The sequence below is a fragment of the Amblyomma mixtum genome, chromosome 7 (assembly GCF_055824585.1).
Source record: "Amblyomma mixtum isolate Tamu chromosome 7, ASM5582458v1, whole genome shotgun sequence".
Taxonomy (NCBI): Eukaryota; Metazoa; Arthropoda; class Arachnida; order Ixodida; family Ixodidae; genus Amblyomma; species Amblyomma mixtum.
The window spans coordinates 74676365-74748453 of record NC_143018.1 but is presented as its reverse complement, the minus strand read 5'-3'; the positions used below and the strand labels follow the sequence as shown (position 1 = coordinate 74748453).

Sequence of the window (72089 nt, the reverse complement as noted above, 5' to 3'; positions counted from 1 at the left end):
AAAATCGTCAGAATCCTCGAACTTGGTTTCATATGATGCAGACTTCTCGGACTCGCTTCATTACACCATGCATGCGCTCCACTACACCAGCTGATGCGAGGGGCCAGTAGAAAGCCTACAAGTGATTCCCCGTTGAAGCTAAATGAATAAAACTACAAAAATTGACGGCCGACTACGATAGTCGGTAATGCGAAATTTCAACACAGCTCTCCACACGCCACCGCTGGAGGGTGGCGTCTTGCGCTGCTAGCCACCCTCCGGGATCTTCCCGTGACAGCCACCTTCCGGTTGTCCGTTCCTCCACTCTCGTCGTGGCAGGTGGCGTTTCGCTCTTTTACTACCTGCCATGGTTGTCATGTGGTGTTGTATGGCAACGCCGACACGGACGACTACGATGACGAATCCTTGAACAGGGGATAATTAGTTGGTTTCGAGGAAAGGAAATGACGCAGGAACTGTCTCGCATATACCGGTGCACACCTGAACCGCGCCGTGAGGGGAAAGTTAGAGGGAGTTAAAGAAGAAAGGAAGAAAAAAGTGCCGATGTGGAGGGCTCCGGATTAATTTCAACCACACGGGGATCCTTAACGTGCACTGACATCGCACAGCACACAGGCCTCGTCTGCATCGAAATCGGCCGGCGCGGTGCGGTTGCAACCCGTGTACTGCGGCTGAGTAGACGAGCGCGTTCAGTGGGAGTGGGCAGGGAGGGGGGATGTCTGTGGTTTAAAAAAGCAAGTCGAACCTTATTCGTTATGCGTTCCTGATATAGCTAGGGTTAATAGCTTTTGTAAAGCGCTTCGAAACAAACATACACCACTCCGCCAGCACCAAGATGACATCTATTTTCGCAGCATTTTGATGGAAAATAACTTGGGACAGCCGTTGGTCATTGCGCTGACCGGTTTATCATAGCGTCAAAATATCTTTCTTGCCGAACTTGCAGCTGTGCCAGGATCTCATCCGCCATCCAAAATGGCTCAGTGAATAGTGCGCTCGGGTGGTGGGCCCGAGGATGCTGGTCTAATCCCGGCTTTGGAGGCAGTGTTTACTTGGGGTCGAAGATGAAAAGAATCCGTGCGCTGTGCGATGTCAGTGTACGTTAAAGATATCTACGTGATCGAAAATAATCGGAAGCCCTCCACTATGGCAGTGGTTTATCTCCCTGCTTTTCCCACCGACTGCATTGCTTGTTAGAGTGAAATACAGAAAAATAGTTTTTAGTTCATTTTTTATTGCGCACGATACCTTATAAGCTTGAATGACACATTGCGGGCTAGTTGGTTCATAACAAGGCTGAACAGCGAGCTACTAAGGCACAAGAAAGGTGTCGAGATACACACAGCGCTGACCTACAAAAAGGTTTATTTTTTCACACACTTCGGTAAAAATGTACAGCAGCATCTAGAAAATAAGAACAACAGAGTCTGAAAAAGTCATCGCCACCAGAAATAACAAAGAACTCAGATCATCCAGCTACCGATAAGAATCGCAGTTCTTTATCTTTAAGGGCTATGGAGGGGGTGCTGACACAAGTCTCTTTACGATGCGCGATTTTTACGACTTCAGTGATTTCTCGCGTGGTTTTTTCATCGCACCTGCGCAGCGCAGTTGTGCCCAGCTCAGGAGCGCATTTACAATCTTGGAAGTGAATGCCGAGATCACCTGAGATTTGTTGTGTTACACTGTATTTGTGCTCGGACCATCCCTTATTAAGGCATCTGCCGGTTTGGCCTACGTATGCATGGCCTCGGGACAAGGGCATTGAACACACGACGCCCTGAGCACAGGAAACGATCCGGTCGCGATGATTTATGATGCACCCTGAGTGCTAACGACCCACTTGACTAACGCGCTTGCAGAGGCTTGGCAAGCGATGCGGAGTTGAAAAGGAAAGATTTATTCCGATTTTTTTTCCTATCTTTCTTAAGTTCTGTGAAATCCCGTGTGTGTAGGGAATGACTGCGACCTTATCCTTATGTCTTATTCTTTTTTCTTCTTTGGCTCGCAACAAGGCCTCAGCCACTGAGAGCAAGAGGGTCAGCGGGTAAGCAGCCTGCAGTTATTGGCGTGTATAGGCTAAAAAGCTATCTTACAGTTTTTGGTTTCAGGATTTCTGTTGCAGAAGTCTGTTGCTTCATTTTTACAAAAGCAACTTAAGCTACTAGCAGTTGACAACCCATTTTTGGTAAAAAAATGTAGGACCTGCGGTTGATTTCCTATAAGATGACTGTGAAATGACATTTACAGGATCTTCTATCACCGTAAAGGACTTATATCATGCCATCCCTCATGACGACTTGGTCAATTGCATCAAGAACTGTATAGACCAGCATGGAGCTGTAAAATTCCATAATTCGAGTTGCATCACAACTGCCGGCTTCCTTGAGCTACTGTGTAGTACTTGGTAGAGAGAGGGTGTGGTAGATGGTCCTTGGCGATCACAAAATGAACAAGGGAGGGGAAAACCTCAGGTTGCTTGAGCCAACGTTTGGACAAGGGGACTTGTCTTCGTCTGGGCAAAGCGTTGATCATTGGTAGGGATTAAATAGGGCCTTCGCTCCGAGAAGGAAGGCCCCGGGGGTGGGGAAGGTAAGTGGTGTGAGAGGGGATGCGTGTCAGGAAGGGGAGGGAGGTGAATCTTGATTCGTTAAGCTGCAATAGTGGAAAAAACTTATATCCGGAGGGTGTGTAATGAACAAAGGCTTTGAAGGGGCTGCGACGGGGGGGAGGCGCTGGGTGGACCTGGAAAACTCAGATAAGAGGATTAGTCAGGGTGGTACAGGGAACTGAGAACAAGGCAAACAAAATAGGCTGGCACTGGAAGGAGAAAGAAAGGGGGGGGGGCATTTCCAAGGAAGGACAACGCAGAGGGGGGGGGGGGGGGAGGAATGGCTTGAGTTCAGAGAAAGCCAAAAGGTGGGGCAGAGGGGGTAACAGGAATGGCATGGTTTCCGAGAACTGATAGTAGGGGATTAAGAGAAAAAAAAAGGCGAACAATGGGAGAGGGCGAGAAGGCCGGAAATGGGGCAGAAGATATGACGTGGGAAGGGTGTAAAGAGCGATAATATACTTATGCGAGGTTCTAGACAATGGTCAGACCACGTGCAAGACATTTGTTAATTTAAAATTATGCTAACCCTGGAATGTACCCGAGAGATTTTAGGTTTCCTCGGGACATGTTAATCCCTGTTGGTTGCAGTGTTTTAAATTTGTGGATTAGGAATGCTTCTCTGTATTTTCTGTCCCTAGTCGATTTGAAGCCGGACTGAAGAATGAACAATTTGAGTTCGTCGAATTTGTGATGGCGTTGGTTAAGCTGGGTCGACACTGCGTTCTGTTCATTCCGTGTTGTGTCAGCCCGGTGCCCGTTTAATCTGGCACTCATTGTTTGCCCGGTTTCTCCGATATATTGTTTCTGGCAGAAGGAGCACTGGAGCATGTAGATAATATTGGACGATGTGCAGTCAAAACTGGTCTTTATATCGAAACTGAAATCGCTTGCCGTACTTTTAACCGTAGTGCCCCTTTGTTTGCATGTCTTGCATCTAGGTCGAGAGCATGAAGTTACTGTCGGTGGTGGTTTTTTACCGAGCCTAGCATGCACCAGGATGTCCTTCAGGTTTGTGTTGCGTGTGTATGTTACCCTTGGTGCGCCGGGAAATATTTTCTTGAGACGGTCGTTACCAGTTAAAATGGGGTGGTATTTCCGCAGGATATTGTTTATGTTATGAAGCGCGTTTGAGTATTTCGTTATAAGTGCAGGAGGTCGTTGACTGTTTGCTTTTGTTCGTTTTTTAAGAACTACATCTCGTTTCAAAGTGGTTGCTGGTTGGAACGCATTATTAAGGGTTGTCTGTGGATTGTTTCTGGGGATTAGTGTGTTTTTTAGCGAGTGGAGGTGTTCCAGGTAGTCGTCGTCGTCGCTACATATTCTTCTTAGTCTCGTTGCCTGTCCTACGAATATACCTTGTTTGCAGTGTCTTGGATGATGGCTAGTGAAATCTAAGTATTGTTGTCGGTCAGTAGGCTTCCTGTAAAGTGTGGTTTTGAGCTTGCTATTTTCTAAATGGACAGTGGTGTCAAGGAAATTGACTTGCGTTTTCGAGGAGTTTAAGGTGAATTTAATGCTGGAGTGGCATGAATTGAAATGTGTGACGAATGCCTTCAGGGTCTCAGCCCCATGCTCCCATACCATGAAAATGTCGTCTATATAACGCAGGTATATAAGTGGTTTTTTTAGAAATGAATTTAGAAGTTTAGATTCTAGTAGCCCCATAAAAATGTTCGCGTAGGTGGGTGCGAAGGGAGTGCCCATGCTTGTTCCAAATACTTGAAGGTAGTAAGAACAATTGAATTCAAAGTAGTTGAGTGTTAGTACCAATTCAAGTAGCGTGAGGTACACTTCAGTTTCGTGCGGGTGAGGACTTTGAGTTAGAATTTTTAAGAGTGCGTCGATACCTTCATTAATGGGAATATTTGTGTACAAAGCGGCGACGTCAAGTGTGACAAGTATGCTATCTGCTGGGATAATGGAAGCGTCATTCAGAGACTCTATTATGCGGAGAAAGTGCGGTGTATCCTCGACAAAGGAAGGGAGGTGGGTGGTAATATCTGCAAGATAGTTGTTCAGGAAAATTGATAAGTTCTCTGTGGGCGTGTTATTGTTTGAAACGATAGGTCTGCCGGGGATATCTGCGGCAAACAAGTCTTCTGCGGAAACCTTATGGATTTTGGGAACTAGGTAAAAGCGTCCTGCCTGTTTGTTTAGCGGATTTAAGAAGTGGTAGTCGGAGTGCGTGATTAGTTCCCTTGATAATAAGTTTGCCAGTTTGTTCAGAATCACTTTGCAGAACTCTGAAGTGGGATGTGAATCTAATTTCCTATAATGACAAGGGTTGTTGAGTTGCCTAAAAGCTTTTTTGTATTTTTCGGCCGGCAGGATAACTATGCGAAATCCTTTGTCTGCAGGCTTAATGACTATATCGGTTCTTAAGATCGACATGCGCAGAATGGAACGGTTAGCTTTTCGTTCAAAACTATGGCATTTGTATCAGTCATAAGTTGCACCTATCCTCAGTGTTCTTTACTTAGCCATGCAAGACAGAGCGCTACACAGGTCCCTTCAGTGCAACAATGCGAAAGAAATCTTTAGATTCGTGGATGATTACTTTGTGATATTGCAATGCTAGCAGGACGTCCTCACTTCCGAAGTTTCCAAAGTTTTTAGTAATTTTTCAAGCATTCTGACCCATTGGTTTTCGCTCAAGAACTACCAAGAAAAGGCTTCACACGGTTTTTAGATTTAGGAATATATTTTAACCCCAATCACGTCTGCTGGGCCTTTGTGCCTCGGGCCAACAAACCTCTTACCTCTTTTGATTGAGCGCACTCGAAGCTAGTTAAAGGGGTGGAGACACCAAATTTGTGGTTCGCGCGTTCTTAGTTTCAAACGTTTCTTATGGCTCCAGGAAGCATGATTCACACTCAAAGATTCATATATTCACAGTGAATAATTTATTATAGCATTTTTAGGTGAACGATTTTCGGTTTCGGTTTCGGAACGCCGAGTTGTACAGTGACGTCACAGAGGGGGAAGATCAACTGCTTCGCTTGGTCACGTGGGCCCACAAAAGTTGTGACGCGGCACCTACTGCTGCATCGTCTGCTTTCTCACACACGTGCTGACCAGCGCATGAAAGCAAACAACTGCATGTCTAGTCCCAGCAGCTCGGTTTCTGACAGATCTCATTCCAATGAGTGAGGACGTCGACTTTTGTTTTTTGTTCGCGCGCTAATATCGCCTTCGCGGGTTCGCGCGAGGGTGCGAAACACTTTGCAAAATCGCTGCGCCGCTCTACCCAAGCTGCGCCCACAACCGCGGTGTCACACTTCGCTGCCGTGCAGCAGTACCTGAGCGCTGCTTGAGATGGTGTACAAATATCACAAGAAAAGACAAGATCGCCTTGTTATGAGAACTGCCAGCTATACTCGAGCAGCGACAAAGCATGTCTGCTTATGTTGGGAGCTTTCGGCAACGGCACCGCTCGCGGGCGCTCCGGGCGACGAGCTCTGCTGCTGCCTGGCTGCCGTGGTCGTCGCTAGGCCTATAGCCTGTTTAGCAAGCGGCCGGCGCTTCGGAAGTCGCCTGCGCTATAATAAAAGGCCTACTTTTCACAAATAGCTGTATTGTTAACAGAATCATCTCACAATAAAATAATAGTATGGTCAATCTCCTCTACGCCTTCGGCAGCGGAGCGAGCGGGCGCCAGGCGAGCCGGACCCCAACGTCGCGCCAGCGGCAGCTGCTAGGCGCGGTTGTGAGAAATTTGCTCATATCACAGTTGTTACCTCTACTAGCAGCTCAGTATTGGTCAGCGATCCTCAAAAATGACACTTTTTTCACATTTCTTGTCCCATGGTTTATTATTTACGTCAAGAACACTCTTTAGCTCGCTTTTATGACGTCGGCAGACGGTATCCAGGCTGACCTACCGGCCGGCAGACTCGGCGTACTTCACGTCCGCACAAGAAAATACAAAACAGCCATGCTACCAGAAAGGATGCTTTCTAGATTCGAGATACGACAGCATGACTGTGCTAAAAGTGGACCTTTCGGCAGCGACACTGCCTGCGGCAACGCCGGCCGACGACCTGCGCGCTGGTCCCAGACTGCCCTAGTCGTCGCTAGGCCTATAGCTGCTTTCGCATTGACTCCGCAGCTGAGGGCGCTTCGGGACTGGCCAGCGCTCAGAAACGTGCTCCGCTCGGCACCCCTTTACTGTGAACTCGTCCCATAATAAAATATATGTTCGATTTCCACGACGTCTTCAGCAACAGAGCTAGCAGACGGCAGGCGAACCGGCTATGGGATGAAATTTGCTTGCATCGCAGTCATCACTTCTACCAGGAACTCGGTATTTGCCAACGATCGTCAGAAACGATGCATTTTTGATATTCATATATCCCAGGGTTTGCTATGAACGTGAACAAACAATACTATCGCGTTCTTCAGATGCCGGCGGTCGGCACGAAGACTGGCGCAGGCCGCCCGGCTCCAAGGAGTGCGCCCTATATGTCGTCATGATGCTGCCGCTCTCCGCGCTCGTATTGCCTGCCGCTTCCCGTCGTTGCGTTTGCCGCGAGCGGCCCGCCGTTGACATCTAGCAGGCCGGACGCAGGCGACGAGCTGCGATCGGACGTTGCGACGCTGTTCGCAACAGCGCGCCGCAAACCGAGTGAGTGGCGGTTAGCAGCAAACGCGGCTCGCTGGTGCGTCGACTGCGCTCACGCGGCTGTGCCCCGCTCATCGTACGTCACTGTATTTTGGTATGACGTCACTAAAACTTTAATTTTTCTTTACCCCTTGTGACGTCATGGTTGATGGCGCTAGCGATGGGTCTAGATCGTGAGAGTGAGCATTTAGGTAATCTTTGGAAGCGAATTAAAATATTTTTTAAACGTTTGTTGCGTCCAACATCTGGCTGTGAGTGCCCTTGCATACATAGGAATCCAATAGCAGGCTTTTTATAGCTTCAAAATTTGGTGTCTCCACCCCTTTAAGCGCAGCATCATCACTTCATGCGTTAACAATGCATTCAACAAAATCCTGCAACCCCAAACTGGAAGATAGCTTCTTAGCCCGGAAGCGCCGATTACTGCAGGCTGGTTACCCGTTGACCCTCTTGTCCTCAGTTGCTGAGGCCTTTTTGAGAGACAAAGAAGAAAAAGAATATATAAGGATAAACTCGCAGTCGTTCCCTACGCACACAAGATTTCACACTACTTAAGAAGGGTAGGAAAAAAAGTAGGAATAGAAGTTTTATTCTCAGCTCCAGATCGCTTGTCGAAATCGCGTTTCAGGAAATGGTATTTGCATGATGTCAATGTACTTGAAGTGCGCTTCCGTAAATACGTAATTAATTCGTCTAAAGAATACTTAAATTCTTGCAAATTGGCAGTCCGCATTACCATATTCGCAGCAAACTTCAAGTTGCCGTTGAACAATCTAATGCTTACAACTTCACCAGCGCTGTGACGAGGAACAAAGACAGTGAAGGAAGGACAGGGACAAGATAGGCTCCACATGATAGGCTCCTTCAGTGTGATAAGAAATGTAGAGCAGAGGCTAATGATGAAGCAGCATTCATTTCAAAGTGCGGTGTATCTGTGGGCTCGTTTTAGGAGCTAGTGTCATTTTATCTCAAATCCACATTTGTTGAATGGGAAGGCAGGCTACTCAAAAAGCAGGGGTGTGCATTGGCTCAAAAGTGGTACCAGTTCTTAGTAAAATCTTTCTTTATGGGGATAGGTGCATTAAGATAACCTAGACAAACATGTAAAACAAATCTTCAGATATGTAGACGATTATCTCGTTTTTGTTGAAACCCATGGCTTCAAGGTGCACGTGGATGCCATTTTAATGACTTTTGAAAACAGCGGGTTTACTCTGAAATTGACTTTTGAATTACCGGAAGAAAATCAGCTGCAATTCTTGGATATTAGATTGAATAAAAAGGTGAATCATGTTTGTTCGTCCTTCCTACAATGGTCGGAAAACCCTTGCTAAATTATTAGTCTGGACATTCGAATGTAGTAAAATGCGGCTTAGCAGTGTCTTGTTTAGGATCTGCACTTACGAAATCATGTGTTCATACTTTAGGCAGCAGTTTCGAACAGCAGGCTCATAGCCTAAGGTTAGCGGGCTTCCCGAATGATGTGATAGCGCTTGCTAGCAACAGAATCGTGAAGAAGATGAAGTCACTTGGTTGAGATGAACCACATGGTGATTCCGGTAATGACAGAATGAAGTAAGCGGTAATACCCTACATCCATCAGTTATCCCACTGGCTTAAGGAGGTTGGTACTAGATATGGGGTTAAAGTGCTCCTTTCGGTCCCTAATAACCTAGACAAGGTTTTTGCTATTGTTGACAAAAGAGCCCGGGAACAGCAGCAAAAAAGAGGGAAAAGAACAAATGCATGCCAAGTGGAACATGAATCTCCTTTTGTGCCATGAGCAGAAAGAGTGCTCTATGACATATCTTTTAAATGCGGCACGAATTATATTGGGCAAACCGGGAAATGCATAAACCCGCGCTTACGCCAGCATAAATCGTCTTCGAATGGTGCTCCTTAATCAAATCGGTCGCTTCATTACAGAGATTGTCATCTGAACAAACCCGGTATGTTCAAGGTGTAATAAAAAGCATGCTTTCCTCTTCTTAACAAGGCTAAGATTATGTTTAGACATCAAGATCAGTTGACTAGGCAGTTGTGTGAAACCTATCACATTGACAAGACCAGCGACACGTGCGTTAGCACACCTGTAACCAACCACGAGTGCGAAGTTTCGTATCTGGATTCCTAACTTTATTTTGTGTGCTTTTTTATCGGGAAGTGCAGGCGCTTCGGTTTGTAATTTGAGCGAATATAGCCTGTGTTTTTTCAAATAAGAGCTTGTCCCTGTCCTTCCATCTCTGTTTTTGTTCCTCGTCGCAGCGCTGGTGAAGTTGTGAAGATGTAACAATTAGCCCAGATCATGGTTTTGCTGTAATCTAATGATCGAAATCGACTTACGGGAATACGCATTTTCGTGTTGGCAATGCATTTAAAGTGTACTTTCGTAAAGACGCAATTAATCCGTCCTAAGTATACTAAAATTCTAACCCATGGGCAGTCCGCGTAAACATATTTGCTTTAATCTTCAGGCTACCGTGGAACAATCTAGGGCTACAAATGACGTTTCAGGGAACAGATATTAGTGTGGGCTTAAAAATAAATAAGAAAAAAAGTGCCCTGCCAGTGAGAACTCTCTCTTTCCTGTCGCCCTTTCGGTTATGGTAACTTCTAGCAGGAAGCTAATCACCACTTATATTAAACTACGTGCGGAGAACGTGATAGCATTATACCGGCAAGGCGCCTTGGGTACTTCCGGGCCCGAATATACCAGCGAAAAGGACCCTGACTGGCAAGGTCGGCACGCTCCCTTAGACACACGCGTATCTGTTGGTTGACAGTTCGACTCCTGACCTGTGCCTGACGCAAGTTTGAACTAGAAATTCGGTTCCAGATCGCCCCGAGATTTAAATGCGACCAGTGGGGCACCTCTGCGACAATCTGGGGGCCCAGAGTCTTTGCACAAAAAGCGCCTCACCGGGCCAGATAGTGCGTCGCTCTCGGTGGTTATATATAAGGGAAGGCCAAGAATGCTTTGCTTTCAAAAAGCTTGAAGCATCACAGTGGCACCGAGCGCAGTGCGCCATCGAAGCCCTGTACGTAGTTAGAAATTGCACTCCATGAAAATGCTCTATGCACGCCAAATCTTCTGAGATCCTGCATGAAAATTCTTTCAACCTTGTGGTACAGTGGAGAGCCGAGAAAGGCTGATGACTGTGGCCTTGCACTTTGAATCAGACGAGCACAGCTGGTATAGTGCACAGCCAGAGTACACAAACCCATGCATAACGCGAACGCGCGCGCGCGCGCGCGCGCACAACACACGCACGCACACGCACGCACACACGCACGCACACACGCACGCACACACGCACGCACACACGCACGCACACACGCACGCACACACGCACGCACACACGCACGCACACACGCACGCACACACGCACGCACACACGCACACGCATTACAAAAGAAACGACAGCAGCACACCGTAATGTTGGTGGCCATTTCAGTGACTGCTGCCACCCCCAACCAGTGTTTTTAGAGGTGCTCTTAGTAATGTCGGAACACAGTACCCACCACCCAGCAAGGTGCTTCTCGATGGTTTCCACTGGGGCTCGGATATTACGCTTGCTGCTGTGATCGCGATTCAGTTCCTCTATATGGGTGGGAAATGGAGACCCAAATACTTGTAGAATTTGTCATCCGTGGTGGACTAGAAAGGCCTTGGCAGCAGAGAGCCAAGTGTTCCGCAGTTTTGTCTGCTTGCCCACACATTCAGCATAGCATACTCTCCACTGGCTAATCAAATCGGCGCCACGGAAGGTAAAGGCAGCCTATCGGTAGCCTTGTGAAGGCCGTAACGGATTTTCAGCGAATATCTCCACTCCCAGACATCGGAACTATAAACTCGGGGCGAAGGTCTTATTTCCCAATGTTAATTTTGAATACGCCGTGTTGGTTCCACCCAAACAGAAAAATAAACAGTCATCTTGGAACTGAGCCGCGGGTTCGGACGAGTAACCACATTCCGGCAGTTGTTTAGCAGCAGTTTCAAACCCTTCGGGAGTATTCCACAGGCAGCACTAGATCGTCCGCGGCGGTCGTCATCCATGCCAGCTGAGGCGGAAACCAATCTGCTACATAAGCAGCTCTCGCTCGATGCTCGCCATAGAGAATATACGAGTGGGGACGACAGACAACCTTGGCGCCGACCTTTATTCACTGCGATGGGGCCGATCGAGGACCCGAAGTGCGCGAAGACCGTGTTTTCCTCAGAGAGACGTAGAATGTTGTCCAGCAGAAGCTCCGGAGGCCCCACATCCGACAGGGAGGTAAAAACGTGGGTAAAAGCACGGCATGGGGTACGCGGTCGTACGCTTGCTAGGCATCGAGTATCTCCATATGGGCGAACTAAATGCCTTCGAGCCAACGGTCTGGACGAAATTCGTTTTCTACTGTTCATGTGTGGGAACTCCTCCTCAAGCCATGGCCGCCGCCTCGCCTCAACTATGCCTCAACTCATGCTCTTTAAAAACATTTCAACTAAATATAAAAACGAAATTTAACAGTTGTATTACAGGTGAGTATTTAAGCTGAAACTGAATATTCTAAAAGTGTATGTCGATTTTATGCGCCCTTTTGTTAAAATATGTTGTCACTTGGTTATGACGTACTTCCGTGCGTGGCAGCAGCAATCTACACCCCCCCCCCCCCCCCCCCCCCCCCCCCCATCGCTGGTCATACGCACGTGTTACCAGGCGTTGCCTTTCTTGTAACACCCTTTTTAAATATCCCCATAGATAGGAAAACGGAGGCTTAAGACAAAAGTAAAGATTTGAATGAAGGTTGATGTATTAATAATTATTAATCGAAAAACTTTCAATCCGCTGCATTTCTTCTTCGTTACGCGGAGTAATGGAAAGACTGGATGCCATTCAAATAAAATCCAATTGAGAAGAATGGCCTGAGCGGCGAGTTGGTGCATGATGATGTACCAACTCGCAATTGATTAGCATTGATTAGCAATTAGCAATTGATGAATCCAATTGCTTCAGTGTCATGCTTTGTCCACAATTTACCAAGGAAAAAAAATGAGACCTTAGCCTTCCTGACGTTGATATAATGCCCTCACTAAGTCCAATTCCCTTCCGAAAGATTTCCGAAATTTTGTGGCGTTTGACTGCTTGCATATAACGCTACGGTGGCGATTGCTATCCCATATATTGTTACGTGGCGGCCAGCCGAAGAATGAGGCGTGGTGAACGATGGCTATGAGAGGATTTAATGGCCGCTGGCATAGCGCGAGCGCTCCGTCCCGCGCCACTGCCAGCTTCGTCTTCGTCACACTACCCGGGGCCTCCGAGCGATCGTCCCGATCAGTGACGAACAGACGGCGAAATGGCGATGGTCTTGAGTGGGAGGTTGAAGAGGATGTAGAAGATGGTGCAGTGCTGGCCGCCACGATGAGAACGATGAGAGAATGAGTCCCGGTCCACGAAGCATCCGGGCCGGAGGGTGCCAGGAGCTGACGGCCGAGGTCCGTGGACGCACCGGACGGCAGGGGCAGGGAGCGGTGTATTCACGTGTGGGTCTTGGGTCGGTCGGGTCTCGGGTCGGTCGGGTCTCTTGTCGGTGGGGTCTCGGGTCGGTGGGGTGTTGTGTCGTCGTGTCTTGTGGTCCGGGCGGGGGACGGGGCTGGGGTGAGCGGCGAGGTCGGATGGCTATGAGATGATTTAATGGCCGCTGGCATAGCGCGAGCGCTCCGTCCCGCGCCACTGCCAGCTTCGTCTTCGTCACAATATCTACGTAAAAACTGTCTTTAGCGTTAACAGTGGCACCATTTACAATTCGTCCCACAATTTTTTTTACTAGGAGTAGCAGACTCGGTTGTCTTGACGAACATTCAGTAACGTTTTCCCCATTATTCCCTCAAATCACAACAACACGAGTGTCAAAAAGCCGCACGAAGGGGTCACAAAATGTCGCACCGGTGCGAGGGGTTCATGCGCGTGCCTGGCGCGCATCCGAACGCATCAGCAAACTCGGCGACGTGCCGAAACCCCTTGTCGCACTGCCCGTCGGCGACGCCCGGAGGCCCGCTGGTCCTCGCGCAGCGCACGTAACACGCGGCGACGAAGAAGAGCTGCTCAGGGCTCAGGAACTCGAGGCCGCGGACACGAACGTCTGTCGCGGCGTTGCGCGCTCGGTACGCGTGCAGAGCAGTCTTCAGGGAGAGGGGCTCCAGGTAAGGCGCGAAAGAATTCCGGTCGATCTGCGAGAGTGAATATACAAACCGGAAACTTTGATGAGGCTCGGAATGATACGGCCGCCGATATTGCGGTGCAGCCAATGTGCATGCGCACACGGACGAAGATAGACACGTGGTGTGCAATGCAACGCCAACGCGACCACCAGTCTGTGCTTTTGACATTACGGTATAGACAGTCTTTTGCAAATATAAACTGCATCAGAGCACTCTATCGCAGTGCATATGCTAAACTGATCACCTTCGTTGATTCCGACTGCATATATCTTTCCTGGCTTGCGAATACTGACCCGTTAATTTTTTGAGAATTAAACTCCGCGATGAACACCCAAACTCCCTTAGACGTCCTGTGGACGTCCAAGGGGGTTTCAGTGTCCATTGGGCTTGGGCCGACATGAGAAGTGCGCAGTGATGTGCGATTTAGAGGAAGACACTGCAGCCGCAGAGCTGGACGTCGGTGTGCTGACTCGCACGCTTTCTTGCAGGTGTAGAGTGCGTGACAAACTTTCGAAACTGGCTGCGTACGTCCCTGCTGTCCCTGAGGCGAATGTCGCGAGAGATATTCTGTCATTGTTGATTTGCCAGAAACGATGGCTAGAAAGTTCCTCTCGACAGGACTGACACCCTGTATAGAGACTATTTGCGGGAAATAATTTAGATTGATTTTATTAGCAAGATGTACCAATGCTGAAGTTGATCTGCTCTGCTATCGTGCTTTTTCTATTTGTCTGGCTATCATCGTGCTTTTTCTATAGTGCTACCGAATATGCACACGTTAGCTAGAAAAGCGAAGCTTCGAGCTTCAGATGCGAGCGTTTTAAGTTTGTATCGCAAAATATAAGTGCGTAATGACGCGTCTGTAGCTACGTGCTCGATGCCAGACGTCTGTCTTTATCTGACATCATAAGTTATTTTTCGCTCAAAAACCATAGAGACACGCAGAAGGCAACACTTCGTGTTCAATACTGTTGATCAGTTCGTTTTATTATAACAAGGCTTTGACGCTTAAGAGAAAAAAAACTGGTCCGTTAAGAGAAGATTAATAAAGCAAGGGCAGTGTGAAGAACGGAGTATTCACCACTCCAGAGCATTGCTCGAGCACCACCTTGCGGTCAGTGCGAAAACCGCCGATTCAGCTACAGCATGTCGTTGTAGTTGTAGATTGTTTCGGTGCAACAGCATTATGCCCCTCTGTCGCCAAGGAGGCGGTAGTGAGGCGTCCAAGACTGTACACATAATACTCGGGTAGTATGCTAACAACTCTGAATGGCTTGGTTGTACTCTCACCTTATTTGATGTGGCGTTCTCCATACAACGAAAGTGGTCCTTGAAGGCACCTAATGCCTGACGAGACGTTAAGTAGGCCCAGAGGAAGAGCTCACTGAGCGCTTCCGCCAAGCGACTGCCGATCCCGGCGTAGTTGAGCGCGTGAGTGGCACCATGATCGAAGTACGGAAAGCTGAAGGCGTGCGGCAGCAGGGACACGTCGCGTTCCCACCCATCAGCGCGGAGTACATACAGTCCCAGCTCCTGGATGACCTTGGACAGACGCCGGGAAGAACGGTTCCGGAACGAAGCTCGAGCGGCGAGTTGCCAGTTGGCCACCAGCGAGCCGCCCATGTCCACTAAGCCTTCCTGGTCGACATCCTTGGGCTCTGTAATCCGGCAACGGAAACGGTGTACAATCGTACTACGTCCACATGTGACCTATCTCGACGCACTGCACAACACCATCTCCACAGAAGACTTCCTAGAAGCCAGCAGGTCCAGCGTAGCCCTCAGTTGCAGTAAGTCGCAAAACATAATCCTCAAGCAATCACGTGGTGACCGTGGTGACTGTTATCGTCGAACGCAGGTGAGGCGCTCGGCGATAGCGGTGAGTAAAGCGGGAACGGGCACAGGTGAAAGTGTCAGAGCGCATCTACAGTGCGCGTACATACAATATGTACTACAAGGGACAGAAGTGGTAGACTCCACGCGGCGGGAGCGGGAGCAACGAAAAACTGCGTTGCAACGCCATCTGCAGGTGGCATTTGGAATCGAGATAGCCAATGCGAGACCTTTATCATCAGCAGGCATGTCGCTTGGCTCGTTTCAGTGTTTCGTGCTTTAGCTCGTCAAAATGCCTCCATTTTCCGCTGCTCCGTCTCCCGCCGCGTGGAGTATAGCACTTTTGTCCCTGACGGTACATACACATGACGGAAGCCAACTGCCAATTTTTCTCGATGTGGTCGTAAAAATTTATTTATCGAAACTAGACGTCATCTTTCATTCCAGACCCCATTTTGCTGTTCTATGGTTGAGAATTACATGATCTTCAAGCGGCCTAATTTTCCTAAATAATGCAGCCCCTGCGATCATTCGCACTGTTTCGTTGAGGTTTGACGTCAGGTCGTTGATGTAACCAGAACTACGATGGCTCCGCACGCATTTCTTCACTCCATACTGCACACCAGACGTTACTTTTATATAAAAAGGCCTGATGCATGGCCTTGGAATTGCACGTAAAAAAAATGGTACGCTTTTAACGTAGTTAAACCGAGCGGACGTGCGAAGCATGTTTTTAGCCTGATTGGCTGATGGTTTTACTTTGCTGGGTCGTCGGCTCGTCTGACGACGATATTCGACGCGGGTTAAGCTCTGGTCGAGGTAAAGCTTATCTGATCGGTTCGCGCCGGAAATCGAAGTTGATGAAGACCACGATGTGCAATGCACAGCGCGAGTATGTGTTGCAGTTTAACACGAGGCATGTTCGGATGAGGTGGCATCATAGTGCTTTGTTGCACTGACCAGCGAAGTTGACCTCTTCGCGCCAGCACGGGTTCAAACCCCAGTCAGGGCTAATTCATTTAATTATTTTTTTATTTCACGCGCAAGAAACTTAACTTGGCGTCTCTCTTCTCAGGCAACGGCTGAAGAGCGTAAGGTCGGTTGAAAGATTCATGGTTGGCTTTGGTGAGCGCATAACTGCTTTGGCACCAAAAGCGTTTGATTAAAGGAACAAGGCGTCATCGTGGCTGTGTTTGTCAAGAGCGAATGTGAGGCCATGAATAGTTTTCAACAAGTACGTTCCCAATGGGCACTAAAACTCCCCTGTATGTCCTATGGACGTCTTGGACGTCCAAGACAGTTTCGTCTATCATTGGGTTGTAGTTCGTAGCCTTTTCCTAAAGCCGCATTTTAGAAACAATTAGATTGTTTTTGCCAATGATTGTCACGAGGAGCTTCAGGATATTTTCATTGATATTCGATTGAGCCCAGGTAGGTGAAATGGGGCGACATACATGGTCTGTTCTGAAAGTAGTAGGACTCATTTTTTTAAACAAAATTTATTCAAGGGAATAGTACAAACCATTACAATTTTTCAAGGTAGCACCCTTCCGAACCTACACGCTGCTGCCAATGAGTTTTACAGTTTTCGTACGAATCCAGGAACGCCTGGACCGGAATGCTATTTAGCTCCCTTGTCACGGCCTGCTGAACCACCTCTACCGATCCGTGATGTTCCCCCTTAAGCGTCGATTTTATTCTCGGGAATAGAAAAAAGTCTGGCGGGGCCAAGTCGAGGCTGTAGGGGGCTGAGGCATCGTTGCCGCCTTGTGCTGGGCAAAAAATCGGGGTCCTCATTCACATGATGAAGAAGATCCTACCGGTTCGCCTTTTCCTCCTCTGACAACACTCCCGGCACCAACTTCGCGCACGCTATCCTCATGGATAAGTTTTCTGTCACGATCTCAAAAACTTGGGTTTGAGGAATGCTCAAGTCATCAGCAATCATTCTGATACTCATTCTATAATCACTATTTGTTAAGTAAATGTTTCACTCGCTACACATTTTCGTTGGTCTTACTGGTCGAAGGGCGTCTGGAGCGGTCGCCTTCCTCCACTCTTTCCTTACCTTCTCGGAACAGCTTGTGCCACTCAAAAAACACCTGATCTACCCATGGAAGCGTCACTGTAGGCCTCCTTAATCATTTTGTGAGTCTCTTTGCCCCTTTTATCAAGATTTACTCAAAATTTGATCGCGTATCGCTGATCCAGTCAACGCTCGACGATTCTGCGTGACGAGACGTTTTGACAGGGGTTCGCAGTACAAGCGACCTCCTCTCTTCAACGGCCGAGAGCCGACTGCCCATTTTACCCAGCATTCCCAATATCACCCTTCAACGATCCTGCACGCGCAAAACACCTCTCGTCCGCCCGTTCACCCAGGAAAAAACCAGTCCTACTACTTTCAGAACAGACCCTGTATTTGCACCCATTTGAAGTGTCACTGGATTTAGGAACAGGAACAAATCTTGCAGCCACCGGGCTATCATAGAAAGTTAGAACTTTGGGGTTTAATGAACTGATTCACTTCCTGTGACATATACTCCAACTTGAGGGTTCGCAGGGAAACTCTAGGACTAACGGGAACTGTTTTCGGGCAAGTGTTTATCCGGGTGCCTATCCGCGCGTATACGTACCTGATTCGCCGTCGTAGTCCTCTCCGGCTGGTTTGTCCAAGTACTGCAGTGCAAGAGAGGTGGAGTTCCAGTCGTGGACCACAGTCACGTTCTCATCATAATGCTTCCAGCGGAGAAGCTGCCCATGCAGAGACTGACGGACGTCCCAAACAAGCGCCTGTGCTTGAGGCCGAAGATCCCCAGGGAGAGTGGCGTCGCTGAATCTGTAAATGTGCACTATGTGTCACTTTCGTCTCGTGGCGTTATGTTAAAATGAAGCTGAAGAACCGTGGGGTTGAGGAAGCAGCCCGCTGTTTAGTTCTTTCTCATTTCTTAAATCGTCATGCGAACCCGCTCAGCGCAAAGCGGACATATACACATGAGTGAGGGCAGTACGGCAGTACATTCTTGACCGTTGACCGTGACACACAGCGCATAACACAGGAATATATCACGCGCCGTTAAAATCTTGAATGGGCAGGGTTGCGCTCATTTCAGTCTCCTAAGTTACAATGCAAAAAAAGCGATATAATGAAAGTAACTTGCCGTTAATTAATTTGCTAGCTGCTTGATAACCTATTTTTTCCTCGTATTTGGAAGAAACAAACGAACACAAGACCAGCAGTACTATTTCTATTTTTTTTCGTGTTTTTATCTCAAGCTGCTTGAGTCATTTTAAGCCCGGAAAATAAGTGTGTCTCCACAGGCAGCGCTTTTAACGGCTCTAGAGTGCAAAGCACCCAGTGCTTCTCTGAAACTCTTCCTGACGGTTCTCTGTTGACAGATGAGTCTGTGAACTACGCTTAATTTTAGTGTCTTTACTGCGTCGTCTTCGGACCCAATGATTGCACAGCTATACAGAAAGGCTAGGCGGGATGAAAAACCTCCTAACTATTTTGGAGGCAGCTTGTACGCCAAACGACTGCAGACAGTTGTTAATATAGACACTGTTCCTTTTTTTTACCTAAGCGAACTAGCTTCTTCCATACGAATTACTCACTTGCAGCAAACCTGCCCTGCCCTGCCCTGCCCTGTCCTGTCCTGCCCTGCCCTGCCCTGCCCTGCCCTGCCCTGCCCTGCCCTGCCCTGCCCTGCCCTGCCCTGCCCTACCCTGCCCTGCCCTGCCCTGCCCTGCCCTGTCTGCCTCTCTGTCTGTCTGTCTGTCTCAGTTAGGTTGTAAAGAAGAAAAATGAAGCTTGCTCCGGAATCCTGACGAAAAACCGATCATCATGCTTGCACGCGTCTTGGAACCGGCTTATGCAAGAAATTGATTGTGGGTCGCCGACGTAGGTGGGTGAACTCTAATGAGTGGACTCACCCGGGCTCACTCATGCTAATTTCAAGCCACGATCCGATTCGTGAGTGAGTCTAGACTCACGTTCAGATCATGATCTGAGTCATGAGTGATTCCGGACTCACGTTCAGATTTTGACCTGAGCCGTGAGTGAGTCGAGAAGCACGTTCAGATCATGATCTGAGCTGTGGGTTCGGACTCACATTCACATCATGATCTCAGTCGAGGTGAGTCCGGGCTCATGTTCAGATCATGATCTGAGTCGAGGTAAGTCTGAGCTCACAATCAGATCATGATCCGAGTCGTGGTGATGCATGCTGACATTGAGATTTTATAAATAGTGGTCAGTCCGGTCGCGTTTAGTGTTCACTCGTAATACCTATTGCACTTAAATGAGCCCAGATGAGTCGTGAGTCGAAATAAGTGAGCCTAGACGAGTCGTGAGTTGAAATGAGTGAGTCCACATGAGTCATGAGTCGAAATGAGTGAGCCCAGATGAGTCGCGAGTCGAAATGAGCCAGTGAGACCAAATGAGTCGTGAGTTGAAAAGATTGAGTGAGCCTTGATAAGTCGTGAGTCTGCGTGAGGCGTGACTCGTTATGAGTTCTTGACACCTGAAGGGAGGTGAGTTTGAGTGATCCCAAGTGAGTTGTAATCGTAAATGAGTGAGTTCATGAGTTGGAATGTGCCGAGGCTTTTATGACAGTGAGGCTCAGTGAGCGCGTAGGTTGACCAAATTTTTGTGAGTGAGACTGAGTGAGCACTCGTGATTTTGCCGAGGTATGGTCGCTGATAGACAAAAGCCGCGAACTATCGCTGCAGTCAGGAACCGAAGTATCAAAGTATTGTACACTACAACGCACCTGTGAAGCAGGCTGTCGCCGGTGACGATGAAAGTTTTGCTGAAGCAGAACGCGCGGTGTATGAGCTGCACCTTCTGCTCGGTGCCGTAGAAGTTGACTAGCAGCTCCTGGTTAGCAAACCACGCCGCCACCTGAACCGTACACCAGGACATCAGAAGGTGCATCTGTTCCTCCCCGTACTTCTTCCACAAACTGAGGAAGGCACGAAGAAAGGGCACTGACTCGCTCAGGAACCCGACATCTTCATCGTCACGCAACCACACTCCGTAGTCGTTCAAAGCTCGCTTCCACCGCTCCAGCGTGAGGTTTGGGACGGAATTGTAGAATAACTCCTTTTTCATCTTGAACGTGGGATGTGCGGTAGCGTTTTTCCAGAGCTCGTCCCATATCTTTATTTCGACATTTCGTGTTTCTTCAAATGTCACTAGGTCACCTTGAATGGCGGTGCTACTTGCGGCATTGAATTTTGTTTTCAATACCTCGAAATAATGCTCCCTGCTGCCAGGGGAACGAAGTTGCTCTTTTGCCCTGCGGCCTAATATGAAGAAAGCTAGCGGTGGTCGCAGCAGCAGGTACTTTTTTCGCTTAGTATTAATTACCTCGAAAGTAAGGATACCTGCCCAACGAAGTTTCATGGACACGTGCAGCAGGGAGTGTAGGAAATCTGGACGGTGCGCCTTGAGAGGCCACACGATGTTCGCTCCCTCCAGCGCCAGCGCGACGTGTAGTAGTTCGTTGCAGCGGCCTCTTCCAACGCATTCGCAACTGAGGTAGAACGCTGCGGCGCGTTGCATCATATTTTGACCACTCTTGGGTACGTTCATATCTCGAACAATGTGGTACATTCGAGTGAGAGCGGACAGGAGCGCAATGTCGTTGACACTGGCTTCGTAGCGACTGTTCCAGCCATCGCATACATAATGTGTGAAGCTGTCGCAAGGGTTCACAGAGACGTTTATGGACTCTTGCAGCCGCTTCGAGTAGGCGGCGCATGCCAGCGTGTCGCAGGTCTTGTATTGACGTCCATGGGAGGGGCCTCGAAATGCCAGAAGCACAGTGGCGAAGACGGCTAGTAATAGGCAGGATGTCCCGGCGCAACATTTGATGCAGATGCGCCTCTTGGGGACCTCAGGGCTCTGAAAGGGTGCACCACAGAAAAATGAATTAGGTCGCCGCTACTTCGGGCTCAAGAGTTTTGTATGTGCGATATATCAGAAAGCACATGAATGTGTATAAAGTAATCCTTTGTCTGCTATACTCCTGCTTTTAATGTCCATCTGACCAAGCAAAATGTCCCGGCGAAAACGAAATGTACCCTTGCTTAAACAGTTTGCAGAGCCGAAAATTTTAATAGAACACAAATGAAAAAAGGTTGCAATGATGAGCAATAAAAGCTTAAATCCAGGCCTACTCATTTCTAACAATCATGAATCCTTTACCGCATCCTCAATGAAGACTTTCTTAAACCTGAGTCATATAGAATACATTTTATGGTTTACGGGGGTTTAACACCCTAAAGCGACGAAGTCTATGATGGACGCCGTAGTTAAGGGGTCCGGAAATTTCGACCACCTGGCATTCTTTAACGTGCACTGACATCGCATAGTACACGGGGCACTAGAATTTTGCCTCAAATCAAATTTGACCGCCGCGGCCAGGATGTGCCAGCGTATTCGCCAACTGCAGCCTGTACAGCCACAAGGCTTGAAACCACGGTGAATTGATCACGGTGACTGAAGATTGTCACAACGGCCTACGTAAAAGGGATAATTATTCCCTAAATAATGCTTAAAAGTCTATACCAACCCATTGTTACTAACCATGTAATGTTTAGTTTAAATTGAAAAGTGATATTCCAGCGCTGTGAATAATCTGTGTAAAAGTATGCAGTAAATTTATTGAAAATCTTAAACGGCGTTATATGCCACTATGCATCACGGTTTGCGACCTAAAAAGGAAAAGAAATTAAAAATGACATTAAAAAAACAATAAAATTACAGTACAGAGAGCGGAGTCGAACGGCCGACCTTCAATACGCAACACGTGCCTCTAATCCACTGCGCCATAGCGGCGATGTCAAGCCGTCGTTCTGAATGAATATTTATAACCAGCCTTAATGGTGGCTGCTACCTGCCGGTGGGCGGCGCTGTCATCGCTGGCTGTACCGGCTGCATTTGGCGAACACGCTGCCAGGATCGAACCCGATATGACTGAGGTTTCATAAAGACTTAATTGAGGATGCGGTAACCAATTCATGATTCGTAAAAGTAAATACGCCTGGATTTGAATTTTTATTGCCCATCATTGCAACCATTTTTCATTGGTGTTCTATTAAGATTCTCGGCTCACCACACTGCTTAAAGCAAGGGCACATCTTGTTTTGGCCGGGGCCTTTTGCTTAGTCAGGTGGACATTGCGAATGATTCAGGAGTGTAGCAAACAAAGAATTTTTTTTGTTATAATGCTTCAGGCGACTGACTACTTGGGAGGAGTGGGGAAAAAGGGGGATAAATATGGAAACTGTCGCCGTATTTTTTCTCAGACATGAAAAAACATATTTCCGAGTCATTCCCTAGCATCCCGGCATCACGTTCACCAAAGATGAAGACTACTGCTTAATAGGAACACAGTCAAATGTAATTAAACTTAAAACATTAAAATGTCGCATTTTGCCCCACTCTATGAGGTAAAATATAACAGTGCACAAGACCGACTGAGTAAAATCACCACACTATTCTTCCCTGCAACGAAACCATAGGAATTTGGCTCCATTAACTGCTATAGGCAATCTTTTAGAGCCTACTCGAGAGATAGACTGTCGCCCTAGCTTCCTTATTCCTGGAACCCTTAAAATGGGGCGCGAAAGTTTTGGACATCAGTCTAGGTGGAACCTCTGTTCTTGGCCGCATCTTTCACAGCACCTAGGTTTTAACTAATGCATTTAGTCGATAAGTAAGTTACTGTAAGTTATTTCTTTGTTGGAGGTTGTTTTTTATATAACTTGCAGTTGTTGATTTGTCTGCGTGACTTAGTTTCTTTAACTTTCAGTTTCTTTACCCTTGTAAATTCTGTAAATGTATTTCTTTGTTTCATGATCTTTATCATCAGTAGTCTCCTTCTTCATCACCGCCGAATCACCACTTTTGGAGAGGCCTGAGGCCCCCTGAAAAGCACAACGAACCCTATTTAAATTTACTACATCCATACACTTCTCGGTGTTCAACCCCTTCCTAATAACCTTTACAAGTATTACGGACAAGCTCAGGACACCAATTGGCTAGACGCCGCAGGAACAACGCATGACGCTGTAACAGGTGGCTACAGTCCAACCCTAACCCCCTCCCTAAGTCACAGTCTTCCATCGGGCTCTACGCCTGAGGTGACAGAGGAGGCAGCCATCGCCTTAGCCCTCGCACATTGGGATGCTAAATACATCTTAAACGAGTCTGTCCAGCATTGCCAGAGGCAAGATTCACACCCCTGCTTGGCACTTGTTGAACATCCCCACCCAAAATTTACCGCGCAGGGTAGAGCCCAGATATCTCCGAGCTTGCCTCTCCGCCCAGGTTTCTTGACGTTTTCGGTGCGCTGGTCGGCATTCATTGTTTTGAAGCGGAAAGCTTTACTAGGATAGTCAACACCGCGCTACAGTGCCTAGAATTCTAGTATTCTAGTATTCTAGTATTCTAGTATTCTAGTATTCTAGGCACTGTAACCGCGCCTCGCGTGAGCCGGAGCCATATTTGCCACTTCTGCTCATGCGCGAAAGGAGTGATGTCACACCCGGCGCAGGTGGCCGCAGCAGTCGCCGCCTACTCGTCACTACTTAAAAAAAAATTGACAGGGGTTCAGCTTTGGTTAAGCCTGATAGGTTGCGAAAGCAAAAGCGCAGCGCCTCCAACTGAATGAACGCCGTGCGCCGCGTCTACAGGTCACGCGTGGCTACCGGCCGCCGCTGCGCGGCGACTCAAATCGTCTACGGTAATTTTTTTTATATTTTGTTTTTGATGTTGTTGCGACTGAGAGAAAGAAAACAATCTACAGCTGGTATGACGTCACAGCGGCAGTAGCGCCACAGGTGCGCAGCGCGGCAAACACACACCGTAACTGCAGCCGGGCTCTCTGAAGAAGCGAATTGGTCGCCCATAATCTACAGGTGGTATGAGGTCACAGCGGCAGTAGCGCCACAGGTGCGCGGCGCGGCGCGGCGTAACTGCAGCCGGGCTATCTGAAGCAGCGAATTGGTCGCCCATATTCACTCCGCTAAAGGTTAAAGGTAACTGCGGCCAGCTCACGCGAAGGCTTGAAAGTGCGAGTAGTATTGCTTTCGCAATAAAAGAAACTGCGCAGACGCTGGGAATCGAACCAGGGCCTTCGGCCTTTGAAGCGGAGACGCTACCACTCCGTCACTAAGGTTCAATGTTTGAGCGTGAATAAAGCCGCATCTAGTGAATGCATGGGTTTCACTTGGAAAGAAACTGCGTCGTGTATGGGAATCGAACCAGGGCGTTCGGCATTTGAAGCGGAGACGCTACCACTCCGCAACGAATGCTCAAGTTTTGAGCATGAATAAAGGCGCATGTAGTGAATACACGGGTTTCATAAATAAAGTAAAATTAATAAAAAAATAGAAATAAAAAACAATATAAGTGAGCAAAGGAAGACTAAAAACAATAACAATAAGAAATGAAACAAATATCAAAATAAATTGAAAAACAAAATATGCCAAAGAAAAACAAGGAAAGAAATGAAAATGAAAATAAAATGAAAAAAGAAAAATAACAAAAAATAAGAAAGAAAAAACAAAAAATGAAAAAAAAAATACGAAAAAAACTGCGCCAGGAAACGCTTTCGCCTTGCAGCACTTTAGAGAGCCAAAGTGCCCCCTGAATTTTAACCGCGCCGATTACCGTCTCCTCCTCCGCCTCCGCACAGGCAGTGTGTGAACGGCCGAACGCCTCCACCGTTATCGTCGTGCTCCCAGTGCATTGTGCGCGAACTCCGACAGCCATAACGTCAAACCAAGCATAACTGCAGCTTTTCGCTTGCGTATCCAGGCTTAACCAGAGCTAAGCCACTGCCTAATTTTTTTCTTTTGTACGTTCAGACTTTCCTAGAGAGCGGAAAAACACGCGCACAGCTTTTAGAGAAAGCAACAAAGCCATTACATTTACTTTAGTCCAACCGAACTACGATAGAATATCGCGTTTTGCTCAGCATCTAGCATGCTGCTAAAATGATTTTATCTCAGTCACCAGGGGCGCGAAAATTCTATAACTTTGCATAACATGACACCAATAAACAACGGTAATTCCTAACCTGCACTAACCTTGGTTTGGTTTGGTTTGGTTTATGGGGTTTAACGTCCCAAAGCGACTAAGGCTATGAGAGACGCCGTAGTGAAGGGCTCCGGAAATTTCAACCACCTAGGGTTCTTTAACGTGCACTGACATCGCACAGTACACGGGCCTCTAGAATTTCTCCTCCAAAGAAATTCTAGCCGCCGCGGCCGGGATCGAACCCGCGTCTTTTGGGTCAGCAGCCGAGCACCATAGCCACTGAGCCACCGCGGCGGCACTAACCTTGGATACCAGGTTGATTTAGCTGCACAGTTCTGACAAGTCTAAAGGACAAAATGCTGCGCCTTTTCAGCAGCTTTCTGTGATGCTCATGCGGCGGGTCATAACGCATAAATACCAAGGTAGCATGTTAGCTCATTTAAATACGACGGGGTGGTGAGTAACAAGCTGTTGCGTTTTGCTCCGTGCCTCGTTCTGCCCCACTATCCCCTTTTATGGCCACAAAAACTTTTATGGAACGTGAATATCAGGCAAATAGTTTATTCGGAGGTGTCTAGTAATCCACTCGCCTAAAATGTCTCATGGTATGATGGACCGTTCATACTGTAGCCTGCAGAAACAAAAAATTCAGGGGCACTTTGTCTATCTAAAGTGCGTAGGGGCGAAAGCGTTTTCCGCACCACTTTGCCTATATGACACTGGTGACGTCACCACTGGATGACTTCACACATAATTGATGACGAAGTAATGACCAATTACTAATTAGCGACTAATTACAGGTTAATGACTAAAAAAAATCAGGGGGCACTTTGGCTCTCTAAAGTGCTGCAAGGCGAAAGCGTTTCCTGGCCACTGTTTGTTTTTATTTACTTTTTATTTTTCATATTTAGTTTCTATTTAATTTTTTGCTCTTTTCTTAATTTTATTGTTTTTATTTTTAATTCCACATCTTATTTTTATTTTGTTTTTTGTTTTCTTCTTTTTTTCCCCTTTTCTTGACTACTACTTTTACTTTATTTATGAAGCCCATGCATTCACTAGATGCGCCTTTATTCATGCTGGATCCTTGAGCCTTTTAAGCAGTGACGCCGAAAGGCGGACGAATTTGCCGACGCGTCTGTCGACACTTCTGCCGACGTGTCTGTCGACACGGCTGCCGACGCGTCTGCTAACGACATTATGAGCCATTAAAGGCTTTCGCCTTTATACTAATTAACTGCTAATTAATGACGCTTAAGCTCGCCTTTAGTAGTGGAACGCGACAGCGTGTTGTAGCGCTGCCAGGCAGTCCACGGAACGCCACCACCCGTTCGGCGCGTTGCCTTGCCCTTTTAACGCGACGCTTTTTGAGGAAAGGAAATTACGCTGTAATTCTCTGTCATCTCGGTGGACACCCTAACCGCACCGTACAGGAAGGGAGGAACACCACCACCCGTTCGGCTCGATGCCTTGCCATTTGAACGCAATGCTTTTTGAGGCAAGGAAATGGAGCAGTAATTCTCTGTCATATCGGTGGACACCCGAACGGCATCGTAAAGGAAGGGAGGAACGCCACCACACGTTCGGTGCGATGCCTTGCCCTTTGAACGCAACGCTTTTTGAGGAAAGGAAATTCTCTGTCATCTCGGTGGTCACTCGAACCGCACCGTACAGGAAGGGAGGAAGTGGGAGTGAGAGAAGAAAGACGGGCGGTAATGAAGAAACTAAAAATTGTATTTGCGGAAAGGAAATTTCTCAATAACTGTCTCGCATATCTCGGTGAACACCCTTCAAAACGCGGACACATCCGCCGACACACGGCTGCCGACACACGGCTGCCGACACACGGCTGCCGACACACGGCTGCCGACACACGGCTGCCGACACACGGCTGCCGACACACGGCTGCCGACACACGGCTGCCGACACACGGCTGCCGACACACGGCTGCCGACACACGGCTGCCGACACACGGCTGCCGACACACGGCTGCCGACACACGGCTGCCGACACACGGCTGCCGACACACGGCTGCCGACACACGGCTGCCGACACACGGCTGCCGACACACGGCTGCCGACACACGGCTGCCGACACACGGCTGCCGACACACGGCTGCCGACACACGGCTGCCGACACACGGCTGCCGACACACGGCTGCCGACACACGGCTGCCGACACACGGCTGCCGACACACGGCTGCCGACACACGGCTGCCGACACACGGCTGCCGACACACGGCTGCCGACACACGGCTGCCGACACACGGCTGCCGACACACGGCTGCCGACACACGGCTGCCGACACACGGCTGCCGACACACGGCTGCCGACACACGGCTGCCGACACGGCTGCTAACGACCGTATGAGGCATTAAAGGCTTTCGCCTTAATACCGGGCGACTGGGCAGCGGCGAAAACCCGGAGCAAATTTTTTCCAGAGAACGCGCGTCCCTTGTGCTTTTTTGCCTATGGTGTGCGTTTAAATCTTACGATATACGCACTGTTTGTCCGCATTGCATTATTAACTGATCTGAACGGTAAACTGGGCTAGTTGGTAGGAATTCATACTGAAAACTGCGCAAAAAACGAAGACACAGAACGAGAAGGCACGACACGGGCGCTGACTATCAACTGAATTTTTATTCAATGAAGAGGCCTATATATGTATCTTCTACCCACAGTGAGAAAGCACAAAAACACAACAACCGCGATAATCAACACAAAACACAATCACCCACTATCCCTTCGCGTGCACCGTGATGCACCCGTCAATTACACTTTCATAAAACTGCGCACAAACAAAATCACGACAACCTTAACGGTCACGCCAAAGACCCATATCGCCTGCTCGCCTTAAGAAATCTGGCCAAAAAGGTTATCTCCCTGTCAAGCAAGGCCACAGATGGTGATGCCACACAGGAATCCGAGTCTTTCTTGATTAGGTAAGCCTCCACCATCTCCCTACATACCTGATCGCTATGTTTGAACAAGACGCTGGTCCTGTTCAAATGAGGGTAGCATTTTTCGCAACCCTTGCAATGCACGGCGAGATTGGAGGAAGCCGCGCCCTTCAACGACCTACGATGCTCCGCCATCCGCTCGTTCGCGCCCGTGTCGTGCCTTCTCGTTCTGTCTTCGTTTTTTGCGCAGTTTTCAGTATGGATTAACTGATCTGCCTGCATCAGTTATTGTCAATATAAAGCTCGCCGAATGTAACCGTAGTGGTCAAAAACGTGCAAAATTCTCGGTAGCTGCCATGACCAGTAGACATTACAGCCTGTTACTACCCATCTGGGAACGAAACTTTTCAGCGGCGTTTGTTGTTTTCCTGTGTGCAGTGTGCGTTCAAGTACACATAGTTTTTATCTTTTCCTTAGCAACAACTCTCAGTTACATCCTCCACAAAAATATTAAAACGTGCCACAACACGGCAATGCAGCACTGCAGGACAAGACCAGCCAAATTTTGATAATACGGAGCTTTAGGCCACAAACAGCAGGCAGCAAGCAGCAGCGAGTGGGAAACAACAGAACTAGAAAAGCAGGAGCAATGGTGGGACATAAGCACTCTGATTCAAAAGGATATTATTGGCGCACGTTTAAATTGACTCATTTTAATACTATGGTTTCCTGTGAGCCTCCTTGATGAAGGGTTAAAATGGAAATTTTTACTGAAAAAATCTATGAGCTCATGAACATATTTAATTGCCCACGAACTTGCAACAATGCAAAATATCTCCTACTTGAAATGCAGTAGGCTCCCTGCGGTGCTCTTAGTTGGGCCCAATGGGGTTCGTGATGAAAGTAGTACAGCGCTAGAGACGTCATCACTCATGGAAATTGGTTAAAACCTATCCTTCGTTTTTCGCAGTGGGTTGCTTACCGTAATCCGAAACCCCGAAGGCTTCTTCCCATCTTGAGGGCGCTCCACGGTGGGCTGCGGCCGCGCGCTCTGAGACCTCGCGTTCGGCTGGTCTGCAGGGCAGCTCGGCTTCGTCGCTTCCTCGACGCCGACTTGGTCTGCAGACGCCTTGCGTATGGTGCGCGTCGTGTAGTGCGGTTCTGCGTCAGCGCTCTGGACTTGCTCAGCTGGAACGGTGGCGAGGTCACCAGGAACGCCGCCTGTGGCAGCAGCAGCTGGCTCGTCGCTTGCTGTTGGGAGCATCGCTTGGCCCTCGCTCGAAGCTGGCATGATGGTGCGCTCTGTTTCCGTGGGGCCGAGCGGTTGTAATCGCCTCGCGGTGACGTCACCACGCTCAGTAGTCGGGAGCTGGGACGACGTTGGCAGCTCATCGTTTCTGGTACCACCAGAAACGCCTGCAGCTCTAATCGCCGATGTCTCGGCGAGCGCTTCATGCTTGCCTGCCTGGTCACAAGCCTGCTTACCATCATCGGCGACTTGGTGGGTTCTTGTGTCGCTGCGATGATCGGGTGATCTCTCGGCGCCTCTTTTTCTCTTCTTACGCGAGGCTCTGGATGAGTCCTTCTCCTGTTCTGTGTCTTTCGCGTGTTGGGGGGCTTTCTTTGTCGCCTTCTTGGAGATTCTGGAGGACTTTGGCGTCTTCGTGCCATCCTTGGCAGGAGGGTCGAGGTCCATGACCGACGCTGCAGGAAGGATGCTTCTTCTTTGTCACGTGCGAGCGCTTCACGTGCGCACGCATTTTTTTGACCACGCGCGAAAATAGAATAAAAACACAGAATTCCAAGAGAACGTAGAAACCTACACCGGTGCACAGCTACAGGTGCTACAGAGAAGGGCATCAGCAAGAATTCTGTCCATATGGAGTTAAACCAGACTACGTGGCAGAATCCGGAGCGGCGAAATTCGAATGCGGCTTATGCAAATATGATCCCAATGAAATCACTTATTTTAAGTGTCCGACAGATAAACGAAAGCTCGAGTTAGAAGGGGCAGGGCGACGGAATCAAAGTGCACTGTTAGTGGTTGTAAGAACAGATTTGCTGCACTGTCGCAAGAGCTGTTGGATGATGCGACTGGAGAAGAAGATATACAGAGCAGGACATTGCATTCAAGCATAGCGTTCTTGACACAGGAACATAGCCGGTTGTGTCCAGTCACAGGATATAAGGGTACCAGTGCCCTTCCACCCCTGATAAAAGAGCAAGAGAAGAGACTGAAACGCCAGGAAAGGCTGCAGTCTCTATTAGGGCCAACATTCTCCAAACGCCATTTGACTTGAGCAAGTGGTGCAGTGACACAGCAGGAAGAAGTTGCGGTACTCGTGCGCCTAAGCAAAACGCCCCTGGTATTTGTAGACCGAGTTACGGCATAGGACCGCCGTTATGAAAAGCAGCTGGCTTATAAGGGGTGGGATGACTGATGCAGTCGTTAGGGCTCAGGAACAACCAGCAGGTCCCTCAGGAGGACTTTTCGCGCCATGGAAACGTTTGTCATGGAAAAGTTTGGAGTAGACTTGGTAAATTTTCAGCCATAGCTGTATAAGGACCCCATTAGCTGCCAGTCTAGACTGGTGGCAAAGGTAGCGGCGGACGCTTCTCGGCAGGCACACGAACAGAGCCGTGAAAGGATGGAGAAGACAACGAAAGTAAAAAGACAGCAAGGGGTGCAGTAGTGGAGGGCTACGAAAAAGTTCTGGATCACTGCGGCGACCCGCACTTGAGCAATTCGAAAGGGAAAGTCCACAGGCTTTATGACGTTCGTGGTTGTTTTGACGTCTATGTACCATATCGACGTCCATAGTTATTTTGATGTCTAAGTGTATTTTTTCGCGTTTAATTAATCACCTAATTACACCTCATAAACCAAATTTTTCCCAAAGCAAGATTTTATCATGCACTATCTGTAACGATCATACTTTCAACTTTCACACATTTATCTTGAGAGCGACGTAATCGTGCAGACAAATTTTCGGACACTTATTGCTTACGCAACAGAGCCATATAATGCTCTCGCATTAACAATATAGATCACCGGGAATTCTTTGCCTGTACTGAGACCGCACATCCGAACGCTCTCTAATCTGAGAGTGTTAGCTGCATCATAGGGGGAAAAATTGTGTCCTCGGTTATCAAGTTACCTGGCTGGCTTGGGGCAACTTATATCACCAAACCGAACAGCAAATGCACATACAGATTCGAATGCGATCGCATTCGTGCCCGACCCGTGATGTAATTTGGTGGTCCTGTGATTTTTCCATTTACACCTCCATCGGCACCCCTGCCCAGCAAAGCACCGAGAATGCTGAAAGGAAGGAGGGTGAGAGGTTGATTCGTTGATTGGGGTTTAACGTCCCAATGCGACTCACGCTATGATGGACGCCGTAGTGAAGGGCTCAGTGACAGAAGGTCACTGAGGGCATACAAAATAAATATGAGATTTATTTGCTTTCTAGTCGGGCTGTAATGATTGTGCTGTAACCACTTTTCTCCTGACGTAGAAAAAATATTAAATTGCACGAGGCATAACCATCCGGTTCTGTATGCGAAGAAGGAAAGGAGAGGCGAAAAACAGCAAACGCGATGACAACAGGCTTACTAAGGTATTCTGACGTTTGTAGTTGTAATGGTGAAATTATATAGAGACATGATTACGTCTCGGTGTTGGGCCGTCGCTTTTCCGCCTCTACATTTCTTTCTGATGGACTCAAGGTGTCAAAATGGCCATGGTTGATAAGCTATCGACATTTGAGTAGTTGTCACAAAAACGAAATAAGCTAGATCAAGCTGCACAGAAGGAGACAACCTTTCACACCTCCTCCGCCAATGCTGTTGGCGCTGTGTCCCCGTTGTTATCACAACACTACGCAGAGCTAACCTACAAAACAGCCGCTCCATTCAAACCAGGCGTGCCCTATGCGAGGTCATGTCGGAAGGGAAACCTCCGGCGCCCCAGTGGAATTTCTCCGTGAAGTGAAACGAACCCCAGGATGGGCCGCAGAGGTGATCCACTGGAGCTCGCCAACGTTTTTCAATCAAACTGTGGCCAGAGCACTTTTCTCGGAACGGCAGGAATTCACATGCTGAATGTTAAATACATTGTGCAGGTAATGAGAGGCTGTAATTTTTTCATAGGTTAAAAGCGTATTTGAAGCCTATTCATAACTCCGGTTTCTATGCAACACCCCAAATATCTTAAGATAAAGCTTCTGCGCCAAATTGCTATCCCTGAACCACCACCGCCTTTTCCCTTGCCACAAAGAAAACGAGCGCACGAAATAAAGTTTATGATAAAGTGTGACATAAGAGCTGCCTTAACGCGATTCAACATAGGCTGTACATGAGCATACGGCAGTAGATACACTACGCGCGCTATTTTGAAATCTTGCTTGAGACAACTGTCGAATGCTTGAGATGTCATTAACGTGCTGCATTTCCTTAAAATGTCTGTGTCCTGAGTGCTAGTTTAGCATCAATATTTGCGAGAATTATTCTTCGTTTCAGCCAACAATATGGCATGCTTAAAATACTGCAAGAAAACACTGTAGACTGAGTAAGTCGAAATATAAAAACTCATTTCCCTAACGCGACACATTCTGTTAACTTTATTTGCAGAAGCGGTGTGCTTTCCTGACTGCCACGAGAGAAGGTGTGTTCTGGGCTCATTGGCGAACAACGACCATCGTCAAAGAGTGGAGAACACAATCAGGGAAGACCCCTAGCGTCGTCTTCGTTCATAGAAAAGAATTCAGTTCAGCGGCAGTCACCTGCATTGAAAGCAGATTTGTTCAGCTGCCCTTCCTGCGCCTACGTTTCAGCGAACATTGCCGAGGTTACGAGACACAAGCACCGTGAGACAGGAGAGCCAATTAGATGCTCCGAGGACCTAGCGGAGTTAGCGAAGTGAGATGGTAGTAGAAATGTGCGGTGCCACACAGGAGGACGACCGTATGAGTGTCCGATGTGCCCTTTCACAACTGAAGACTATAACATTAACTCGGCACAAGCATACGCACACTGGCGAAAGCCCCACCAATCGCGACATGTGTCCTAAACCTGCAGGGTCTAGAAGTGGGACTCTACATGACAGTACGCTCCCCAACGAGAAACCTTCAGAGTGCGATATAGAAATTCTTACAACTGCACACTCTTCACCCTTAACTCGAGGCAAACGTACGCACACTGAGGAAAAAACGTTCAACTGCAAGATGTGCCCTTTTCGCTTTTCGCTTCGAGATATCCGGGCTTAATCTTAGCTAAGCCACAGCCAATTTTTTTTTTGCGTTAGGGCTGACGTGCAGGAGGAAAATAGCTTGAAGTTCATCGCATCAAAGCACATAAAATACAGTATCAAACCCAACGTTCAGCACAAAACTTGGACAGCTGACCGCTTCAAGCTTTAAGGGCTAAAGCGTTACAAAAGACGTCAAAGTAAAACGCCACCACATAAAGTGGTTTATACAGCAAAATGTCATGGGCAGCGTTGCCCACTTTATGTGTGGTACCAGAGCTGTCTTAACAGCACACGACGGTTGATACACTATAGGTACTATTTTGAAAGGCTCCATGAATTCTCTCCTTAATACTGGAGATGTCATTGAGGTGGTGCGTTTCCTAAAAATGTGCGCGAACGGTGTGTTGTTTTAGCATGAATCTTAGCGAGAATTGTTCTTCATGCAGCCAGACACCTGGCATTTTTAAACCATCGCATGAAAATAATGCGGACGGAGTAAGCGCGACAAAAAAAAAAAAGAAACTGGTTGTCCCTAACGCCACAAATTCTGTCAATTTTATTTGCAGAAGCGGCGTGCTTTCCTGACTACCACGACGGAAGTGTGTTCTGGGCTAATTGGCGGACAATTACCAGCATGGAAGGGCTGTGAACACAAGCAGCAAAGAACCCTAGCACCTGTATTCACTCATGGAACAGAATTCGTTCGGGCGACAATCACCAGCATTGAAAGGAGATGTGTTCAGCTGCCCCTCCTGCGGCTACGTTTCAGCGAACTTTGCTGATGTTACTAGACACATGCACACTGAGACAGGAGGAGAGCAATTTAAATGCTCCGAGGACCCTGCGGTGTTCGCGAAGTGCGATGGTAAGCGAGAGATGCGGTGCCACACAGGAGGACGCCTGTATGAGTGTCTCATGTGCTGTTTTACAACTGAAGACTGCAACGTTAACTCGGCACGAGCGTACACACACATGCGAAAGCCCCAGGGACCGCGACACGTATTTTTTTACACCTCCGCAGTCTAGACGTGTCACTCCACATGACAGTACGCACACTGGCGAAAGCCCCTTCAATCGCGATATGGGCAATTTTACACCTGCAGAGTCTAGAAGTGTCACTCCACATGATGCTATGCACACTGGCGAAAGCAACTTCAATCGCGACACGTGTCCTACAGGTGCGGAATCAAAAAAAGTCAGTTCAAACGACAGTATGCACTGTGATGAGAAACCCTTAAAGTGCGACGTGTGCACTTTTACAACTTTAGACTCTAGAATTTTAGCTCGGCACAAGCGCACGCACATTACGAAAAAACTGCTCACGTGCGACGTGTGCCCTTTTACAACTGCTCACTCTAGCAGTCTCGCTGTGCACAAGCGACGACATACTGGCGGGAAACCCTTCATTTGCGACATGTGCCCTTATACAACTGCTCGCTCTGGTTGTCTAGCTGTGCACAAGCGAAAGCATACCGGCGAGAAACCCTTCATTTGCGACTTGTGCCCTTTTGCAGCTGCTAGCTTTGGCAACCTCGCTCGACACAAGCGTATACACACTGGCGAAAAACGGTTCATGTGCGATATCTACCCCTTTTCAACTAGAGACTCTTCAGACTTAGCTCGGCACAAGCGCACGCACACAAGGGAAAGACCCTTCAAGTGTGACATGTGCCCTTATGCAGCGTCTCAGAAAGGGAATTTAAACCGCCATACTTTGACGCATGCTAGAGAAGAGGGCTATCACTGTACCGTGTGCTCATTCATGTGTTCAGATGAGAAGAGCCTCAGAGAGCACCTGTCCGGTCACTGGCAGTGAAATCTTCAAATAGACATGCCGATGTCTGGAGTATGTTCCAGCCACTGGTGCACAATGCCATGCGCCTAAAAAACATAAGCGTCCACGATTAGCCGCCATGCAAGACGTATATTTCTTGAAATATGACGGACATCCACTTTTAATGACTTGGTTACTAATGCAGAGAGGTAATCGCAATACTTCGTAGATTTTATTCTTTATTCAGCGTAGCGCGCGACTGCATTGTCTTGCTAAAAATTGACATTTTAGAGCTGGACACAGCATCACTCCGTCGATATTTTTCTGAAAGTCAAAGTTTGCATACTAAACGAGGTATGTCTCTAAAACTGCGGAGGGCAGTTAAGTCTACATATGTGCTACTAATGCGGAAGCATCGATTTCGTATCTTAATTCCTTTTTAATTTTAGCTACCTTGTTATTATTTTCTCTTCCTTTGGAATGACACGCCTACTCATTAGCGTACATTGGTGAGCCAACACACATTCTCCATTCACCTTAGTTCGCCAGGAAGCAACGTGATTTTACGGCCTGTGATTAATGCTCGCCTCGCAATCTGAAAGACCTGGGTTCAATTTCCAGCAAATTGGGAAGAAATTTTGGTTTTGATTGTTGTTACGGTGACATCATCTGGTATTTTTGGGAGCAGCGCAGCTGGTCTGCGCCCACGCCGCATTTCGTTCGTGATGAGTCGTATAATGCTCTCGCATTGATAAACTGGAGATCAAGCCTGCGTGGCCGCTTAGTGTGCGCCCCTTTTCTAATGGAGCGTCACTTGGTTAAAACATCCATTAGAAACGCAGGCCGAAATCAGTGTCGCTACGAAGAGCTCGTTTCAAAATACTTGCTTACAGAGGGGATGAGAAAGTCGGGCTGCTGACATTCTGTACGTTGGAATAAAATTGCCACAGCAGTTCTCCACGCGACTTGTGCATTGTGTTCATCATGTCATGTCTGTTCTTCTATTTAAGCTGCTCTTTGCGCTTCGACACTCAAATAAAGAAAAGATTTTTCAGTGCATGTCTCAAGAATGTGTTGCAAGAACATCTTCTGACCACTAGAGATTGGTTGGATATGGAGCGCAGTTCTCGAACTTGCTTCAGTACACTATGCATACCCGGCGGGGAGAAAGCTGAAAGCAAACAAGCGATTCCCGGAGGAAGCTAACTGAATAAAACCACAAAAATTGACAGACGACTATCATAGTCGGTAATGCGAAGTTCCAGCGCACTTCTTCACACGCAACCTGCCACAGCTCGAAGGTGGCGTGTTACGCTGCTAGCCACTTTCCGGGATCTTCCCGCGGCAGCCACCTTCCGGTTGTTTATTCCTCCTCTCTCACCGTGGCAGCTGTCGTTTCGCTCTGCTACTACCTGCCATGGTTGTCAGGTGGTGTGTTAAGCGAACGCCGACTCTGACGACTATGATGAGGAACCCTGGAACAGGAGCCAAATGTTTGGTTTCTGGCGAGGAAATGGCGCAACAACTGTCTTCCATATCTCGATGGACATCGGAACCGAGCCGTAAGGGAAGGGATAAAGGAAGGAGTGAAAGAATAAACGGAGAAAGATGCGCTGCCGTAGAGATCTCAGGAATAATTTTGTCCACTTGGGATCTTTGAAGTGCACTGACAGCACACAGCAAGCGGGCGCCGCCTCTATTGAAATGCAGCCGCCATAGTTGGGTTCAAACCCAGGCACTCTGGTTCAGTAGACGACCGCCCAAGATCTGCGGTTTAAAAAGCAAGTTGAGCGTAATTCTTTGAGCGAGCCTCACATTGCACTGAATAATACGTTTTTTAAAGCGTTAAGAAGAAGCCGTGTATCATTCCGCCAGCCCATGGGCCTAATTTGCACACCATTTTGGTGGAAAATGTTTTGAGACAGCCTTTTGTCATTGCGATGCCCAATTTTTCTTAGCATCAAAATACCTTCTCGTCGCATCTGCAGTAGTACTAGCATCCCTTCCGCCCTCAGAAATGGTTCGGTGAATAGGGCGCTTTTCAATTCAGTTCCTTTCATTTCTTTTTTTTCAGAGGAGGAGAAAGAACAAAAAGCCGTGACAACGGCTTGACGCAGGTCCTGCCCCCTTACAAATTTGCAGACACACAGATACATTTGTGGCACAAGTGTTTTACAGGTCAAGAAAAAAATTAATAAAGGAACACACAAGTATTAGCAACCTTTGAGCAGTCACTCAACACACAGCAAGTTTCAAAAATGAATGCGAATAGACATAAACTGTAGTCATCAAGAAACGTTAATTAGGAAAGGCTATAAACATGCTACACTCCTCACATAGGTAAAGACGATAGAAATAATCCGAGGATGTGGGTTCAATCCCGGCATTGAAGGCCGGGATAATTCCAGTCGGAATGCCGGATTAACTGGAAGGACTATAATAAGGAATAACATGACACCGATAGAGAATGGCAGCTTTAGTAAGACGCGGAACGTAAAGGGGACCATCATTGGAGAGATGCAAGCAGAAATTTTGGCTTTCGTCACAGCAGGCCTTCATGTCAGCGTACTAGATGTGGCTGCTGAGTTGGACAGTCTTAAGAGTCGAAAATTTTTTTGCAGGCAGGAACGCCCTCGTATCATCTCCAGCAGTTCCAAAACTTAGAACGCAGAGATCTATCAAGTTGGCACGCCTTCGCGAACGGGATCTTGATGACGACTGACGAAATACTAGAGTTTATTGACGAGGTGCTTTGGAATAATGTTTCTAGCTTTTCCAGAAATGCCAGTCAACTGTTAGTTCACAACTTGTAATACAGGAGCGGTATGAACGCACACTGTTTGGAAGAATAAAAATCCGGTTCCAGTGGTCATTAAAAGTTTGTTATGGGATCTTTGACAGAAGAAAAATTGGACTCGTAATTCATGAAGGCATGCTCATTGCTCAGCGGCACTTATCCACCAGCGAGCCTCAGCCAAAGATTTTCGTTGGGCCTCCCTCTTGCAGTTCTAGTCACCCCTTAGTTCAAGCACTATGGGCCTGCCCGGCTGAAAGCAGTAGACTTGCATGAGCTTGGCTTGACGGAGCTTTCAAGAACCAGTCGATCGGGACGAGTGAAACAGTGGCCTGGCCAGCAATGTTACCGCACATCAATCTTTTCGACTTCTGTAGGGTTATGGGGAGGATAATGTCTACTGCATCCTGAAAACTACGCCACAAGCCCTGGAGGCTGAAATTGCGAAACACTGCAACGAGACACCTGGTAGTCTCATCAGCAACCTGGTGTTGCTCAGTTACCTGTGATGTAATGGTATAAATATACTAGCGTGTACTTTACACAATTCCTTACAGCATTCACTGCATTTCAGTCTGCATTTCATAATCTTGGTCCTTGCTCAGGTACCTGTGTTGATTGCTAAAAAATTCAGGTGATTCGTGCGCACTCTTTAGGCGAATATCGCTGCTTAGGGCTCTTTGGAACCCTTGCCTGTTACAGACTTTCATGCGAAGCCACGTACTATGAAATTAAATGTACCCTACCGTCGAGAAAGTACAGCAAACGCTAAGTCATAGGTATGCCTCATTTTGTCTTGCTTTTCCCTCGTGAGAAACGCCTCATTTAGCGATTACGTTCCTGCACGTTATTATGCATCACTGCTCGTTACTGTCACGCCGTTCTATTGAAAACACATGATATAGACAACTTCCTTCAGCATTAATTTTGCCAGCATCAGTCAGCATTTATCACCAAGGATACTGGCTTCGCGCAGCCTTTCCTCTGCTGTTTGCATCCGCTTTCGCTTATCTCGGAACCAGGTGCAGCGCGAAACTGCTTCGTAGGCAGCTCAAAAAGCTCAAAGCACGCACGCTTCACCAAGCCGCGTATGAGAGCGCTGATATGGCGGCTAAATGGGGCGCAGGGAGCATGCTATTACGTAGTATTTATTACATTTCGCAGGCTTTCTTTGTTGCCCGGTAAAAAAAGGTTACGTAAGGACACTTAGTCGCAAGAACCTTGCTGGGCCATTCTGATGGTGCTGGGCAAATTTTCTAGTAACGACTGGTTGTTTAAAGTAATATTTGGGAAGTTAAATAATTTTATTCGACTAATTATTAAAGTAGGCGAAATGAAAAATGGAATGGCGCGTACTCTACATAATTGCTGACAAGATTCGCTGCATTTCAGTCTGAATTTAAAAATGTTGGTCCATCTTAGCCAGGGCACTCTGGATATAGTTGTGCTTTTTTATCGTGTGCAACAGGGGGCTTAGAGTTAACAGATGGTTCCCAGGGGCGGCTTAGTGTAGGTATCAGAATAACTGTGGCTGCATACGGATGTTTACCGTGCGGCAACACCACACAGTAAATTGGCGTCGTTGCACCTTGGCTTGAACTAAATGCGGACGCTGCAGCCGCAATTTTATCCCTTGACCATGGGATCAACAGCCGAACATATAAGCCAAGGGTTCAGGTGGGCTTTCTGTTTTTGTAAGCAGTACATACCCCACATTGCATGTACTAAACGCTTTGGTTCAGCTTGGTACTTCTTCTCTGAATTATGCGGTACTATTTAAGCTGACATGGATGCAAAATACTGGCGTTCATTGTCAGAGAATTCAGTAATTGGTCGAGAGAGTTGTGTCATCATTAGGGTTCCGTGGCATCAAAAAACCGATCACAGGATAGAGCCAAACTTCAAAACCGGTCACCTCCGAACGAGCTGGGACGCTGCGGCAGTATCGACATCACCATCTGAGCGGGCAAGCTTAGCGAGGGCGTGTCAGATGGGGCGTGGACGTGATAAACAGATAAAATGAACACTTCATGGCTGGGAATGGGTTTCGAGCTGGCGATGGCACTCATATAACGACTTCAGTGGCCCCTGCATTACACCTCTACACCATCGCCGCAACCAAAGTAATCTAGTAAAATTGGTCGCAGCTGAACATCCCGCGTGTTTAACTGCCAATCTGAGGGGCCAATCTGCACTTGACGTGCCTCTGTGCTTTGGATGTCGCCGTCTTCATCAACGTTTTTAGATCCCTTTCAGTTTGAAAGCTTCGGTGCGCGGATTGTCGCCTTTCCGTTTCCTTCCGTGCGGTGGCGTTCGCCACGCTGTTTGCCCGACCAGCGTGGCCCTTCGCGTCTACGCCATGGTCACCGCCGCCTGATTTGGAGCAGCCAGCAGATATCAGCATGGAAGATATCAGCTGTCCTGTGCCAGTTGTTGGCAGTGACGCTTATCTTACAGTATAAAAAAGCTTCAAGCAAGGGTGCTTAAAGCATCCCACCAAAAAGATGCTAGAGTTTACCAACATTGTAAACAAAGCAATCCCGATTTCTTTGAAGGAAGGTCCCGTTTTTGAAAGGGACGTTTTTTGGGAGCTGCTAGACGAGCTTGAATTGCAAAACCTTGTTCGGCTTGGATGTGCAGAGCATATGGCCACTTTTACATGCCAAGTGCTGCATTTTGTCATAATGACACGCGTCCACTTCTAGGCGAGAGACGTGAACCGTCGGCTAGAGAACAGAGAAATATTGTCATTGCAAATAAAAAAGCTCGCCTTCAAGTAGCCATTCCCTCCGTGCTTCCGATTTAGTGTGTCTGTATTTAATGCTTGTCTGTGTTCAATGAAATTAACATTCTAAAAATGAAAGTGCAGTACGCTGCTCCTGTCTGTGCTATCATTGCAAATAAAAAGCTCTTCTATAGTTATTCCCTCCCTGCATCCAGCTAAGTGTGTCTGCATTTATACTTGTGTTCTCTGAAATTGGAATTCTAAAGAACGTGCAAAATGCTGCTCGCATGTGCGGTGCTTCGTTGATAATATAGCGCGGAATTTCGTGACTGATCTAGAAGCGGAACACCGCTAGTTTTATCCTTTCATTAATGTTTCGTGCATTCTCCCGAATAAATATTGATAGCTCTACTCCAACATACGCATATCATCAGCGCTAAACGTCGCAAACGTGATGCGATAAAGCGCAATGCGAACGATTGGTTTTTTGCGAACTGGCATCAGCCTGCTCTTTATCTTACCCTTACTAGCCAGGTGAAACATTTCTTTAACCATGAGGCTGAAGTTTCAATGTGACAGCTCCAAAAGTACAGCAAATTTGAGTTCGACGTGTTCGCTCCCAATGTTATCGCGGATGAGAACAGGCTGTCACAGCAACTGCCAAGCGCGAGCGCTCCGGCGCCTCCGGGCCGACAGCGACAGCAGCGCCGCGTGGTGAGTGGAAGCGGACGGGGGCCGCTTTCTCGGGCGCGGCGCGGGGGGAGCTTGCAAACTGAAAGGGATCTAAAAACGTTGGTCTTCATACTACTTCTATCCGTGCGCGATGGACCCAGATAACACCTCTACCGCATTGGCCATTTAAGTTCCGTTAAGCAGCCCCATAATCTTTTTTATCACCTTGACGCTCCGTTTCGCAGTGTTTAATGAGATTGTATTAGCTATCTCTACGGTACTTGTCCACAACGCCGTGTAGACATGGAATGGTATCCGTATAGGAAAAGGGGACTCTAGAAGTGTTAAGGGGGGATAAAAATAAAGCACTGTGCTTTATTTGCCTTGAATACAGGTACAGGTATCACCTTTTCAGCCGCTCGGCTTTCCCTACCTTTGAATCTCATGGAAAAATGCATCGTTTGATAATGTTTTTTACCATCATGAATTATCATACAAAAAAATTCAGGCTTATATGCAGTATAACAGAATATGACAAAACAAGTGCCGTCCATCAGTGCAGAACCAGTGCGTACAAGATGTTCTTTCCAAGTACGATAGCCTATTAGAATTGGTTACTTGCGATGTCGCTACCATACATTACCGGAAGCATTTTTATCTGCAGTAAGATGACGCCAGTAAGTTTTCTGTACTTGGCTTCGTTCTTGAAGCGCATTTTTTTTATGCTTCCTGCCTTGCATGTAACTGCGGCGCTTTTTTATTTTTGTTTGTGGGCTGGTTTCTTCCGCAGAAATTTGACTGTGTGCCGATTTCCTTCCTTTTCTCGTTGTTTCTTATCTGTTATATACCATGTATTTGTACACGTCATACACCTGCTCGTGCCTTTGCTACCAAAAAGGGGCGGGCAGTAATAGATAAAAAAAGAGAAAAGCCATCACATTCTGCAGCCTTGTTCCTCGTGGTTGCCACTTGATGGCGCCAAAATAAAAACCTGAGAGACATGGGGCGTGGTGCTCAGACAAACAGTGCGGGGTGCAACAGAGAACGACAGAACTATTTAACATTGGCGACGGTGTGTGTAGCAGCCGCACTGGCTACTTAGTGACGCAGTTGCACACTTGACTTGAGGAGGACCTGAACGCCGAAAACCCAGCTTTAGGGAGACCCAGTGTGAGTCTCTTACGCATTGTGCGTCTCCTCTATTTTGTGCCCGGGTTGCGTTATAGCTATGTTTCTAGCGCCAATATCAATTCCAAGTGATATGAAATAAATGGTTTGGTCGACTCAGTGTTTCTTCCGTCTATCTGTTCCTATGCCTGTCGTTTTCGCTCCGTTTTATGAAAGAGTACCAGTTGTTCCTACCCACTTTACGTCTGCAAAACGAGGTGTGGCCTAACACGCGAACTGCAGTGTTGCTTCTTGTACGTTGCTTCTTTTAGTGTTGCTTCTTGTTGCTTCTGCAGTGTTGTTGCTTGTTGCCCTTGGTACGGCGCAGCAGTCAAAAAGTGAACTTTTTCGCTCTCACAACTTGGCTATGCACTTTACAGGCAGCCAACTGCAGCCATTCTACATCGCTGTGCACTTTACCTTGAACGACCAAGCAGAACTAGGACGCCGGAGACGCAACTCTGGACAGACCCTACGTGAGTACATCTGTTACCTTGCACATCGCTCGGTTGGTGTTTATTGTGCGGGTTTCACGGAAAGTCGCACGCTTTCCTATGTGCAATATACTAGCAGCCCGCGTTCTGGCTACATCCAGGCAGTCTTCATGAAATACCACATTTTCTGCACGCACTACTCTCGAAAATTCCGCTGCAGGAATAAAAGCGGAAAGCACCGAAAATATGCATTTTTTCAGCTAAAGAAGTGGTGCATCAGCTGTCACTCAGCAAACCATTTCGAGCGATGCAAACTAGACGTATATTTTTAGCTGCGGCTGGTCGAATTCTAGAGCACGAAGTGAATAGAAGAAGCTGCGTCATTATTAGTGTATCGATATAATACCGTGAAATTTTGTAATGTTTGTGTCGTCATAACCTTGTTACGGGGCTTTATGACTGTGACGCTGAGCGCGACCATATTTATCTCGAATTGTTCTATGCGGTTGATGTCCTAAGGCAACTTGGGACAAGGCGATATTGCGCAATACACCGACCTGAAGAATTTTATCCCCATCGAAATTCGACCGCTGCGGTCGGTATGGAACCTGCGTCTTTCGGGTCAGCAGCCGAGCGCATAACCACTGAGCCACCGCTGCGGCTTTTCTCTCGAATTATCGTAGTTACATGCTACTCTTTCAAAATCAATGAAACATGGTGCTGGGCTAGTCTGCTATTCATACTTGGTAGGAAGACAGCGCAAAAACGACAATCATATGGGAAGACAAGCCACAAAAGAACGCGTTTATTGAGCATGGTAAAGCCCTCACTTTCACTTACGAACTTCCGGCTGAATGGAGCGATACGTTTTTTAGACTTGAGCCTGAGGGTCTCAAAGAGACACACTTGTTGGTCGTATTTCCCACGTGAAAAAAAAAGAACTGTTACCATATGACTCGTCGCATTCTAAGACCGTAAAAAGAACTGTTGCTTTACTCTGTTTGGAGTCGGCGCTTCGGAAGTCTTGTCCGCATGAAATGGACGCTAGCTTTGACTATCAGGTACGCAGGCTTTTTTCTGCTGGATTCCCTTGCTCGGTCTTAACGGGTGCTGCTGAAAAACTGATAAAGAAACATAGTCCCCATCAAAATTCGGCTGCTTCTGAACGCGCGAAAGGCAAACCAGAGGTGATGCCTTATATTCATAAGATGTGACATAACCTGAAAAAAGTGGCCAGCACTCACAATGTTCCGCTTGTTTTCTCTGCGCCAAACAAGTTGGCCAAGCTGTGCCCCCGCATATGTGAGGAGGGCGAGCGCGGTTGCAAAAAAGCAACATGAAGAAGCATTTGTTAGATGTGCCATAGGCGTGGTTTACTTGATCCCCTTGTCCTGCAGAAGATGCTATGTCGGGCAGACAGGGCGTTGCCATAATGACCTTTTAAGGGAGAATTCTCAAAATACAACAAAAAAAAGATAAGCTCGCCGACTTAGCGGAGCATGTTTCGGCATGCAACTGCGTATCCGACTTCAAAGAAGCGAAGATTCTGGCCAGGAGTTTTTCCATAAAAGCAAGCCTTTTGCTCGAAGCTTTGCATATCGACAAGAAGGCGGACCACTGCATTAGCGATCCAGCTGTATGCCGGTACTCAGCGGAGCGTGGTTTTTTGGCAGTTTTTGTAAAAATCTTTGTAACAGATTTTACTTCCTTGCCTGGTCGTATGACATGCGCTGTTCTTTCTTTTTCATTCTTCTTTTTCCTTTTTGCAATGCCTCTGAGAATAGCTGCGTTAACAGCTGAAGAGGTGATTAAACCTTTCTCTTCTGTTAGTCTAAGATAGCTGGCACTGCAAAGTGTTACGTGCGATGTGACTGGCTGGTTATATATATGTGTCTTGATGACAAATCAGTTGATAGTAAGCGTTCTTTTGTGTCTTGTACTCCCCTGTGGTTGTCGTTTTTCCACTGTCTTCGTACCAAGTGCTTCACAGTTGTGCGAGGTAGTAGCTCTATAGTAGCTCTAGCATTTGGGCCTTGCGTCGAAAGTTCATTTGCCAAATTTTTGTTTAGTGCGGCTTAGAGCAGCGACTGGTTGTGTTCAACTACCGTAAAATTGGTTAGTAGCTATCGTTTACGGTAGACTGTTAACTACTGTAGCGATCACATTTGTCTAGAGTGGATCTGTGGGCTCTGCAAATACAGTCACTCTAGCTCTGAACTGCGCCTGCGACGTCTTGCGGCAGTCACCGCGTTTGAGTTCGCTTGCGTGATTTGCGGCTCCCGAGGGCTGAGTTTTCAAGATTTTTCACCGAGGAAAACGCATGACGACGCCTCATTCCACTGCGACGACTCTGCACACAAAGTTTAGCGTGAAAGTGACGTGAAGCAAGTATGAAATGTGTAGTGTAGGACGTCTACGAAGGCGCTGCGTCGCGAACGGCTAGCGGTACGTCTCGGCTCAGTCCAGAGGCAGCGATCAGTCCCAGCGGCAGCGATCAGCGCACACGCTCGAGCATCGGCGCCGCTGTCTTCGTCCTCTTCTTCCTCACGCCAGCCGCCCAAGGTTCGGGAGCCGAAGGCCTGTCTTACAAATGGCACAAACCAGAAACACTACGACGACATGCCCGAGCCATATTTCGATGCGCGACGCAGCACTGGCCCAAATCAGAGGCCAGTGTGCATTTAGAAGGACACCATCGACACTGAAATGGAATTTCATGGCCGCAAGGTTACCGACCTGGTAGTAAAAAGAGGCGACATTGCATCAGCGGACTCTCTGCAGCTATCTGGATGAAAGTCATGTTCGTTCACGACAAGTCCTGAATCCACACTGCATGGAGGGTCCACATACGCTTTAAAGAGCAACTGCACTATTTTTAGAATTGTCCGATATTCAAAGATTCAAATCTATATAGGGTGTTGGTAAAGTATGCCAAGTGCTTTTGCGCTTGTATTTAAAATAGTGATGTGATCAAGAGATAATATTAGGCTTCTTCTCAAAGCGCTGCAGCAATGCGGGCAAGTTCAGTGTAACGTTACGGAAAAAAAGATTTCAGATTGCCGCTGGCGTATACCAAATCTTGCCATGCTTCTTTTGATGCTGGCAAACAACTCTCCGTGGGCTTTGCTTTCAGCGGTGGTGGTTTTTCTTTCAACGCAAGCGATTATGGTTTGAAATATATGGGTACCTCCGATGACATCATCCTGTGCCCTCACACTAGGTACTGTGTGTACCGGAGAAGCTTGAATGATAGATTTTAATCAGCTTTTGCGTCACCATTTCAAATGCTAGCCCTAAAGGATTTCGAATTCTTTACCTGCAAGTTTCACACTGCATTCGACAATTAAAGTTCATCGATTTCAAAAACTTATGCAGTTAATGACCAAATTTTACTCGAGTGTTGCTGAACAGACGTAGTTGCTTGCTCTGTTGCTTGCTCTGCGGCTGTGTTCTCAGTACAATATCATGTTCACAGGCTTCCTAGAGAGACCATAAAAAAAATACAATGACCTCAGATCCAAGCACATCTCCCTTTCGATGGACTAAGAGGTCTGTTCAAGTTCAAGTTTATTTTGCTTTCTCACAAAGGAGGAGCCGGGACTAAAAGCTATTATAACAGCTTGATTGAAGGTCGCGACTCCTTTAGACAGTGGCAGTACAGAAGGAAGGTGAGGGTCACATCTGTTACATCAATTCGTAATGCCATGGGTATGCGATGCAGTTCCACATTTACGCTAAGCGCGAACACACATGCAAAAATCGTGTTAGGGTAAAAGAACAATTCAAAAGACGTTTATTCGTCTTTCCGTTACAAAGGGTCACTGGGTTAACAAGAGGCCGTGTTGCTTCTTTCGTGTCCAACACCTGAGTCTGTTCTTTACGCGCCGCGCAAGCGCTCGTCCTCCTCATCCTCTCCTCACATCACTCTCTCCTCCCACGGGCGGCTCGGGTTGCTCGGACTCAAAGTTCGGGTTGCTCGCCCTCCGGCGAAGGATCTCCGTCGGCGGGGATGAGCTGGCGCTCACATTCGGCCATCCTGTGCCACCGACCGCCCCGGTCGGAATCGTCCTCGCGGCCCGATTCTTCAGAACTTGTCTCGTTGAATTCCCGGTTCCAAAGCTTCAGCTTGTCAACCGGTGCAATACTGCTGTAAGCTCTTCGCCTTTGCCGCCCCGGAGGCACGTTTTCGATGCGGTAGCGGTCGTTGGGAAGCCTTTCTCGGATGATATACGGTCCTTTGTATTTTTCTTTCAGTTTCCTTGACTCCCCACTTGCTGCCGGTTCTCGCTCAACTAGTACAACATCTCCGGGATTGTATGTCGGCGCTTCCACCCGCTTCCTGTTGTACCGCTCCTGTTGCTTGCGTTGGTCTTCTCGGATATTCTCCGCCGCTGCGGCTCGCCTGGTTTCAACTTCCTGGTCAAATTCCTCGGCGAGGGCGTCTTCCACGGTGTCGCCCTTGATGCCTCGCGGCCTGAAGTTGAAGAGCAGTCCGAACGGAGTAGTTTTAGTGGCTTTGTGGAGCGTATTGTTTATGCCCCACATCACCTGAGGCAACGCAGAGTCCCAGTCTTTGCCGTTACGCAACCGGTATTCGTTTTTGACGCGCCTGTCTTCTTTGGATAGGTCTTCTTTTCTTTTTTTTTTTTAGCCTTTCCTTCAAAGCTTGAACCTTTGGATCATTCAGCTGGGCAACGGTTAGCACGTCTTCTGTCGCTGTGCATGTTGCAAGGACGTGAAGGCCAGGAACAATATCCGTCTCTTCTGGGGGGTCGTATGCAGAGCGGCTTAGTGCATCAACATGAGCCATTGCCGCCCCCTTACGATATTCCATGTCGTAGGTAAACTCTTTGCTCGTTATCATTAAGGGCTGGAGAATGCTGGTGTCCGACTCACCCTCTTGTGGCGATGCATCGTCTGGGTAGCAAATTTCCTCTCGTGCGACTCGTTCGTTCTCTTTGATGGTCAGTTCATGATTGGAAATGTTCATTATAGGGACGACTGTTTCGTTGGTCCCGTCAACGCTGAGGACACAGCGTGGTATGCAATGCTCTTGACCTTCTTGGCACCTGAGCTGCATGTCCACGAAGACATCTGAGCGTGGTGCGCTACCAGTGGCGTAGAGCTTAACGAAACCCACGTATTTTAGGGGCACAACCGTTGTTTCCTTCGCCCATAGGCACACAGGTCGTTCTGGGAGCTCTGGAATTTCAATGGACTGAAGCGTGTCGTCTCTATTGTCCTCGTTCCTGTGCTCCTCAAAAATCCGCACTGTGTTCTTCCGCCTCACAATCGTGACGTGTGGTTGCTCGGTGAAAGGTTGGCCCACAAGTAGGGGTATGGACTGTGACGCGTCCGGCACGACCAGCACGGGAACGTCCGCTGTAGCTTGGTCGACCGTGAGGGTGATGTTCGTTTCCCCACACGGTGTCACATGTCCGGACCCGTAGCCCACGATAGTGAACGGCTTTGTCAACTTCGTGTAAGCGACTCCGATTCGGTTGGCATCCTCCTTCCGCAGAGTTACGCATTGGCTACCGAGATCGACGTATGCTCGTATGTCGCAGCCGTTCGCTTTCGCCATCATAAAGTACTTTTCGTTCGCCTCTTCAGCGGCTCGGAGGTCAAAGCCCAACGCGTTCTGAGCGACGCGCGCTCCTCTCTCCGTTTTTGCCCTGCAGTCTTTTTCTCCGTGGCCCACTCGTCCGCAGGCGTTGCATCTCGCCTTTCGCTGTGGGGCCGGGCAATTGAGGGACACGTGACCGTACTCGCTGCAGTTGAAGCAGAGGGGCTCTCCTCTTTCATTCCATGGCGGCTTCCTCCTCGCCTTCGGAGAAAGGTTCTTGTGGTCGGTAGTGTTCAAGGCCGACGCCATTGCTTCGCTTTTGTTGCCATGGGCGTTGGCATATGCGGGGAAACGAGAGTAGTTCGGGGGACCACTTGATTTTGAACTTTTGGAGGCAGTGTTTCCCAATCTTTCTTGGAGGCGTTTCAGGCAGTGCAGAAGGTCTTCCGGCGACTCGTACGTGCGTACGCTCACTGCTCTAATCACGTCGTCATCGTATAGCCCCGTGATGAGGTATTCAATGCAAGCTTCATCTGTGAGGTTGCAACGGCGAGCTTTCGAGAGCTTGTCGTAGTAATAACACTCGATGGGCTCACCGCGCTTTTGCCGTCGCTCCTGCATTTCCCGATGGAGTCGTTGGAATCCCGCTGTCGTGGGGAAGGCGCGCTTAATTTCTTCTTTCCATTCCGGCCATGTTTTGTTGACGGAAGAGAGGGAGTCATACCATGTCTTTGCAGGCCCTTCCAACCTCGAGAGTGCGTTTCCAGATGTCAGCCGGTCGGACCACTGGTAGACTTGTGCCAAGTCGTCCACGCGTCTTATCCAAGCGTCGACTGTCGGAGAGCTGGATGACACTGGATCAAACGATGGCACTAACCGAGCTGTCTCTCCCGCGCCGATGATGGGTGTGGCCGCTGCTTGCTGCGTCTGAAGCAAAGCAATTCCGTTGACGGCTTCTCTCACTGATGCCTGAACGCTGGCCTGCAGGATTTCCGCCACGTTGATCGTTGACTGAGGTATCGGAGGTAAGCTTCCACTTGTCACCGCGTTGTCAGATCCGCCTTCGCTTGAGTCGTCGGCGTCGTCGCTCCCGCCATCGCTGCTCGGTCGTCCGCCATCTTCGTATGCCACATTCGTTGAAGATGCTCCGGTGCGGGTGACAGGCATGGTGGGGCTTGCCGGTTAACTTCGTAAGTTCGGGCGAACGTTGACTGTATCCCACTTCTGAATTGTTAGGGTAAAAGAACAATTCAAAAGACGTTTATTCGTCTTTCCGTTACAAAGGGTCACTGGGTTAACAAGAGGCCGTGTTGCTTCTTTCGTGTCCAACACCTGAGTCTGTTCTTTACGCGCCGCGCAAGCGCTCGTCCTCCTCATCCTCTCCTCACATCACTCTCTCCTCCCACGGGCGGCTCGGGTTGCTCGGACTCAAAGTTCGGGTTGCTCGCCCTCCGGCGAAGGATCTCCGTCGGCGGGGATGAGCTGGCGCTCACAATCGCAATACACACATGTACCCAAAGCAAATGTTATAAATAACTAGAATATACAGAATAGATGTCCCAAACTTTGGACAAGGAAATTCATGTCTGCTTCTTTCACAGACTGAAATTGTCTCGGCAGTAGTCACTGATATTGTGTTTTGAATTTCTGGTAATATCAAAATTATCATGGATTCGTTTGTTTAGCAAGACGTGAAGGTTGTAACTTAAGGACTGGTTCATAGAGTAAGTTCTTGATGTTGGAGTGATTCCAAGTTTTTTGTGTCTAGTGTTACGGCAGCTGCTATTTTCTCTCAGTTGTCCAAGTACAGTGAACGGATTATCACTTTGTTGTGAAGAGTATTTATAGCATAACAAAAGCCTGTAAAAGTATAATTCGAAGACTGGAAGGATATCATACTTTATAAATATACTTCTTCTGGGGAAAAGGAATGGCACATTTGCTATGGACCGGACAGCTTTTTTCTGCAGCAAATGCAATCAGTGAATATTTGTTACCCCTGTTAAACCCAAACCAAGCTGCAGTATTGGATATGAGTTAGTACTAACGCGTTGAAGAGCACCATCTTTACCCTTACTAGAAAAATATGTCTAAAGCGATCAATATAACTAGAGCTGAGGAAATTTTCGAACAATTGTGTTCTACGTGCCCATTCCAATTTAGGTTGTGAAAAAAGATAACTCCCATTGTTTTTACAGAAGTCACAAGCTCTATTGATTGGCTGTTTAGGGCTATTTTGAGAGGCCTAGATATTTTCTTTCTCTTAGGGCGGTATAACAGAATTTGTGTTTTTGACCGATTTATGCGCAAGGAGTTTGCATGTGCCCATGTGTGCAGTTTATTAAGGGCTTCGCTTGTTTTGCGTTCAACGTCGGCCTCGGAAGTACCTGTGACAAAAAAAGTTGTCATCCACCAATGACACAACCTGAAAATTACTAGCGCTGTAGACGATGTCATTTATATAAACTAAAAATAGCAAAGGCCTAAGAATGCTTCCTTGGGGCACTCCGCATGTTATATGGAGGGTACGAGAAGATGCTGTGTTTATATCTACATATTGGGTTCTGTGAGATAAGTAAGATTGTAATAGGGTTAGCGCTAGGCCCCGCCCACCATACCTTTGTAATCTAAAAAGAATATCATGATTTATGAGGTCGAAGAACTTAGTAAAAATGAGGTAGATACCCAGGCAACACTCAGGCGACACTGCAAATAACATTGCTCATGTGTGCTCGATGATGGTTTAGGGTTTATTGAGGTTGAACGTCTCAAAGCGACTCCGGCTATGAGGGACGCCATAGTGAAGGACCCCGGAAACTTCGACCACCTGTGGTTCTTAAACGTGTATTGGCAGCGCACAGTACACGGCCATTTAGAATTTTGCCTCCATCGAAGCAGATATCTTCTCACCCTGGTCAACCGTCGCAATCCCCGTGGCTCCTGGGGTTACAGAGAATTGCAAAGAATGCATCGTAGAGTGAAACACACAGTTCCTCCTGGACCGAGGATTGGCATTGCAACAGGTGACGTATGTCTCGGAAATTGCGAAGCTGAGGTTTTGGCTCCTAACATTGCATTGAATCTCCAAAGCTGTGATAGAGCACGATAATTGCGCTGTTAGATGATAGTGCCAGGAAAGCAAGGGATTCACTCTTCTAGATGTTTATTCAACGACTGCAGTAGCTCAAGCACTCTAGAACGTTCTTATGAATTGAGAGACCTCCTAACGGCGCATAGAGGATCCCTTAATTCACGAGGAAAGCCCGAGGAGAAACCACGGAGTCACGAAACGTCTCATCATAACTGACGAGTACGCGAGCGACCTGTCTCTCAGTGCCCATAGCAAGTGACAGCACGAGAGCGTGATGCTATCAGATATGAGGTCGAAAAAATGATGTGGCACGGCGTGATCAAGCGCTTTAAGTGCCCATTAGGGTCATGCTTTGTTCTCGTGAAGAAGAGATGACACTCTTTGGTACTGCGTTAATGACAGTAGCCTCAACATCATAACTAAGGTTTGCACCACTAGCCTCTATCCAAGGCACCCTGATCTTACTGCAACTCGAAGTACTTCTCGTCGGTGGTTCTCAAGATGACGCCATACGGCGTATTTGAGTCCAATAGAATGTAATTTGGACTTTGGACCACAAGTGCATTTTTTCTGCGGATCGCGGGCAAGGGGTCTGCAGGTCTGTGGTGGTTGAGCTCTGTTGTTTATTTCAACGACGCTATGCTCTTCGCGAGGAGTTTCGAGGAACACTTAAAGAGGCTGAAGCAAGTGATAGACGCAGACATACTTTTCGGACTTAGGCTGAAGTCAGGAAGGCTCCGCTTCGCCTACCGCACCTTGTCCTCGTTGTCAGCAAGGCCAATTTGGGATCCGGCTAAGGAACGACAATCCCTATTTCATATTTCTCGAATCCAACCGACAAGGAAGGCGTTTGGAAGCATTTTTAGGCTGCAACCCTATCGATACAGAAGGGTTCGTAAAGGGCCATTGTCGCAATGCCGTCGCTTCTTGACGCAGGCGAGAAAAGTAGACGTTCTGTTTCAATGGCAAACACCGCAAATCGTAGGGCTCAAGAAGCTTTAGTCCCGTTTGCAGGCACCACCTGTCCTCGCCCATATTAATGGAGAGATATATCTGCTTCAGTATGAAGTTTTACGAGCAATATGAAACCACTATTTTCGCCCACACAGCCAAGCATTTCTATGCGAATAATATGCGTAGCCAGAATATCTGGCCTTTAACCCTTACGACTGCTTGATGCTTACAGAACTGGCCTACTTGGAAAAATTTCCAGAGGTGCTTTTAAGTCTTCTCAGGTGCAGTAATGCGAAAACATTTCTCTTACTGCTGCCAATCGGCTCTACCACATCTGAAGGCGTGGGAATCGTTGGCAGAGCGTGTAGTAAGCACGCCAAAGTACTCATTATTCAGTGATTAAGCAATTGTTCAGTTTCATTCATTACCAATGGATATGTGAAGTAATTCAATAGTTGAAAAAATTAAATCATTAATTAGTTCAATTATTTAATAATCCAGTTCACTAATGTTAATTGCGATTTGATTGGATGCAACTGAATTCATTGTTTAATTAATTCCGTGCTTACAGCCACCGCGGTGTCTCAGTGGTTAGGGCGCCCGGCTGCTGACCCGAAAGACGCGGGTTCGATCCCGGCCGCGGCGGCTAGAATTTCTTTGGAGGAGAAATTCTAGAGGCCCGTGTACTGTGCGATGTCAGTGCACGTTAAAGAACCCCAGGTGGTCGAAATTTCCGGAGCCCTCCACTACGGCGTCTCTCATAGCCTTAGTCGCTTTGGGACGTTAAACCCCATAAACCTAAACCATAAATCTAACAACACTAACTCGGCACAAGCCAACGCACAGCGGCGACAGCAACTTCAATAGCGACATGTGTCCTTCTACAGCTGCAGACCCAAGAACTTTCACTCCACTATATGTTACGCACAGTGGCGAGGGCAGCTTCAGTCGCGGCACATGTCCTTCTACTGCTGCAGAGCCGAGAAATTTCACTCCACAATATAGTACGCACAGTGTCAAGAGCAGATTCAGTCACGACATGTTTCCTTCTACAGCTGTAGACCCGAGAAATTTCTCTCCACAATATAGTACGCACAGTGTCGAGAGCAACTTCAGTCACGACACGTGTCCTGCTACAGCTGCAGACCCGAGAACTTTCACGGCACAATATAGTGCGCAAAGTGTCGAGAGCAGGTTCAATCGCTACACGTGTCCTGCTACAGCTGCGGACCCGAGAAACTTTGCTCCTCAATATCATACGCAAAGTGTCGAGAGCAGCTTCAGTCGCGACACGTGTCCTGCTACAGCTGCAGACCCGAGAAATTTCACTACACAAAATAGTACGCACAGTGTCGAGAGCAGGTTCAATTGCGACATGTGTCCATCTACAGCTGCAGACCCGAGAAATTTCACTACACAATATAGTACGCACAGTGTCGAGAGCAGCTTCAGTCGCGAAACGTGTCCTGCTACAGCTGAAGACCCGAGACATTTCACTACACAATATAGTAGGCACAGTGGTGAGAGCAGCTTCAGTCGCGACATGTGTGTTTCTACAGCTGCCGACGGGAGAAATGTCACTCCACATTTTAGTACGCAAACTGGCGAAAGCGCGTTCAATCGTGACACGTGTACATCTACACCTGCAGATCCTGGTTGTGTCACTCCACACGATACTATGCACACTGGCGAAAGCCTGTTTAATCGCAACACGTGTACTTCTGCAGCTGCAGAGTTTCGATGCGTCAATACACACGATACCATGCACACTGGTGAGAAACCGTTAAAGTGCGACATGTGCCATTTTAGAACTGCAGACTCTTCGATCTTAACACGTCACAAGCGTACGCACACTGGCGAAAAACTGTTGAAGTGTGACTTGTGCGCTTTTACAGCTGCGCGCTCTGACATTGTCGCCAAGCACAAGCGGAAGCATACTGGCGACAAACCCTTCAAATGCGACATGTGCTCTTTTGTAGCTGCACGCTCCAGCCACCTCACTATACATATGCGTACGCACACCGGCGAAAAGCCGTACAAGTGCGACCTGTGCGCTTTTTCAACTGCGCATACTTCGAATCTAACTATGCACAAGCGGAAGCATACTGGCGACAAACCCTTCAAATGCGACATGTGCTCTTTTGCAGCTAAAAGCTCCAGCCACCTCACTATACATATGCGTACGCACACCGGCGAAAAACCGTACAAGTGCGACCTGTGCGCTTTTTCAACTGCGCAATCTTCCACTCTAACTCTGCACAAGCGGAAGCATACTGGCGACAAACCCTTCAAATGCGACATGTGCTCTTTTGCAGCTACAAGCTCCAGCCACCTCACTATACATAAGCGTACGCACACCGGCGAAAAACCGTACAAGTGCGACCTGTGCGCTTTTTCAGCTGCGCAATCTTCCACTCTAACTGTGCACAAGCGAAAGCATACTGGCTAGAAACCCTTCAACTGCGACATGCGCTCTTTTGCAGCTGCAAGCTCCAGCAACCTCACTATACATAAGCGTACGCACTCCGGTGAAAAAACGTACAAGTGCAATTTGTGCCCTTTCACATGTGCAGAGTCTTCAAAATTAAATCGGTACAAACAAATTGAGACTAGGGCAAGACCCTTCAAGTGTGTTATATGCCATTATGCAGCGTCAGTGCGAGGAGTTTTAAATCGTCATATGCTAACGCACACTGTCGCAGAGGGCTATCGCTGTACCCGGTTTTCATTCACGTGCTTAGATAAGGAGAGCCTCAGGGAGCACCAGTACGGACACAGGCAGTGAAATCTTCATATAGACGTGCCTATATCATGATAATGCTCCTGCAACTGGTGTACAATCTCATGCGCCTTACCACATAATTAAGCGCCCGCGATTAGCTGTCACCCGAGATGTATTTTCGTAAAATCTGACGGACATCCAGTATTGTTACTAGTATTGTTACTAGTAACAATTGTTACTAGTATTGTTACTTGTCAGTGTTACAGTAGGTTACTAATGCAGGTATATAAACACACGATTTGGCAGGTTTTAACCTTTGTTCACCTTTGCGCGCTGCTGCATTGTCTTGCCGGTAAGTGACATTTTAGAACTGGACACAGCATCACTGCTTCGATATTCGCCTGAAAATCAGATTGTATACTGACGGATTTGTCGAAAAAATTGCGAGCGTACTTAAGCCTACTTTTGCGCTATGAATGTGAAAGCATTGGTTTTGTATTTTAATCTCTTTAATTCCATTTATGTTGTGATGATTTTTCTTCCATTGAAATGACACGCCCACTCATTAGCATAAACTCGTAAGGCAACGCATATCTTATGTGCACCTTTTTTCGCCAAGCAGTACCGTGGTTGTATGCTCGCCTCGCAATCTGAAAGTCCTTGGTTCAATCCCTTGCATTTTCGGAAGAAACGTTTTTTTTTCTGTGTATACCACGGTGACGTCATCTGGCAGTCTTGCGACCACTGGAGCTGGTGAACGCTGAGCCGGCGTTCCGTTCCCGATGAGCCACATATTGGTTTCGCAATAATAAACTGTAGACTACAGCCGGCCTGGCCGCTCAGGGCATGCTCCTTTCTGTAATAGAGCGTCACTTGGCGTAAAACATTCACGACAACTTTAATCGAAATCAATGTCGCTGTGCAGAGCTCATTTTCAAATACCCGCTTACAGTGACAATAAAAAGTCGCCCTGCAGACATTCTATATGTTGCAATAAAATTACCAACGTAGTTCGCCAGGAGGCTCTTGTGTTGACTGCGTCCTGTGGTGTCTGCCGTTGTATCTAAGCTGCAAATTCGCACTGCGACATTGAAAAATAAAAATTCACTGCACGTCTCAAGAATGCGTTACAAGAAAATCGTCAGATTACTCGAACTTGGTTGCATATGAAGCAGAGCTCTAATGCTGAACTCCAATGGCAGATCGGGACCGCTCCGTCGGATCGCGTACAGAGCGCGTCGGAGCGCGTAGCTTCGCCACCTCCCATTTTGCGATTGCAGTTCGAGTGCTCCCTAGGGAGCACTTGGAGTATCAAATTGGGGAGCGCGACGGAAGCGCCGCAGCGGCGAGCCGCGGAAACTAGGTGCGCCGCCGGAGCGGGCGCCCCATACAGTTTCTTACTATTACCTAGAGGGAAAGCTGGCAAGCAGTCTATGGGAGTTTGCTGGGCGGCCCCTCGTGACCACTGCAGCCACCATGGGCGCTCAAAGCATCCTGGGGCGGTGAGCTACCGACTGCAGAAGTACAACGTTTGGCCAAAAAAATAATGCAAAAATAAAGGTGTTCGATAAATACGAATGTCCCAACATTCAATATCCTGTCTGTAAATTGCAACAAACGAGCAGAAAAGCCTTTAATTGCAAAGTTTGCCCAAAATAAGAGGTGACTCGCTCTTCTATTGGCCAAGTATTGAACATTATAAAAACTAATATTTCGTGCTCAACAGGCGCGTTTTTTAAAGAAAATATGTTTTTAAAAAAATTTGGTTGCTTAAATACTTCAAAAGGTTTTTAAAGGCATTTTGGACATGTGAAACCTTTTATTGGCGTTGTGTGTCGTTGCGGTTTTACTACTATGGTTTTTACACACTGCATTCGCGCGAAGGTCGTCTGCGCACACACGAACAGCGTTTTTGGAATGAAATATGTCAGTAGTGCCACTCCGTATTCCCGAAAAATTACGACTGTGACGCAACAAGTGCTCATCGCCCCATGATGCTTTGAGCGTCCAAGGTGGCTGAAGTGCAGCGCCGCCAGCTTTCCCTCTAGGTAAAAGTAAGAAACTCTATGGGACGCCCTGCTAGCTTCGTGTTCAAGTGCGACAGGAGTTGCGCGAGGCGCAATCTTCGCGTTGACAGACGCCGTCTCGGCGAAACAAAAAAGAGGTAGTACGAAGGCCGTAATGTAAAAAAATCTCTGCCTCTCCCGAAACCGAGAGCAGAGTAAGCATGAAATGTTTACGGGCATAACATATTTGTTGTAGATGGTACTAGTCAAAATCTTGGAATGGGTCCAGTGTTCGACACACCACACCACACCACACTCTTCTTGTTGAGTCGAAGCGATCGCATGCAATAGTGCGGGCTTATGTAGGCAGCCACGAACCGTGGCGGCCTTGTAGGTTTCGGGAGCGGCCGCATAATCATGGCGTTGTCGGCAGGGGCGAGCAGTCTGTTGTGGCGTATCACTCGCAAAGCGATCGCTTTCCGCAAGACGCTTCCCATCTCTCCTTTCATCAGGCTCCATTGCTTGGCTTAAGCAGCTGTGACGGTGGCGGCAATGAAATGCAGGACGATGCAGAAGCGTACGCGGACACGACGAGACGCAGGCCTGTCAAGAATGTATCTGCAGCGCGTCCGAATACTCCGCGAGCGTGTGTACATCTGCCTGCCAGAGGGGGAACCTTCATGAGCTGAAGGTCCAGCGGCCGGTCTTTTACATGCGTGAGTGTGGTACCGCAGCGCCATCCTTGGGGACGGCGCGGAAGCGCGGCCTTCTCTCTTAGAGAGTCTCGTTAAATCTCGTACGGTGCCCGGATGCTCTCGTTTCAGTGCCCGGATGAGTGGAATTCAGTGCCCGGATGTTGGCTCTCAGTCTCGGCGCGACGTCACCACACTGCCGACAACGGGAGCTAAAAGCATTTCATGCTTAAAACAAAACCAATGCGTATGCACAGGATGATCCACTCTTACCGAGAACACGCGAGTATGCGGCCGCGGTCTTCGGAGCGCCAGTGAGCCTGTCCTATACCGTTCACGAAAGAAGTGGCAGAGACGACGCGCAGGAAAGTCACTCGCTGCTCCATTTTCCAGCCTTGCGACTGCTTGTCGCAAGCCGCTGAACCAATCAGCGAGGCACTCGAGCTTTCGGCAACGACGCCGCCCGCGGACACGCCGAGCGATGAACTGCGTTGCTGCCTGGCTGTCGTAGTCTTCGCTAAGCCTAACTGTTTCACCTCGATGCCGCAGCTCAGGGCGCTTCGGAACTGGCCAGCGCTGTAGTAAAGGTGCTACTCGCGTCACCGTTTTACTGTGTTCCTCGTCTCATAATAAATCAGACATGATCGATTTCTGCGGCGCCTTCAACAGCGGAGCTAGCAGACAACAGGCCAGCCGCACTGGGCATAAAGAAGAAATTTGCTTTTATCGCAGTTATCACTTCTACCAGCAACTCGGTATTGGCCAACGATCCTCAAAAATGATTCATTTTTGACATTCCTCTACTCCAGGGCTTGGTAACACGAACAAAGAATATTAGCGCATATTTCTGACGCCGGCGGCAGGCATACAGGCCGGAAGCTTCACGCTCGATGTCCGTTTAAGACGAATCTTCACTGCTGGACTCTGAGCTTTCAGTGCCCGAGTCGGAACTGTCACTTCCATGAAGCAAAATTAGTGCCGTACGGCGCGAAGCAAGATCATTTCCGTCCACTGTTGACTGGAAAGTGCCCGGCTGTCCCGGCTCGCCCTAGTAACGTTGGGCTTGCCCGGCTAACCACGTAGCGATGACAGGAACGAAGCCGCCGCTGCCTGTCGCGACAGGAAGCAGACGCGGCGGAAAAGAAAACGCCACGCGAGGTTCCGGTCAAATCCGCCGATGTCGGCGGATCAAGTATCGCTTATCCATGGAGCGATCCGGGATTTACGCCTGATCCCGATCTGCCATTGGAACATACAACTCGCGCTCCCATTTTACCATTGGAATACGACTGATTTAAACCGAGCAGAAAAACTTGATCCCGATCTGCCATTGGAATTCAACATAAGACTCGCTTCAATACACCATGCACGCGCTTCATTACACCAGCTGATGCGGGGGGCCAATAGAAACCCTACAAGTGATACCCCGTTAACGGTAAATGAATAAAACCACAAAAATTGACGGCCGACTATGATAGTCGGTAATGCGAAATTTGAACGCAGCTCTTCACACGCCAGCTGCCACAGCTGGAGGGTGGCGTCTTGCGCAGCTAACCACCCTCCGGGATCTTCCCGTGACAGCCACCTTCGGGTTGTCCGTTCTTCCGCTGTCGCCGTGGCAGGTGGCGTTTCGCTCTTCTACTATCAGACATGGTTGTTAGGTGGTGGGGTATGGCAACGCCGACAGGGACGACAACGATGGGGAATCCATGAGCAGTGGCTAATTAGTTGGCTTCGAGGAAAGGAAATGACGCAGTAACTGTCTGACATATTTCGATGGACAACTGAACCGCGCCGGAAGGGGAGGGTTAGGGGGGAGTTAAAGAAGAAAGGAAGCAAGTGTTGCCGAAGTGGAGGGCTTCGAAATAATTACGACCACATGGGGATCTTTAACGTGCACTGACATCGCACAGCACACAGGCCGCAAGTGCATCAAAATGCGGCCGCCGCGGTACGGTTGGAACCCGGGTACTCCGCCTCAGTAGATGAGCGCCTTCAGGGTTAGGGAGGTGGATATCTGTAGTTTAAGAAAGCATGTTAAACCCAATTTGTTATTCGTGCCTGATATGGCTAGGCTTAATAGGGTTGGTAAAGCGGTACGAAGCAAACATGCATCCCTCCGCCAGCACCAAGATGACATCTATTTGCGCAGCATTTTGATGGAAAATTACTTGGAACAGCCATTGGTCATTGCGCTGACTCGTTTGTGAGAGCGTCAAAATACTTTTCTTGCCACACTTGAAGGGATACAGGAATCCCTTCCGCCATCCAAAATTGCTCTCTGATTAGGGCGCTCGGTTGGTGGGCCCGATGATGCTGGCTTAATCTTGGCTTTGGAGGCAGTGTTTACTTGGAGTCGAAAGTGAAAAGAATCCGTACGCTGTGCGGTGTCAGTGTACGTTAAAAATATCATCGTGATCCAAAATATTCGGAAGCCCTCCACTACGGCAGCTGTTTATCTCTCTGCTTTTTCCACCGACTGCATTGTCAGCTTTTAGTTCATGTTTTTGCGCACTTTAAGATGCCTTATCACCTTGAATGACACATCGCGGGCTAGTTGGTTCATAACAAGGCAGAACAGCGCAAGCTACTCAAGGACAAGAAACTAGGCGAGGCACACACTGTGCTGACCTAACCTGAAGGTTAATATTTTCAGACCCTTCGGTAAATATATAGAGCAGTATCAATGAAATAAGAAGAGCAAGCGAGTCTGTAAAACAGCCATCGCCAACAGAATTAACACAGGAGAACTCGGGTCATCCAGATACCTATAAGAAGCGCAATTCTTTATAAGGGCTATGGAGGGGGTGCTGATGCAACTCTCTTGGCAGTGAACGCCCAGATTGCCTGAAATTTGTTGCGTCACGTTGTATTTATGCTCTAACTCTTTTTAAGGCATCTGCCTGTTTCGCCTCCGTATGCGTGGCAGCAAGACAAGGGGATAGAATACACGACGCCCTGAGCACAGAAAACGAACCGGTCGCGATGATTTATGGTGCATCCTCAGTGCTTAGTTGAGTTTAGTTGAGTTGTTGCATGCTACTCGTCGAATTAGCCTTGATTATTCCGCCTGCAATTGCTCCACCGTAGCGTCACTTATATGTTAATAATGTTCTAAACCGGTCAGATCTGCCCCGCTATGCACACAGTCGCTTATAATAGAACATAGGCCACTCCCGCAGTCACCATTTATGCGCACATTCACTCACAGCACAACATGATCCACTCCAGAAGTCACCATCTATATATATATTCAGTCACTGTAGAACATAGTCCATTGCAGAGCCAGCATCCATGCACACACTGACTCACAGAATAACATAGACCACCCCAGAAGGCACCATCTACGCACACATTAAATCACAGAAGACCATAGACCGTCCCTGCTGTCACCATTTAGAGTCAAGATCAGTGTCCTGCAGGGATGTTAAAAGAAGGCGTGGAGCCTCTCTTCTCCATGTCTGGTTTCCACTCGGGTAGAGGATATCCTAAACTGTACTGTGAAGGGCTTCTGTCCTCTTGAAGGAAGCTAGCATCCCATATCTTTCCGCGCTGCACTCTGGGCAGTACGTAATATAATGTTCTATATACCCGCACATAACACATATAGAACATAGCGGAGACGATGCCATGCCCATCTTATGCATCCAGGCAGGAGTACGAGCATTGCTCGTTCGAATTAGATGTAGTAGACTGTCCGGGCATCTTCTCAGACCCTTGGTCACACATGGTTTGTGGGGCGCACTCCACAGGGTACTGAAATAATCGAGCACCCTTTTTATGAAGAAACGTTTTGCAGCTGGACGGACTTGTTTGATGAATTTCATGACAGTGCTTTATGGGCGAGACTGTCTGCCATCTCACTGCCTCTGACTGCTATGTGAGAGGGCAACCTTTGGAAATATAGAGTAAAGCCTCTGTTGTGCAGATTCTCTAACAAGCGTAGAGAGCTTATAGACAAGGTATCAGTAGGGAGCGTATACGCTCTAGCTTCTGAAGGGCCGATTTTGAAACAGGATGACAACAGGTTGAGCCGGAGGAGAACTTAATGACCCGTCTGATTAACGCGCTTGCACAGGCTTGGCAAGCGATCCGGAGCTGAAAACAAAACATCTATTCCTACTCTTTTTCTTATCTTTCCTAAGTTGTGTGAAACCCTGTGTGCGCAGGGAATGTCTGCGTTCTTATCTTAATATCTTATTCTTTTTCCTTATTTGGCTCTCAACAAGGCCTCAGCCACTGAGGATAACTTGGTCAGCGGGTAAGCAGCCTGCAGTAATCCGCACGTCTGGGCGAAATTGCTATCATGCAGTTTGTGGTTGCAGGATTTATGTTGCAGAAGTCAGTTGCATCATTTTAACAAAAACAAATTCAGCTACTGTCTGTCGACGATCCATTTTTTGTCAAAAATGTAGGACCTGTGGTTGATTTTCTAAAAGATAACTCTAAAAAAAAGTCACACCATTTTCTATAGACATAAAAGACTTATATTATGCCATCTCTCATGACGACTTGTTCAATTGCATCAAGAACTGCATAGACCAGCATGGAGCTGTAATATTTCAGAATTCGAGTTGGATCTCAACTGCCGGCTTCCTTGAGCTACTGTGGAGTACTTAAGATCGACATGCGCATAATGGCACGGTTCGCTTTCGATTCAAGAGAATGACATTTGTATCGGTTCATCCATTGCACCTATGCTGAGTGATCTTTACTTAGCCATGCAAGAAAGAGCGCTACAAAGGTCCCTTCAGGCCAGCAATGTGAAAAAAATCTTTAGATTCGTGGATGATTACATTGTGATATTACAATGCTAGCAGGACGTCCTCCCTTCCGAAGCTTCCAAAGTTCTTAGTAAATTTCCAAGCATTCTGAACCAATTGATGGTCGCTCAAGAACTACCAACAAATGGCTGCACACGGTTTATAGAATTAGGAATATATTTTAACCCCAATCACGCCTGCTGGGCCTCTGTGCCTCGGGCCAACAAACCTCTTCCCTCTTTTGATTGAGCGCACTAGAAGCTAGTTAAGCGCAGCATCAACAATTCATGCGTTAACAATGCATTCAAAAAAATCCTGCAACCATAAACTGAGAGATAGCTTTTTAGCCCAGAAGCGCCGATTACTCCAGGCAGGTTACCCGCTGACCCTCTTATCTTCAGTGTCTGAAGCCGTTTTGAGAGCCAAAGAAGAAACAAGAATATGAGATAAGGATAAAATAGCAGTCGTTTCCTACGCACACAACATTCCACACAACTTAAGAAAGATACGAAAAAGAGTAGGAATAGATGTTTTATTTTCAGCTCCGGATCGTTTGTCAAGCCTCTGTAAGCTCGTTAATCAAATGGCTCGTAAGCACTCAGGATGCACCATGAATCATCGCGACCGGTTCGTTTCCTGTGCTCAGGGCGTCCTGTATTCTACTCACTTGACTTGAGGCCATGCATACGTAGGCCAAACCTGAAGGTGCCTAAATAAGAGATTGTCCGAGCACAAATACAATGTGACGCAACGAATGTCGAGCCACATGGGCATTCACTGCCCAGATTGTAAATACGCTCCTGAGCTGGGCAGCGGGAACGTGCTGCGTAGATGCGATGAAAAACCTACGCGAGTAATCACTGAAGCCGTGAAAATCGCGCATCTTAAAGAGAGTTGTGTCACCCCCCCCCCCCCCCCCCCCTTAGCTCTTATAAAGAATTGCTGTTCTTATCGGTAGCTGTATGATCTGAGTTCTCCTGTTTGATTTCTGGTGGCGATGACTGTTTATTAAACTAAGTTCCTCTACTTAATTTCTTGTTGCTGCTGTATATTTTTACCGAAGTGCCTGAAAAAATAAACCTCCTGTTGTAAGACCGCACTGTGTGTTTCTCGTCTACTTCCTTCTCCCTGTGTAGTTTGTGCTGTTATGCCTTGTGCCTTACCTTACAACCACTGGAAGGAGAAAATTTCGTGAACTATTTGTCTCTTAGAAATCTGAATTATAAAGAAAAGACTAACTGTAATGTCTCAACCGAGACCTTTGAGGAAATAAATAAATAAACTCTCAGAGGAAATTGTCGTGAGAGGAGTGCCGTCCGTTGGAGACTAGGCGTTTTTTTTAAATCGATTTTGTAAGATCGGAAGACGCGCTTTTAATGCGAAAGCATTACTAATTCTATTGCAAGAAAATCTGGCCATGTGTGAGTTCCGTGGTGGCGCAATGGTTGTCGTGCTTGACTAGTAGCCCGAAAGGCGCTAGTTTGATCCCGGCCGCAGCGGTCGCGTTTTGATGGAAGCTATACACGCAAGAGGCCCGCGTACTGTGCGATGTCAGTGCACGTTAAAGAGCCCCACGTAATCGAAATATCAGGAGCCCTCCACTAAGGCGTCGCTTATCGGCCCAGTCGCTTTGCGAAGTTAAACCGGGATCCCTTAAAAATTCCTAACAGCAGCAGTCGATCTGAGTTGGCGTATATCGGCAGATCAAGGCCCGCCTTGTACGCTGTTCTAATGATGATATTAAGTGAATCGTCGTCTCTGCGATTCACATGATAGTAGGGGCAACCGTACATGATTCTAATTATCAAGCTTTGCGTGATCCTGCCCACGTGGGCTTCTCTCATGCTCCTGCGACGGGTGGCAATACGTGTCACCCGCGCGCCGCGCGGTGCGTCGTGAAGCGTAGATGCGTATCGCATCCGTGTTGTATTGTTCTGAATCAACATGCCAAGAACCCTGATCGTGGCTACCGGGGCTATCGGTAGGTTGTCAATGTACAACTCGATGGAATCACGAGGGTCGGGTTTCGCCTGTGAGGCTTGTTTGTTCCTTATAACTAAGAGCTCCAATTCAGCCGGTGAAATTGCACCACTATTCCCGTGCACAAAAGATTGTACTGGGTCGATAGCTAGTTTTAATGGCTCTGCAATCTCTCCGCAGGATCCAGGGTCGGTCCTTATGGGGATTTCGTCGGCGGATATAAGAAATATGGAGAAAGAGGATGCATCGAGGGGAAGCAAAACAAAGGGGTCGATGGAGCCAGGGCCCACAACTTCCATCCGTGCGCAATGGAGACGGAACACACCCACATTTAACTGTCGTCTTAATTAAGATGCGTTAATCGACCCCGTAGTATTTTTGTTCTTCTCTCTCTTTCTTGCATTGTTTATATAGAGGATATCAGCAGTTTCTAAATATTTTCCCGTGCACTATGCGGTGTAGACGTAATGCAAGACCCACACGCGAAAACGTACATTATATGTATATAATGGGGGGAGAGGGGGAGTTCGGGGGAGGAGGGGAGGGGGCGAACCACTTTTATTCATTTACTTCGCCTACAGAAGACAGGTATTGCTATCTCACCATCTCAGCTAATCCGATTTACCCACCCCGGAATATCGTCGACACATGCATCGCTTGATTATGTCGTTCAGAATCATTAATTATCATACAAAATACAATTCAAGGCTTATCTGCAGTACACCAGAAGTCGACAGACTGTGCACAAACATGTCTTAAGCAACCCTAACGTCTCAGTGCACAACCAATTCAAACAAGCTGTCATTTATTCTATCAACGATATCCGGTTGCAATAGCTTACCTTGAAGCGCGGTCACCTTACCATCACCCGAAGTATTTTTATCTGCAGTCAGATCAAGCCAGCAAGGTTCTTTTACTTCGTTTGGTTCTTGGAGTGTAGGTTTGCGGTGCTTTCGACGCTTACATAGAAATACGTGTTTTTTGTGCGTACTTTACGAGCTCATTTTTTGCGCAGAAGCTTGACAGTATGCTCATGTGCTCTCTTTTCTTATTTGTTGCTGTCTGCGATGGACCAAGCATTTTACACATCTCGCACCCAGTCCTACCTCGGCCACCAATAGGAAACCAACAGTATTGAGTACAAAAAAAAATGCACCACGCAGTCGTATTCCTCGTGGTTGGCACGTGGTGGCGCCACATAAAAAAGCATGAGAGAGCAGGGACGTGGTATTCAGACAAGCAGTGCGGGGCGTAACAGAGAAACAGCAATGTTTCTAACACTTGTGACGGTGTCCAGCACCGTCACTGGCTGCTTATAGCACGCAGTTATAGCCCCGTGTTGTAGTGTCCGTGTTGCAATGAACGTTCAAGCAACGATTGGCCGTCACGCGTGACGTATTGTTCTTGGAATCTGACGGACGTCCAATATTAGCTTCTTGGTTGCTGATGCAGGGAGGTAAATGCAAGGTTTCGCAGGTTTTATTGTTTGTTAAATGCAGCGATGTACTGCATTGTCTTAGTAATAAGGGACATTTTAGAATTAGACACAGCCTCACTGCTTTGATATTTGCCTGAAAATAAACGTTTGTATACTGAAGGAGGTGTCTCAAAAATTGCGGAGGGCACTTAAGTCTACTTATCTGCAAAAAATAACAAAAGCGTTTTTTTTCTATTTTAATTTCTTTTTAATTTTATCTACCCAGTTATTGTATTTTCTTCCTGTGTGATCACAAACATACTCATTAGCATACAGTCGGAAGGCAGCTAATAGACTACGTTCACCTTTGTTCGCCAAGAACCAGCGTGGTTTTATGGCCCATGGTTATATGCTCTCCCCTCAATCTGAAACTCCTCGGTTCGATTCCCAGCTCCTTGGGTAGAAATTTTTTTTATTCATATTACGGTGATGTCATCGGGAATTTTCGGGACCACTCCTGCTTGTCAGCACCGACGCCTTATTTGGTGCCCGATGAGCCACGTAGTGCTTTCGCATTGATAAACTGCGCATTAAATATAGCTAGGGTGGTCAGCGCACGCCCCTTTTCTAATACAGCGTCACTTGGCGTAAAATATTCATGTCAACTGCAGCCGAAACCAGGGTAGCTGTGCAGAGCTGATTTTTAAATACTAGCTTACAGTCAGAATCAGAACCTCGGGCTGCGTAGATTCTGCATATTGCCATAAAATCACCAGAGCAGTTCGCCAGCAGGCTCTTGCGCTGACTTCCTCCTGCGATGTCTGTCGTTGTATCTGCGCAGCGCATTTGCACTTCGACATTCAAATAAAGAACAGATTCTCCAGTACATGTCTCAAGAATGTGTCACGAGAAAATCGTCTGACCACTGGACATTGATTGGATATCGAGCACAGTTCTCAAACTTGCTTCAGTACACTATCCATCCCCTTCACATCGATCTTCTATCTTATGCGGGTTGCCAGTTGATAGCGTAACAGTGAGATTCCCCGTTAAAGCTAAATGAATAAAACCACAAAATTGAGAGACGACTCCGATCGTGGATATGGCGAAATTTCAGCGCAGCTCTTCACACGCCGCCTGCCGCAGCTGTAAGGTGGGAAGAGCCATAGTTTAAAAACCATGTTGAGCATAATTCGCTATGCGTGCCTCTCATTACTTGGGTAAGAGCTTTGCTTAAGAGCTACAAAGCAGACGTGCATCATTTCGGCAGCACCGGAATAGACCCCATCTGTGCAGTATTTTGCTGGAAATTTATTTGTGACAGCCGTTGGTCATGGCGCTGGCCGATTTCTCATATCGCCAAAATACCCGAGCCCAAGTAGTGAGCCCAATGATGCGGGTTTAATCGCGGCCTAAGCGGCTGCGTTTACTTGGAGGCGAACGAAAAATGGCCTTTCGGCTGTAGGTTTCTAGTGTACGTTAATGATATCCACGTGATATAAAATATTCCGAAGCCCTCCACTAAGGAACCTGTTCATTTCTTTGTATTCTCACCGACTGACTTTTTTGTGCAAGTCGAATACGGCAAAAGTGTTTTTACTTCATTTCTATTACGCCTTTTGCGGTACTTTATAAGCACTGGAAGGAAATCATTTCGGGAGAGACCTGCCTAAATTATAAAGAAAAGACTAACACTCCGACCAAACGGTCTCGAGACGACTGCCGCCCGGTGCCGACTCTACACATTCTATGGTGTTGATTGGGTAGGAGCAGAAAGACGCACTTCTAATGCGAGAGCATTACTAATCCCATTACAAGGAAAGCTGGCGGTGCGTGCTTGTGTATGTGTGTGTATCGCTTTGGCGTGGAGGTTATGGCACTCAGCTGCTGGCCTGAAAGATGCGTGTTCGATCCTTGCCACGGGATCCTGGCATTGCGAAGGAGGCGAAATGCTGGAGGCCCGCGTATTGTGCGATGTCAGTGCACCTTAAAGAACACCAGTTAGTCGAAATTTCCGGAACCATTCACTGCGGCCTCCCTCACAGCTTAAGTCGCTTTGGACGTTGTGCCCTCATAAACCGAACCAAATGATAAACCAGATCATAAACCATCCCGCATATTGCTTACATGTGCAACAGTCGGATAGAAGAGAAGAAAAAAAAATTGGCTGCGGCTTAGATAAGGTTAAGCCTTGATATCTCGAAGCGAAAAGCTGCGGTGATCAGCGATTAACATGCGCTTGCGGCGGCCGTCAAACGATGACGCATAGCGCGGGGCCGCGTGCGCCTGTTCTATGGGCAAGCGCGCCTTGTATACCCCTTCTTTCAAACGCGCACAGCGCTCGGTGGAGAATCGGCAGCGCACATGCGTAGTGGCCTGCGCCGTTCGTGACGACACTCGTGCTCCTACATACGCCGGCTCACGCGAAGCTCGGTGTTGACTAGCGTAGTGAAGCTTTTCGCTTCAAAAGAGCGACTTTTCCCCATCAAAGGACGCCCTTACTGCTAATGTCGTGGACCCGTTCTCATGAACCTGAGCGTGATAATGCAGGGGATGACATGACAAAACAAGGAGGGTAGTATCCCGGACAATTCAGTGATTGGACTAACCCAGTCCGTTTCAAGAAGTTCTCGATTACAATACATCAAGCACGCCCTACTCAAGTGAACGGAAGTCAGGGATGGTCTTAGCCTTGGGAGCGGCAGGAGGGGACAACAGGAAGGCTTCCAAGAGATACTGAATGTGGCATTGCGGAGGAAAACGTACTGTAAGCACTATAATGAGAAAACATTCAGGGGGGCACTTTGTTTTACCTAAAGTGCGGTGAGGCGAAAGCCTTAAGAGCGGTGTTGCTGCTTGTGGCACTGATGCGTTGTTAAGATGTTAGGCTTCGCCTCTAAGAGTTTGGTTTGGTTTGGTTTGGTTTATTAGGGTTTAATGTCCCGAAGCAACTCAGGCTCTCAGGGACGCCTTAGTGAAGGGCTCCGGAAATTTCGACCACCTGGGGTTCTTTAACCCCACGTTTGTGCAAAGCCGCGTACTATGAATGTAAATGTACCCTACCGACGACAAACTACCGCACACGCCAACTCATCGCTATGTTCCCTTTTAACATTCTGTTCCTTAGCGGGAAACACCGCATTTGCCCATTATTTTCCTCGAGGTTAATAGGCAGTACTACTGGTTACTGTCACAGTGTTCTTTTGCAAATACGTGATATTAGCACCGTTCTTCCGCATGCATTCTGCCAGCATGAGGGAGCATTTATCACCAAGGCTACTGGCTTCGCTCAGCCTTTCCTCTACTGTGTCCATCCGCTTTCGCTTATATCGGAACCAGGCGCATCGCGAAGTTGCTTCGTAGGTAGCTCAGAAAGCTCAAAGCAGGGACGCCTCACCAAGTAACGTATGAGAGCACTGTAATAGCGGCGCACTGGGGCTGTTGGAGCTTGCTGTTACATGGTATTTAATAAATTTTCCGGGCTTTATTTCTTGTCGAGTAAAAAAGGCTGTGGACACTTAGTCGCAAGAACCTGGCTTGGCCATTCTGACAATTCAGGGCAAATTTTCTGCTAACTCCTGATAGTTTAGAGTAGTATTTAAAATTTAAATAATTATTGTCGACTAATTTTTAAAGTAGGCGAAACAAAAAAATTCTTGCCGGTATTTTACATAACTCCTGTCAAGTTTCACTGAATTTCTGTCTGGAAAAATTTGTTTTTTTTCAAAATCTGGATCCATCTTAAGCAGTTGCGCCTCTTTATCGCATGGTACATAGGGCTTCGAGTGCACACATGGCTGACAGGGACAGCGTAGTATAGGCTTCAGGATAACTCTGACTGCATACGGATGTTTACCGTGCAGTAACACCACACAGGAAATAGGCGTCGTTGCAATTTGGCTTGAACTAAATGAAGGTGCTGCAGCCGCAATTTTATCCCTTGACCATGGGATCAACAGCCGAGCACCAAAGCAAAGGATTCAGGAGGGCTTTCTGTAATTCTGAGCACTACATACCCCACGTTGCTTGTACTAAATGCTTTGGTTCAACTTAGTATTGCTTGTGTCAATTATGCGGTACTGATTAACCTATCATGGATGCAAGACCCTGGCGTTCTATGTCACGAAGTTCAGTGATTGGTCGAGAGAGTTGTGTTTTCAATAAGGTCACGTGAAATCAAAGGATAGAGCCAAATTTCAAAATCCAACACCTCCGATGGAGCTAAGACCCTGCGAGAGAAGGCAAGTTTGCGAGGGCATGTCGGGGAGGTGGTGGGGGGGGGGGGGGGGGGGGGTGGATAAACAGATAAAATAAGAAATTCATGGCTGGGATTGGGTTTCGAACATGCGGCAGCACTTACAGAAAAGCTTCAGTGGCGCCTGCATTGGTCCACTACGCCATTGCCGCACCTGCACATCCCGCGTGCATAACTACCAGTCTCACGCGCCAATCTGCACTGCACGTGCCTCTGTGGTTTGGATGTCGCCGTCTTCATCAACTTCTATCCGTGCTCATTGTACTCAGAACACACCGCTATCGCATCGCCCGCTTATGTTGCGTTAAGCGGCCCCCATAATTTATTTTTATCACCTTGACTCTCCGTTTCGCAGTGTTTAATGAGACTATATTAGCTATATTTACAGTATTTACTTGTCCACAACGCCGTGCAGATTTCAGATGGTATCCTCATACAGAAATAGACATTAGAAGTCTAGGCCGGAAGGTGGAGAGTTAAAGAAAAAAGTGCTGCGATTTGCCATGCCTACTGAAGACAGGTATCAGCATCTAAACTTCTCAGCCGCTCCAGTTTTCCCACCTTCGAATCTCGTCTAAAAATATACTTGAGCAAAATCGTGGTCTGAGCTAGTTGGTACATCATCCCAACTTCCCTGTCCCTTCATTACAGACATTGTCATCTGAGCAAACCTGCCGCCGCGGTGGCTCAGTGGTTATGGTGCTGGGCTGCTGACCTAAAAGACGCGGGTTCGATCCCGGCCGCGGCGGCTAGAATTTCTTTGGAGGAGAATTTCTAGAGGCCCGTGTACTGTGCGATGTCAGTGCACGTTAAAGAACCCCAGGTGGTCGAAATTTCCGGAGCCCTTCACTACGGCGTCTCTCATAGCCTTAGTCGCTTTGGGACGTTGGACCCCATAAACCAAACCAAACCAAACCAAACCATCTGAGCAAACCCGGTGTGCCCAAGGTGTCTAATAAAAAAGCATGCTTTCCACTGCTTAACAGGGCTAAGATTAAGTTGAGACATCAAGATCAGTTGACTAGGGAGTTGTGTGAAGCCTATCACATTCACAAGAACAGCGACACGTGCGTTAGCACACCTTCTGTAACCATACATGAGTGCGAAATTTCGTATCTGGATTCGTAACTTTCTTTTGTGTCCTTTTTGCGGGAACCGCAGGCTCCTCGGGTTGTCAGTTGTGAGTATATAATGCGTGTTTTTTCAAATAAACTTTCAGTTGTTAGCAGCGCTTGTCCAGGTCCTTCCTTCTCTTTCTTTGGTCCTCGCCGCAGCGCTGGTGAAGTTGTTTAAAAATGTATCGTTTCACCATCTTCGCCATCATGAATCATCATACAAAAAAAAAAGAATTTCAGACTTATGTGCAGTATAACAGAACACAAAAGACCATGCGTACGAACATGACAAAGCAATTGCACTTCCTCAGTGCAGAACCGGTGCAACATGTCGTTGTTTCCGAGTACGATAGCCTTTTAGAACTGGTTACTCACGATTTCACTACCCCATCATCACCCGAAGCATTTTTATCTGCAGTCAGATCGAACCAGTAAGTTTAATCTACTTGGTTTTACTCTCACAGATCATGTTTTTGATGCTT

The 72089-nt window shown here is 47.7% G+C and overlaps 1 protein-coding gene across 1 annotated transcript; it reads right to left on the bottom strand.

The window, feature by feature from the left end:
* Positions 1-13004: 13004 nt before the first annotated feature.
* Positions 13005-29925, bottom strand: LOC149336529 (endothelin-converting enzyme 1-like). Its single transcript, XM_089552972.1, has 5 exons — positions 29212-29925; positions 20049-21184; positions 17913-18115; positions 14734-15101; positions 13005-13452 (listed from the first exon to the last, which is right to left on the bottom strand). Exons 1-5 carry the CDS (start codon positions 29923-29925, stop codon positions 13153-13155), a joined length of 2721 nt encoding a protein of 906 aa, XP_089409098.1. The 3' UTR covers positions 13005-13152.
* Positions 29926-72089: the final 42164 nt, after the last annotated feature.

Bases quoted from the DNA above. Each gene is read 5' to 3' on its own strand.
- LOC149336529 (XM_089552972.1), bottom strand. From the start codon at position 29,925: ATGGACCTCGACCCTCCTGCCAAGGATGGCACGAAGACGCCAAAGTCC. The intron at 18,116-20,048 runs GTGCGTTGTAGT...GCACATTTACAG, and splicing joins GGCGACAGCCTGCTTCACAG to ATTCAGCGACGCCACTCTCC. The intron at 13,453-14,733 runs GTGAGAGTACAA...TCACTCTCGCAG, and splicing joins AGAACGCCACATCAAATAAG to ATCGACCGGAATTCTTTCGC.